The 72,089-nt window shown below is 41.8% G+C and overlaps 2 non-coding genes across 2 annotated transcripts; one reads left to right on the top strand and one right to left on the bottom strand.

Moving 5' to 3' along the window:
- Positions 1-61,115: 61,115 nt before the first annotated feature.
- On the bottom strand, positions 61,116-61,190 carry Trnat-ugu (transfer RNA threonine (anticodon UGU)). Its single transcript has one exon. It is a non-coding gene; the product is annotated as a tRNA-Thr (tRNA).
- Positions 61,191-61,372: 182 nt separating this feature from the next.
- Positions 61,373-61,447, top strand: Trnat-ugu (transfer RNA threonine (anticodon UGU)). The gene has a single exon. It is a non-coding gene; the product is annotated as a tRNA-Thr (tRNA).
- Positions 61,448-72,089: the final 10,642 nt, after the last annotated feature.

Below are 72,089 nucleotides of genomic sequence, written 5' to 3'. Positions count from 1 at the left end.
TCTGAGTTCCGCACGCCGGCAGAATACTTTGAAGACATGATTCGAAAGAATCAGTTCCTGTCCAACCCTTACAGCCCGACTGAATTAATCCGCATTTGTTTGATTAAGCTGCCACAATCCATAAGACAAATTGCTCTAGCTGGAAGATGTAAAGACGAAAGGTGTGCGAACATGGAGTTTAGGCCACAGTATGGTGTTAATTATAGATTGTTCGCTTGGCAGAGCCTCGTCGTAGAATTCGTGCTGCATCCACTTTTTGACATTCTGTTCTCTACTGGTATATTTACTCGCTATTGCATGTTTTGCTTACGCTCAGTGCCTTATATTTTTAAGATAAGAAAATGAACTGCTATAATTCGACGAACGACATTAGTACAAGAAACTTCATAGAAGTCACATGAGCTGAGGTTTTATGGAGGCTGTATAAATTTATGCTAATAGGAAGGAAGCTAACGACATGACATACCGAAACTAGGTTTAGACCATTAACAATTATTACACTGCATTCTTCGTGAGCAATTGAAATAGGAAGTGACACTTGACACAAGAAATACTCCACATGTTTGCTTCTGTTTGCCATAATTCTTGAAGTGGTGTACACACTGTGAAATATTATGATCATTCACACTCCGTAATCGTACTTAATTACTGAGAGTTATTCGAACTAAGTCTGTTAGAGGTCATGTATGCATTTCTTTGTTTATAATTCATAATGAGTAGAAGATTTGGGTCAGATGGATTACACAGAGGTTGTGTGTTGACAATGTGTCTTCGGATTGTATGGGATCATGAGCTGAAGTTTGCACTAGGATTTTATCTGTACTTGTTCGAGGAGACTGACTAGAGGAAAGAGTTGTTATGGAAGAGAAATGATATTGGCGATAAGATTTATATGTATCGATGTATTGAAGAGGTATTATTGAGGTATTATTGAGATTATGTGAAGTTGATGATTATTGGAGTTTTTGTGGACAAGAGGTAAGGTAAATGATATTGATAATAAGGTTTATATGTATCGACATAAGAGGTATTATTGAAGTATTGAGATTATGTGATGCTGATGATTATTGGAGTTTTGGTATATAAGAGGTAAAGTAAGTGAGGAGCATATTTTTTTTTTGTTGGTCTATATGGAACAAGGAGGATGAAGATAGCAGACTAGAACACTCAAGTAGAAGAAAGATAGTCTATACACACACTTTGTTAAATCACTAAGCAGTATATACTTTTTTTTGAAGAGAGGAAGTATTTGCATATCTTGGCTCACTGACAGTTGTTCAGCAACAGTACATTTGATCTGGCTTGGCAAACATTGATCTTGACATGATGACTATGACATTGACTTAACTATTATTGACTGTTATACATTGCTGCCACTACTACTTGATACACATGATGAACATCAAATTTTGACAGAATTGCATTTACACAGTTAACACTATTCAATTACACAGTAGTACTTGATGTGGATGAAAGATGAGTGAGTGTGTTTTGTGTGTTTTCCTTTCCTAATCCTACCCGCCTATCTCCTAAATATTATTTTATTTGTATGTAGTGGCTTGCACTGACACCCATAAATATTATAGGTTTACTGATATTTGAGTATTTGTAATAGTTAATATGACAATTATCTGATATCATTTGTGTGTTTATTAGAATTTATATGTCTAGTATGTAAAAGCATTTGTATGTGTATTCAAACTATTGTTCATGCCTGAACTGTCTGATTAGTGATGGTGAATATTATGAACTGTTACCTGCACCTCTTCAACATAATGGGTGCCACTTAGAAAGTTTAATTTCTGCTGATGAACTGTGTGATCAGTGATAGTGAATATTATGGACTGTTACTTGTACTTTTTCTACATGATTGGTGCCACTAGGACATGTTTAATTTCTGCTTATAAACTCTGATGAACAGTGTGATCAGTGATAGTGAATATTATGGACTGCTCTCTGGACCTATTCAACATTGCTGAGTGCCACTAATGGAACTGATTCTACTGAAATAATGTCACTTGTTGCTGTCTGCACCTGCTCAACATTGCCGGGTGCCACTAATGGAGCTGCTTCTACTGAAATGAAGTCACTTGTTGGTGTCTGCACCTGCTCAACATTGCTGGGTGCACAGATGAAGCTACTTCTATGGAAATGATGTCACTTGCCGGTGTCTGCACCTACTCAACATTGCTGGGTGCCACTGTTAGAACTGTTTCTACTGAAATGATGTTACTTCTTGCTGTCTGCACCTACTCAACATTGCTGGGTGCCACTGATGGATTGCTTCTACTGAACTAATGTGACTTGTTGCTGTGTGTACCTCTTCAACATTGCTGGGTGCCACAGATGGAACTGCTTCTACTGAAATAATGTCACTTGTTGCTGTCTGCACCTACTCAACATTGCTGGGTGCCACTAATGGAACTGCTTCTACTGAAATGAAGTCACTTGTTGGTGTCTGCACCTGCTCAACATTACTGGGTGCACAGATGAAGCTACTTCTATGGAAATGATGTCACTTGCCGGTGTCTGCACCTACTCAACATTGCTGGGTGCCACTGTTAGAACTGTTTCTACTGAAATGATGTTACTTCTTGCTGTCTGCACCTACTCAACATTGCTGGGTGCCACTGATGGATTGCTTCTACTGAACTAATGTGACTTGTTGCTGTGTGTACCTCTTCAACATTGCTGGGTGCCACAGATGGAACTGCTTCTACTGAAATAATGTCACTTGTTGCTGTCTGCACCTACTCAACATTGCTGGGTGCCACTAATGGAACTGCTTCTACTGAAATGAAGTCACTTGTTGGTGTCTGCACCTGCTCAACATTGCTGGGTGCCACTAATGGAACTGCTTCTGCTGAGAAATGTGACTTGTTGCTGGGTGTACCTGCTCAACTTTACTGGGTGCCACTGATGGACTGCTTCTACTGAAAAGATGTCACCTGTTGGTGTCTTTTTTTGTATAAATTAATCATTGAAAGCATTTTATGTGAACATTTGTATAAACTGATTTTTTGAGTATTGTGTGAACTCTTATGTAAAGTCACATGTATGAAAAGAAGTTGTATTGCTTACTGTATTTCATATATTAGGTTATTGAAAGGTCAGTGCAAAGCCAAAATTTTAACTAATTATGTGATATTTAGGTATTAATATTATCTTTTATTTTTGTCTGTATTTTTCTGGACGAATTTGGTGGTATTTTCACCACCAATGCTGGCAAAAATACCATCGAATTCTGACCTGCGGAGGAGGGGCATATGAAAGGTGGCTACACTGAACCACTGCGCCAGAGATTGCGCCAAAGAGTATTATTAAGCCGCCTCCACAGTGCTTGTTGAGAGCTCGTAGTAGTCAGTGCTTGTTGAGAGCTCGTAGTAGTCTGTGCCTGTCGAGGACTCAGGGTAGTCTGTGCTGAGATGTTGTAGCAGAGAGTGTTTGTTGAGATGTGCTAGTAGGCAGTGCTTGGGAGAGTTCTGGTTGAGATGTGATAGTAGAGAGTCGGTGTGAGATATATTGTAAGGATTAGAGTGATTTTCATCAATATAAATGAGGTAACAAACTCCGTTTCTTTTTTTCTCATTATTTCAGTGTTCTAAATAATGCGTCATTACAGGTTCAGTCAACAAAGCATCTGGCGTGTGTTCTTGTATTAGAGTTTAATTCTGCTTTCTTTACGCAATTATAGTATTTGTAATTTTCTTTTATCACGTCAGTAAAATTGGTATTTAAAAATTCTTGTCTTGTTGAAGAAGAACCGGGCCAGATGTGCGTTGAGTCATACTTCCACATACAGAACAGTTATACTTGTGCTTTGGTTTCGTAGGTTTCATAGTTGCTGGGGACTTAATTATTTAATTGTGTTAACGAAAATTTTCATTTCATTCTTTGTTGTTGTTCTTTGCAGTCAGATAGCGTAATAATACTAGTCAGGGCCAATCGATTACGAAACAGCGTAATCGGACTTACAGCTACTAAAAATATTTCAATCATTAATAATTAAGCCCCCATGCAGTGTGCGCTGATGAAACTTCCTGGCAGATTAAAACTGTGTGCCCGACCGAGACTCGAACTCGGGACCTTTGCTTAGGTTGCTCAGATGGTAGAGCACTTGCCCGCGAAAGTCAAAGGTCCCGAGTTCGAGTCTCGGTCGGGCACACAGTTTTAATCTGCCAGGAAGTTTCAATTCCTTGAATGGTAAAGGTTTTATACACCACGTCCTGGCACTTTAGGAAACGAAACCTAGCAAAAACAAAAAACGCGTTTTGGAAAGATCTTCAATATGCTGGGCATATTTTTGGCATTAGAGAAGTATAAATACGAATTTCACCCGTCGGAAGCACTGAAATTCAGATTACGATGTGCTTTTGTCAGCGAATCATAGCTCTCACGTCACGTTATCTCGCAAACAAATGAAAGCAGATATTCAGAACATAAAGACACGTGATGTCAGCCAATAGCTACATCACTGTTAAGTAGAGCGAATGCACAAATAGGAAAAGTTTATGTTTTAAATTAATATACGTGTAGTATAGCTACAAGAAAAGGTAAGCTTTCGCATATAAGATTGATATTTTTTGCAAATTTTATCCTTTAAGATACGTCAAACACAAACGCGCACCTAAAATTTTAAATGATGACGTAAATGCCTTGTGTTCTGGGCCCGAAATTTTCGAAATGACTGGTCCTCAAAGTGTTGTTTTGAATGAGAGTCAACCACTCTGTGATTTAACAAATTCATCGCACATTCTCACACCTTGTATAATTCATCTTGCGCAAAAGGAAATTGGCTTTGAAAGCAACGGTTCTGAAACCACCCTTTGCAATATTTTTCCTCGACCTGATAGGAAAACAGTTATGATGCCACGCTCTTCGAAAGCACTTGTTATGAAGTACTGCACAGACTTCGTCCTGAAGCCATTGACACGTTTTGCTGTCGGCGAAAGCTTATGTGGGCACTGTGTTTTGTTATTGTAAGCGGCCCATTTTCTTTGCAACTTAAGTTTTACGTTGATATTTTTCTCTCTTTTACGTCTTATTGCTGCAGAGAGAGCTAAAGTAAGATTCTTTATTAGAGTATCAGTTCTAACCACTCAAAAATACAAATATTTAACTCAACACTAAGACAAGGAGAAATTCCCGGAATTCTAAAAGATTCCCGAGTTTTTCCCGGATTTCCGAGGCATATATATACTGAGCAAACAGTCGCAGACTGCTGCTGACACTATCTGTCAGATAATTCATGTACACTACTAGCCATTAAAATTGCTACACCACGAAGATGACGTGCTACAGGCGCGAAATTTAACCTACAGGACGAAGATGCTGTGATATGCAAATGATTACCTTTTCAGAGCATTCACACAAGCCGGCCGCGGTGGTCTAGCGGTTCTAGGCGCTCAGTCCGGAACCGCGCGACTGCTACGGTCGCAGGTTCGAATCCTGCCTCGGGCATGGATGTGTGTGATGACCTTAGGTTAGTTAGGTTTAAGTAGTTCTAAGTTCTAGGGGACTGATGACCACAGATGTTAAGTCCCATAGTGCTCAGAGCCATTTGAACCATTCACACAAGGTTGGCGCCGGTGGCGACACCTACAACGTGCTGACATGAGCAAAGTTTCCAACCAATTTCTCATACACAAACAGCAGTTGACCGGCGTTGCCTGGTGAAACGTTGTTGTGATGCATGGTGTAAAGAGGAGAAATGCGTACCATCACGTTTCCGACTTTGATAAAGGTCGGATTGTAGCCTGTCGCGATTGCGGTTTATCGTATCGCGACATTGCTGCTCGCGTTGGTCGAGATCCAATGACTTAGCGGAGTATGGAATCGGTGGATTCAGGAGGGTAATATGGAAAGCCGTGCTGGATCTCAACGGCCTCGTATCACTAGTAGTCGAGATGACAGGCATCTTATCCGCATGGCTGAAACGGATCGTGCAGCCATGTCTCGATCCCTGAGTCAACAGATAGGGACGTTTGCAAGACAACAACCATCTGCACGAACAGTTCGACGACGTTTGCAGGAGCATGGATTATCAGCTCGGAAACCATGGCTGCGGTTAGCCTTGACGCTGCATCATAGACAGGAGCGCCTGCGATGGTGCACTCAACGACGAACCTGGGTGCACGAATGGCAAAACGTCAATTTTTCGGATGAATCCAGGTTCTGTTTACAGCATCATGATGGTCCCATCCGTGTTTGGCGCCATCGCGGTGAACGAACATTGGAAGCGTGTATTCGTCATCGCCATACTGGCGTATCACCCGGCGTGATGGTATGGGGTGCCATTGGTTTCACGTCTCGGTCACCTCTTGTTCGCATTGACGGCACTTTGAACAGTGGGGGTTACATATCAGATGCGTTACGACCTGTGGCTCTACCCTTCATTCGATCCCTGCGACACCCTACATCTCAGCAGGATAATGCACTTCCGTACGTTGCAGGTCCTGTACGGGCCTTTCTGGATACAGAAAATGTTCGACTGCTGCCCCGGCCAGCACATACTCCAGATCTCTCACCAATTGAAAACGTCTGGTCAATGGTGGCCGAGTAACTGGCTCGTCACAATACGCCAATCACTACTCTTGATGAACTGTGGTATCGTGTTGAAGCTGCAAGGGCAGCTGTACCTGTACACGCCATCCAAGCTCTGTTTGACTCAATGCCGAGGCGTATCAAGGCCGTTATTACGGCCAGAGGTGGTTGTTCTGGGTACTGATTTCTCAGGACCTATGCATCCAAATTGCGTGAAAATTTAATCACATGTCACTTCTAGTATAATATATTTGTCGAATGAATACCCGTTTATCATCTGCATTTCTTCTTGGTGTAGCAATTTCAATGGCCAGTAGTGTAACTATGCAAGTTGGTCGGAAAGAGTCTGGAAAGCTTGTAAGGGTGTTGCGTGGCGGGTTGCGCTGAGAAATAGTAGTTAAGAAAAAATTCAATACGTTACGTCTTCTCTTAGTTAAACAGCATTAAAATTAGCAAACCAGGCTGTTGTGCGTAAATTGAAGGGCCCGACAGATACAGTGTCAGTCGTCCTCACAGCATAGATGACAGACCGCCCAGTCTTTGGCTTGTGTTCGGTCCTCGCTACTGTCGCATGTCCCACTTTTGTACCGTTCTTTTGCTCGTTTTTAGAGAACCAAATGAAGCATACATTTGGCGACACCGTCTCTGGCGGGCCGCTTTAATTTGTGCTCGCTCGGCCTGATTAGTTAATTGCAATGCTAATTAATTCGGAAACGGCCCAGTGTATCGAATTTGTTCCTTAAAAATAATTCTCAGCAAAACCTACCTTACAAGCTTTTCTGACTGTTTCTGGCCACCTGGTGTAAAAAACAAGAGCGGTTCTATCACACTTGCCTGGGGCTCTCCTCACGATACGCTTGTCCTTCCTTGTATGCGATTAATATACCCTCTTAGTCCTACTTGGTATGCGTCCGACACACTTAAGCGATTTTCTGGGATGTTTATAAGCAATTTCCTTCATAGACCGACTGCATTTTCACAGAGACGGTGTCGCCAAATGTGTGCTTCGTTTGGTTTCCTAAAATCCAACAAGAGAGCGATACAAAAATGGGACATGGGACAGTAGCGAGGATCGAACACAAGCCAAAGACAGTGGTCAAAACTTCCTGCTATTACTGACATTTAACTCTCATTGCCTATAGACCAACAGTATCAACTACAACATTACCACAAACGTTTATGAATGTTCACCTCCGCTCCCTTTCTGATAACGAAGAATTAAATTACAGCACGTTGTTTGTAATGAGTGTTTTGCGAAGACGCTATTTTGATGGTTTACTATGGCTCAGCTGTTAAGTCCCATAGTGCTCAGAGCCATTGCTATGGCTCAGCTATCTGTATGAAACTTGGCACACGTCCAGAAGAAACATCAATATTGAATCACGTAAAAAGACGTTCTGCGTATCTACACTCTAAGACAGCAAAAAAAAAAAAAAAAAAAAAAAAAAAAAAAAAAAACTACGCTCCATGAAAGAATTTTCCGGATGGGGCGGAAACCAGTAGATCCGACCTACATGAACAGATAAGCAAATAATTACAGTTTCAGAAAAACTGTGTGATTTATTCAATGGGAAGAGCTGCACAAATTGAGCAAGTCAATAATGCGTTGTTCCAATCATGCCAAATTATATCCAATTCATCTCACAGGAGGACCCCTTTGGTTGTCATCCACGGAAGCCTTACAGCACAGGGGTATGTCGATGATATTCTACCCGCCATTTTCATGCCCTTCATGACAAGTCATCTTGGGCTTACATTCAGCTGGATATAGTAATGCCCTTCCGCACACAGCTGGTTGGAGGACCCTGTCCATAATGTTCCAAATGTTCTCAGATGGGGAGAGATCTGGCGATCTTCCTGGCCAAGGTAGGCCAGCCCCTTCGTTCATCTGGGCTGTCAGTTGCTCAACGGCTGCACATCTGTTCCCCCGTACACATCTCTGCAGCCGTCGTTGACCCATGGCCCGCGGTACACCACAATTTCCTCAGCGTCACTTTTGGGTATCTCCGTTTTACTATGCACGGTATTCTGTAACCATGGTGGCAGGTGAGCAGTTTACGATCTTAGTCGTGTCGAAAATGCATCCACGCTTGGTCCGAAAGCCAATGATCACGCCATTTTGAACGTCAGATAAATCGCTCGACTTTACTGTTTTCCGTGACTCCTCGACACGCTTTACATACCTTCCACTGCTGGTGCTGCTATCTGAAGTTTGTGAGTGGTAATTGCACAGTGACATCGAATATAGGCTGTGTTCACATTAATGTGACTGGACAGCGTACAAGCGAAACAAAGACAAATGGGGACTCATTCTACCAGCGACACCAATCGCATGTAGCGAAATTCACTGACATTCGCGACTTTTATCAAAACTAGACATAATCGTCTCAATGGGAATTCCGCGATCGTTCATTAATAAAATATGGCGTTTCAGTCTTCGATCGCTATACTTTATTTTCAGTTACCGGTTTCGGGCTAACTGCCCATCTTCAGATCTGTTAGACAAAGTTAAAAATGTAATTAATAAAAGAGATACAGTTAGTGATAGAAACATCTTAGTTTACAAAAAGAAATTTTGGAACGTATTAAATGCCAACATACCATATATTGTAGTTACAGAGTAACTTGTCCGTACAGAACACTCGGTTCGCTGTCATAAGTAAAGTAAATTTCAATCTGTTAAAACCTTATATCGCAGTTTTTAAGAGTAACCTGATTGGTAACAGTAAAAAGTGCCCTCTACCTATAACAATTGTGCATCTGTTATTATTTCACCGTATATATTAATGGCGAGTATTCTTTTTAATAAAACAATTTTTTAAGGCAATAACATATGAATAATCTTTTTTGAGTGGACCATGAAACGAAAAATTTACACTAATTTAAAATTTATTTTTAAAGAAACATAAAATATAATTAAAATGTAGATATTGTTTCGAAAATGTGCGTTTCCTCTTCTTTGTTTTGATTGGTGGTGGAGTGGATTTCCCTACGTCAGAACGTATACAACGCCACGCCGAGTACTCTTCCGCCGCGCCCAATTCACCTCGCCGCCAGTACGCTGAGGGCCGTTCCGCTGCAGCTGTTTCTTACTGGGGCGTGCTGTTGCTTTCAAGAGTAAATCTAAAACAGGTCTTTAAAAATCTCATAATAATTCCTGTGCATAAAATCAATTTGCTCATTAAGTAGTAGGCCTGGGGTTTTACTTTGATGAGCGTATATTTCAATCTCTTCGAGCACATTGAGAAAGCAAAAGAAACAGCTGCAGCGGAACGGCCCTCAGCGTACTGGCGGCGAGGTCTAGGGTCGGGGAAAATGGCAGGAGCCAATAGGATCCCTTAATCCTGTCACATCTTAGATTTCAACCAGTTGGATGGCAGTATCTGTGGATGTCATGGGAGGGGGTATAGTGGAGGCTCAGCAGTTCTGGGACCTCAGTCCGTCAGCAGCAGCAGCAGAAGAAGAAGAAGAACCATGAAGTGTCAACAGCAGTGGCACTCCAGCACAGTCATGCAGAACAGGATTAAACGGAAAATTAAGCATCCCATATCTCATCTTTTTCCCTGGTTAGCCTTATTATTATTATTATTATTATTATTCAATGTTTTCGCGTCTTGGTCAATGTCTAATGCTTCCTCGTCTTCGTTTAACAGGGTCGAGCGCCAACATGCCAAGCTGTGCTGCCACCTCTGGACCTGTAGCAACCTCGGCTGTCATCTTGTCTAGACCTGCAGCAACAGCCTCCATTGCGTCTGAACCAGTAGCGGCCACGTGGAATTTGGTAGCGCACATTGCCCACTTGCTAGAGCAGGACAAGGAGTTGCTGTTATCTGTCCCACTCATCGATTTGTGAGATGAGGAGACGCGATCTGCCCCCGACACATCGAATGCTGTCGCTGGCGGTGTTAAACAACAAGATGGTCAGTACTTGTCACCAACATACGATCCATCCCAGCAGAACATCCCTGTGATAGTGCAACCACGGAGTGCAGATACTACGGGTAAGAAGGCGTTGAGTGCACCTATGCTTTGCGCCTCCACATGCAATTTAACTCCCAGTGGATCGAAACGTGCGAACATTGCTATAGAAGCGCATCATGTCTGAGGCTTGCATGCGAGAATGGAGATTGAAAATGTATCCAAGCGTGTTAAAGTGCCAATTTCCGAGTTCGACTGGGACGAAATGCGACGTACAGAGCGCTACTTAAATCATCATATGACTACAGAGAATTATCCAACTCGTTTTCCCCCAGAACATTTGCCTTACTGGTGTGACACTTTCTATTACAAAAGTGTACGATGACTGTGCATTATGTGTGAAATCGCGTGACAACTGTATTTATCTAAGACATGTCTCAGTTATTAAGTTATACGATCTGGACACTGCCATACGTCTTGCATTGGACAGACTGAATCGTTGGTTGCCTAGCATAGACTCTGCATACAATGATGTTGTGAACTCCCTACGTGTGCATAGTGTACATGTTGATAATCTTAAGCAGTACCTTTGTTCGTGCATTAACGCTGAACCTAAAGAGAAACAGATTAAATGTGTGTGTGTGTGTGTGTGTGTGAAAAACCTCAGTACTATGAGGCATCTATTGGCTTGAGGGAGATACGTGCTGAATTTATGAAACGTCTCCTTTGAACAATTATACATGACTGTGCTTAAACTGACACACAATATTTTGTTTGCGCAACGCAATCTGACTTTCAAAATTCCCTACAAAAGAATGGCCCTGACTAACATTAAACTATACCTTTCACAAATCACTTACCTCACAAAAATCTTCGCTGCTCAAGCTACTGCAATACAGCGAGCGCCACTACTGCCAGCTAAATAAAAGATTCAAACTATGGAAGGCACTAACTACTGATAGGGATAGTTAGCAAATGAAAGATATTAATAGAGAACAAACAATGTATTTACCTTGATATCATCATATATAAATATAGCAGTTCATGACAAATTTCAAAACTCCGCCATCTCTCTCCCCACATCCACCACTGCTGGCGGCTCACCTCCAACTGCCCAACGCTACGCGCTGTTCACATCCAGCTGCCGCTGCCCAACACTACAATGGCAGACAACAATGCAAACTAGCCACAGACTGCACAAAGCACAGCCAGTGATTTTTCATATAGAGCGCTACGTGGCGTTACCAATAAGAAAACATAAACAGCCTACTTACATAGCCCCCATGCTCCCCATAAAAATTTTACAAATTGGTTTGGGCAGTGGCCAATACAGATTTGAAAAAATTTTTCATAATTACAATAACAAAGAAATCAAATGCACACACTTATTGATACAATGTTGGTCAAAAGCTCAAATTTTCTGACAGTCCATAAAGACAGTCCTGATCGTTCATTACGGTAAAATAGTAGTGTTTTTCTCAAAGTCTGAGCAGTAGAAGAAAATGCACACGGAAGTAGTGGATTTCCATGCAGTCTTGAAGAAGTAGTGTTGTCCTTCCAACGGAAAGACAGTGCTGACTCTCGACATGCAGACAAGTAATGGGTCACAACAGAGCAAACCCACAGCAGAGTCATTCGAAGTTTTGAAGAATATTGGTAGATAGGTCATCACAGAGCAGACCCACTGTAGTCCTGGTAGAGATTACGGTATTGGTGGGCCACCAGAGATGCAGACCCACTGTAGTCCTTGTAGAGATAATGGTAATGGTGGGCCATCAATGATGCAGACCCACTGCAGTCCTTGTAGAGATAATGGTAATGGTGGGCCATCAAAGATGCAGACCCACTGCGGTCCTTGTAGAGACGCCAGCAGCCATCTGTTGCGACTGTGCAGGTGCACAATCACCATCAAAGAGTCTTGCGGACAATATAGCAAGTCCATAAACCACCACTTGTGCACTCACAAAGTTTTTGGAATTGTCCTTAGAACCAGCAATGCTGTTATCCAGTCCCTTGCTGAATTAGTAACACACGTGCAAACACTAACAGTCCCAACTTCTCACATATTGTCCATATACTATGACCAACAGAAAAGTGTGCAGTGAAATGTAACTAACAAGTTGCTGAATTTGATGAACTGGTGTCAATTACAATTTTATAACATAAGAATACAATAACAAAGGTACAAAATACATCATTAAAAACATAACAATACAGATAACATTTGTAGTACAGGCTTTACAGAAGAATCGAACTAACATATACATCAGTGGAATTATGACATGAGTACATACATAACAGATCACAATAACTTTTGAAACATCAACTTCACACATGAGCATTAAACAGAACAGAATTAATAATGTCTAACATCTTTACAAAGTAAATAACATATTATTAATTCCAATTATATTTGAGGATAACAGTATTCCTCATCATAGTGAATGTAGCTTAATATTAAAAGAAGAAAAAATTCTATGAAACTACACAGAGACAGGAAGAAAACAAATGCACAAGGGTACACAAACACATAGTGGGATAACACCAATAGGAAAGGACAGGGTTCGTTTTCAGTGTAACATTTGGTACTGCAGTCCAACCCAAAACTTCATATATCTTTCCTCTTATTTCATCCTTTGTTTCCACCAAAAAAATTCTATCTAAGCATGCTTTCTGTATTTATATGTTCACACATTTCTTACTTCAACATTTATTTCCAAGAAAATCCTACCTAAACCTGTTTTCTGTACTTTTTTTCGTATAACTTCTCAATGCATTTCTTCCAATTCATCGCAACTCATTCTCTTAGAGGCTACCCCCTCTTAAGCTAACTTAAATCTACTGAGCTCAGATGCTAAACTAAGGGACGAGGCAATGCAGCAGCACAAAATAAGTAACACAAACAGCAATGACCAAAAAAAATGGAAAATTGCAAAGCAAGCTACAGTAAATCTAAATTACCAAGCAATGCAACATTACAACTAATATGAGCGAACGTGCAGCAACAAGAAAAATAAATGAGTAGTAAAACTGGCTTAGCAGAGTAACACAAAGTCAAATTCAGTAACACTATGCCTGGCAAACAGCAGTAACTTATACCTAAACATGACATAGCTCAAGCAGAAAAAATAGTACACTAAAGATAACAATGCAGATAAGGGAAATGTATAATCACATCTTAATGTCTAAGTAATTAAAGTGGTGCACTACAAATTATTCTACAAAAGAAATTACCAAGTACTTGAAAAGAAAATTATAGATGCAGTTACTGTTATTAGTCCCTTCTTATTGTTCTCTCCATTCCAAGAGCTCCTTTTTCGAAGAATGTGGATCAGAAAATAATTATTTAATAAATCTGTTGACAGAAAGTGTTCACATTAGCAGATGCATTTAAGTTTATTTTATAAAACCAATGTTGCAACACAGCTGGAAACCAGATATTAAACAAAATGAGCAATCTCTTAACTACAAAGACAATAGATGTAAAATGTTTCCAATCATTTCATTAGGCATTTTAGTAAATATCATAAATTACGAGCTCCACGGTATGCTTTCAACAAGGAAATGTCAATAGCGAGGACAATGGCCTCCCCTTTCTTTTTTTCTACCTGTGCTTCTGATGAGGCACTCACTAATGACTTGTTCTCCCGGCGTCTGACACAGCTGCGTGCCCACGACGCATTACGTGCAGGTGGTCACTTAACTTTCTTACGGAAATATTTATGACACCAGTTTCCGCTACAGTGACAGTCTCATATAAAAAAATTCACAGGTTAAAATTTGCGTTACAAATCTGTAGAAACAAAATCCTGTAAATATAACAGCGTCCAAAAAATTTTCGCCAGCATTGTGATACATTCACGCATATACACACATTTCATAACTCTTAAAGTACGATTCTTGGTTTCCAACAACCTTTTTCACAAATCAGAGTCCCTAATCACTACCCATTATTCCATATTTCATCATAAGAAATACGTAGCATAATCAAACTCCTCATATACAGTATCATCATCTTATTAATCATAAACATACCTCAACAGTATAATACACATTGTCATCGTAATAATATCATAATACCTCAGTCAAATCTCAAAATCGTCATAGCTTCCTCCAATAATTTCAAAACCTAAAAAATATTCTCTGCTCATTTCAATAATGTCATCTACCTCAAACATACTTTAAAATCATGCTCCCTTACCAAATACATCATTCAAAGCTCTCATAGTATCACAATGATTCCGAAAAAATATGAGCATTTCACAAAGTACAGACAAAATACAGTTTCATAAGTGTGAAGTTACCCAACTGTGTAATTGCGTAAACATCTGTCACTGATGTAATAAAAAAGTTTATCTCTCAGTTACATGATCAGATAGCTGTGTAATTTGTGTGTTAGAGAAATATGGTACCGATGTGTAAAGTTGTATAAGCAAATACCATATTAGCTAGGGTTCCTTGTGGTTGCCACACACATGGTACACAAAGTAAGCGTGTACCCCCCTGAGGATTAATGTAATTATACCCTCAGGTGTTACAGATTACAGCAATGGAATGAAATTATGAAACGTCCCCTTTGAACAATTATACATGTCTGTGCTTAAACTGACACACAATATTTTGTTAGCGCAACGCAATCTGACTTTCAAAATTCCCTACAAAAGAATGGCCCTGATTAACATTAAACTATACCTTTCACAAATCACTTACCTCACAAAAATCTTCGCTGCTCAAGCTACTGCAATACAGCGAGCGCCACTACTGCCAGCTAAATAAAAGATTCAACCTATGGAAGGCACTAACTACTGATAGGGATAGTTAGCAAATGAAAGATATTAATAGAGAACAAACAATGTATTTACCTTGATATCATCATATATAAATATAGCAGTTCATGACAAATTTCAAAACTCCGCCATCTCTCTCCCCACATCCACCACTGCTGGCGGCTCACCTCCAACTGCGCAACGCTACGTGCTGTTCACATCCAGCTGCCCAACACTACAATGGCGAGTATTACAACAATGAAAAGCAGCCACAGACTGCACACAGCACAGCCAGTGATTTTCATACAGAGGTGGCGTTACCAATAAAAAAACCTAAACAGCCTACTTACATTTATTGCATGTCAAAAAGCTTTATTTGGCAAATACTGTACAGGTGCGAAGAAGAAGATACATACAGGTTGTAATGATATTTCTGAAATGCTACACCCCTTGTATGATATTTAAATAAATAATTTACGTATATATAATTTCAAACTGCGTTTGAGTTTTATTTCATAATCAAAGTATTACAATTATTATTTTTTTTCAATGCTATACGAATTATTGAGATGATGATTGATCAAGTTACTCTTCATGGGTAAAATATATAGCTGTTTTCTCTGTGTAGCCAATATAGCTCAGTCGGTTAAGTGATGGAACTATAGTGGCTACACATACTATTATTATCTTTTCCAATGTATTTTTCTATATATATCAACTACCTGTCGGTAGCTGGCGTAGTTAATATTATGACAGGGTGGGTGAAACATCCTCATCACAAGGACTTTGTCGTCGGTGGCTGGTCCTGTGAAGATGCAAAAGAAGACCTGAAGAAGAACAACAATAGCGGAATTTTCCTTCCTGATAATATACGAGCTATTATTGTAGGTCCATCCAATTGTGGAAAGGCTAATGTCCTCATGACTCTGCTAACACATGTAGATGGTGTCCGATTTGAACATGTTTCTGTTTTCTCAAAAACACTGTTTCAACTCAAGTATCAGCTATTGCAGGAGATTACGTACACGAAATTCAGTGAAAGCGGTGATATCCCTCCACCTGAAAAGCAAAGCCAAACACAGTCTTCATATCTTACGAAAAAACCAAGACCAGATTCGAAAATATTTCTGTTTCGGCCGTCGTACGGGTGCTGACGTATTTCATCTAAGCCAGACATATTCCAGAATCCCCAAACGTAAACCTCATTATAGTCTTCAAACAATACAACCTGAATTTAAAACAAATTTACCAGGCCCGTGTCGGAACTGACATGTCGTTCAATGATTTTGTAAAGATATGTGCAGATTGCTGGAATCATTCACACTATGCGCTTCTCGTTATTGATAAAATAAGAAAACTAAGTGATGGTAGAACAGGCGAAACTTTCAAGAGTTTTTGCATATATAGCACGTTAAGAGAGGTTAGTACATCAGTATACGCCGCACCATGGACAAATTCGCGCGTATGTTTAGCTCTCAACCCGAGAGAATGGGTGTACACAGACAGAACATTCGCCTGTACATGGATGCGAAAATTCAGGCTATTGTGCATAAGGTTGGGGGTACGTGCAGGAAACTAGGGACATATAACCAGACTCTTTTGAGAATGGTGAATGCGTTAAATGAGTTAGTTAATGAAGTCGGTAACAAACTAGCCGACTTAACTGAAAAGGTCGAGGCTATTGAAGGGAAAATAGCTGTAGAGTTCCTTGTTGTTGAGAAGGGAAGCAGGTACATAGTAAGAGGAAGAAGAAAATGACCGGACATATAAAGCCTCACGTTGCAGAGATGTCTAATTAGTACACACCGAGATATCGACGAAGCAGAAAGTGATTCAAGCGCGGAAAGCAGTTCGTGAGAAATTACGGTTGCTGATGTTAGGGGATATGGATCGACAGCAAACGCTAAGAGAGACCTTTAAGCCGGTTACGGAATCTCTGCGACAGCTCTGAGTAAAAACAAAAGCACATGATAACGAGGGTGTTGCCATTGACGAATTCACTATTCGTTACACCCCCGGTCAGGTAGATACAACATTCGGCGTTAGCAGGGAAGACCGTACATGTTGGGTACACATCCCGTAACTGTAACTGATGACACAATACAGATTAATGATAGACGGTTTGAGAGAACACCTGGCTTAATGAATCTTATTTTCCTAAGATCTACCAAAAAACCTATAAATTATTTAGTTAATGATACGAGACATACCGTGAAATACTGCACATGACGTGTACACAAGATCACGAAAAGCCTGAGCAACAAGAAATATAAAACCAATACTTGAATACTTGAAGGCTGCATCAGCAGCAGCGGTGATGGTATTGATATTGAGTATAAAGCAGTGAACAATCGAATCCCTCAGTATATATATTATAACGACCCCAACGAGCTAATAGATCGACTACGGCTGCTCATGGCATCAGCTGCTGCAGGTGATACAGCTCATTCGAATGAGGTTGTTTCAATAATCTCGAAGCTTAGAGACAGGTGTACCATCGGATAAGTATGGAGACAGTAGTTGGAGAACAGCACAAACCAGCACGTAAAACATACCCTCGTAGGCATGTTATGATGAACGGTTTGGATGACTTGTGGCAAGCTGATCTTGTAGATATAAGGGAATATTCACATGAGAATAATGAATTCAAATATATTTTAATGGTTATTGATACATACTCCAAATTTACCTGGACATTACCAGTCAAAAAAAAAAAAAAAGGGTAGAAATGTCACGGATGTTTTTGAGCATTTGCTGCAGACAGGGACGAATCGATGCGCAGACAACCTCCAAACCGAACACGGTGGGGAGTTCTACAATAGGTATTTCAAGACAGTGATGCAGCGGTACAGAATACATCACTACTCAACATTCACTCACCTGAAGGCAAGTATCGTGGAGCGCCTGAACAGAACAATAAAAGGTCGAATGTGGATGCGTTTTAACCTTTGCGGCTCATACAAATGGACAGATATTCCGCCAGAAATAATTGCTCAGTATAATAGAACCAAACATAGTAGAATAAAAATGAGACCAATCAATATTCGTGATAATGGACTGATGGATACGTCGTACTATCGCATTAAGATGATGGATCCAAGTAAACAGAAATTTAATGTAGGTGATTTGGTGCGTATCTCAAAACACAAGACGGCATTTGAGAAATCGTACCTGCCGAACTGGTCAACTGAGATATTTACAGTCTCAAAGGTGCAACGAACGTCCTAGAACTTATATATTGAAGGATAGTAAAGGTGAAGTAATTGCGGGCTCCTTCTACACCGAGGAGTTGCAGAGAAGTTCAGAACCGGATGTTTTTCTCGTGGAGAGAGTCATAAACGTCGGGGAAATAAAGCACTAGTCAAATGGCTTGGTTTTCCTGCTACACAAAACAGCTGGATTGATGCCGACTACTTGCTATATAATGGGCGTGCGTACTCCACAACCACCACAGTAGCATAACTTGCGTGCTAGGAGACGCATTAGAGTAGGTGGTGATATTCTAGACAAACTGCCAGTGGTATAACTACTGTGGACCTGGGACAAAGCTTCAGAAACGCTTGGCGTGAGGTGATAAGGGGGTTAATCTGCTCTACGAAGCGTGTATAGAACACGACATTGCATACGTTGCAAATAAAGATCTATCAAGTCGTCACATAGCAGATAGGATTTTAGCTGATAAGGCTAAGGCGATACGGAGAAGAAAGGATATTGGTATAGGTTAATGCATCACAGCATTTGCAGTTGATCAGACCATGCGTGGAAAAATTAAGTTGGGTTTAGGAGTGATGAATTTCAACCGAGTTATGAATGCTGCACGTTATGCACTAAACAAGAAGAAGGACAAGGGTGGTAAGCAAAGCTGTTTGAAGAACTGTATCCTGACAGCTATGTATACAGCTAAAAAGGCACTGAAGCAGAAAGATGCGGGAAGAAGAAGAAGAGGATCGGTTAAAGCACCTCGAGTTCTACCAATATCCAAGACATCTGGCGGTTTTCTCCCATTTATTATCCCAGCCCTCACCGCGCTCTCGGCGGTAGGTTCCCTCGCTGGTGGTGCTACAGCTATTGCTCGAACGGTCAAGAACGAACAAAACTTTCAACCACAGTTAGAAGAGGCGAGAAGACATAACTGCACGATGGAAGCCGCAACCATCGGAAAAGGACTATACTTGAAACCATACAGGAAAGGGTTTGGTCTATTCATAAATACAAAAAAAGCCCATTAGCGATCCTACCAGATCGACTACTCGCAAATACAGATCTTCTTAGGTTTGTTAGAGCCAGATTCAAGTTACCAAGATTCCGTGGTGTGTTTATGCGGAATACATTACCGAAGACTACGTGGAAATCTGGTGAATGCGGTATTGTGAATTTAGATGTTGCTGGAGGCCCCGGCACTCACTGGGTGTCATATGTTATGAAAATACGGATACCGTCTTCTATTTCGACTCATTTGGTGACCTGCAACCACCAGAGGAATTACAACGATACTTCACTCAGAGAAGTGTCCTCTACAATTATCAACGCTATCAGGACTTCAGTACACACCTCTGTGGACATCTATGCATCATGTTTCTCTTGACGTTCACAAAAAGAAGAAGAAGAAGCATGCTATATAAGGAGGAGGTTTAAACATTCATTCATCAGTTGAGGTTCAGATGCAATGTCGTACACTTTGACGTTAAAAGGACGATCATCTGCATTACGTGCAAATTACTTCTCGCCAATTGATTTGAGCGCTGGTGAATGGAGTATTGCATTGACTGGGCTGGAGACGTACAACAGCATCCCAAATATCACTGAGACTAACAATAAACTGCATCTGGATATTAATGGTGGAAAAGATATTGTGGAAATAGATCCGGGTGCATACAATATCGACGATTTAAACAAAGTCTTAAAACAGTCTGGAAAAGGTATTCATCAATTCACTTAAATCTGACTTTAGCCGGAAAGGTTCAATAGGGCACCTGCTGGGTTTCACAAAAGGGTAGGTTTTGAAGAAGGATCCAAGTAAATTTTACAAGTCAGATCAGACTGTGGACATACTCTCCGTCAACACAATCCGTGTCGATTGTAACATTGCAACGAACTCCTATCTCAACGATAGTCTGATTCACACTATTTACAGATTCTTCCCCTCAGTTGCAACGGGGTATGAGATTGTTGAGACCCCTGCCAATGCAATATACCTTCCAGTGACAGCTCAGACATTGGACTATTTGGAGCTGCTTATTGTGAACCAGAATAGTCAACTTGTCGACTGTCGTGGTGAGGAAATCATTGTACGATTACATCTAAGGCAGGATGGGCATACGGTATAAAGCAAGTGCACGCAATCCACAGCATTCCACTTCGCTACCGAACAGCAAAGTGATAACACGTGTGAACTACGAGTTTCTTAAATCAATTGGCCTGAAGCTGCGCAGTGGCGTCGTCACTCATTATAACCAGTCCAGTAGAGTATGATGAGAGAATTATACGTCAGGAATACTTCTCTCATAAACCTTACGCTTCAACCACGTTTAACAAGAAATATGAAATCAGGATTGTCATCCAGCACCAAGACGCACTCACGCTTCCGTGCAAGAGTTTCATATGTCTAGAGTAGTCATTCAAGAAAACCGACGGCAGCGGTACAGTGGGATCCAAGCCGACACGTAACGCTTTAGCAATCCTGTTCCAAGAGATACGCTATGATCTCAGTGGGTCTGAGATCGATCGTACATGCAATGTCGGCATAACATCAACTCTTAAAACATACGTCTCGGTATCACCAGCAGATTTGCATAGTTTAGAAAATGCAGGATGTTTCATAGACGATCCAAAGGATAGAAAAGTTGCAGAGTACAAGCGATTTACTACCTCCATACCTGTAAAAATGCTTGTGGGGTACTTTGAGGACATGAGACAGATTATTATGAACGCTAAACAGGAACTCATTCTGTGGACAATAACTCATACATTCAAGGAGCCCAAGAGGAGAACGAGATCACCATCAATAAAATATGGATGCACCATTTTGTCTCTCTACAGACCACCTGGTGAAGAATTCACAGTTAATAAATCAACAAATTACCAAAATAAACATGCGCAGATTGTGATCGGCGATTTCAACAGCTGTAGTGACATTTGGGGCTATGAGAAGAAAATTGGACAACAGCATGAGTGTGGGCAGAAATGAATCACTTTACCCTAATCCACGATCCAAAACTACCTGCATCATTTAACAGTGGCATCGAAAGCAAGGGCACAATCCCGACCTCATATTCATCACCTACAGCGTTAGCCAACAGTGTATAAAGTCTTCTGTCAGTTCCCAGATACCAAATTCGCAACATAGACCGATAATCTGCCAAATCTTTGCTGCTGCTATACCTCAAAACGTCCCATTTCGGAGGAGGTTAAACTTTAGAACGGCTGACTGGTCGATATTTTGAGATTCTATAGTGTCTGCTATATAACTAACACCAGAACATTACGACACCTTCACCACGGCCGTAAAGAGATGTTCCAAAATATATACCCCTCATGGTTGGCGAACGTCTTACATCCCTGGGGCCGGCCGTGGTGGCCGAGCAGTTCTAGGCGCTTCAGTCCGGAACCGCTTGACTGCTACGGTCGCAGGTTCGAATCCTGCCTCGGGCATGGATGTGTGTGATGTCCTGAGGTTAGTTAGGTTTAAGTAGTTCTAAGTTCTAGGGGACTGATGACCTCCGATGTTAAGTCCCATAGTGCTCAGAGCCATTTTCAACATCCCTGGGCTCACATCAGATCAGGCAGCCTTATTTACAGAATGTAGCACCTTATTTAGAGAAAACCCTTTCAGTGAAACAATTATAGAAACAGGAAACAAACTAATTTCCTCTTCAAGAGAGTTAAAAAGGGAAAAATGGATGAAAACATTCGAAAACCTTGATCTGAAAAAAGACATAAGGACTGGAGACTTCTGCGAAGCCTGCATAGTGCTCCAACTAAGACCACCACACACCAAAATATCACCGCCAAACAAACAGCACACCAGCTACTGCTAAGTGGAAAGCCCAGCCATCAATCCGAAAAACCAAAACTACGAAGAACTGAACAAGAGAAGAATGACAAATTTTCATTCCCATTCACGGTGGATGAATTACAGAGGGCTATCGAACAGAGTAAAACTGAAGTCAGCTGCCTTTGACGATGTACGAATTGAGCAAATCAAGCACGATTTTAAACAGTCTCTCACATGTTATTGATCCCTTGCTCATACCTCTGTCAGCTGGATTCCGCCCTGGCAGAAGCTACACAGGACAATTACTCAGTCTTATACAGTTCATAGAAGATGGATTCAAAGGTAGCAGGAGTGGTATTCGTGGACTTGACAGCAGCGTACGACACGCTCAACTGTTAAACAAGGTCTACAACCTAACCAAGGCTTTCAGCCTCACCAGACTCATCGCCAATCTTCAGCAGAACCGAAGATTCGTCATTGGCCTCCAAGGGCAGTGCAGCCGATGGAGGCTACAGAAAAATGGCCTTCCCCAGGGAAGTGTGTTGGCTACAGTTCTGTTCAATATAAATACTAACATCCAACCCATAGTCCCCAACTGCAGGAGTTTGTGTACGCTGATGATCTCGCGCTGGGAACCCAAAGCACATACTTCAATTCAATAGAAATCACTCTAAAGAGTACTCTTGAAGATCTGTCGAAATACTACAGAATAAACCAGCTAAAACTAAAGCCATCAAACACACCAGTGTGTGCTTTGCATCTGAGATATTTGGAAACCACACGCAGGTTAAAGATGGAATGGTCAGAGGTTATATTGGAACACTGTGACGCTCATAGGAATAACACTAGACAGATCGCTGTCGTTCAAAAAACACGACATAAATTTCAGATCAAAAGTCGTCATCAGGAAAGCTGGCCGGATCACAGAGAAGCAGCCAAGCTGAAACCATTTAAAGTTCTACAATGGCATTATGCTACTCCGCTGCAGAGTACCCTTGTTCTGTTTGGCATAAGTCAGCATATGCCAAACAGGTGGATATTGCCCTAAAGGACACATGCAGAATTATAACGAGCTGCTTGAAGTCCACCCCAGTCGAATGTCTCTACCACCTTACACAAATTGCACCACCTCCTGTTCGAAGACAAATAGCAACAAACAGGAAAAGAACGAAAAAAAGGAAAAAACGCAGCCCATGTATGGGCAACAACCCTACCCACAGCACCTAAGGCCAAGGAAACGTTTCCTCAGAAAATCGGAGACACTAACAACCACTGATGAAGAAGTGAGGCTGCAACTATGGAGGGCTGGGACATCCAACCCTCCTGATTGGAATAGATTTTCAGAATCTTTACCCCCTGATCGTGATGAGCATTGGCCATTGTGGATGTCCTTGAGTAGCTTGAGGTCAGGAGTGAGCAGATCAGAGGCTAGCCTGGCAAAATAGGGATACATTCAAGAAAACAAAACCCTATGTCACTGTGGGGAAGAACAGACTGTTCAATATATGCTTCAGTGTCGACTGTGTCCAGCCACCTGCACAGAGGAAGACCTTCACCAGGCAACGGAAAATGCACTGTAAGTGGCCAAATTTTGCTAAAAAATTACATAAATTGTGATGATCTGTGAATAATTGTATAAACTGTGTTTTATGTATGTTTCTGGCATGAGAATAATAATAATCAATAAAATAATGTGGAAATTACCACACGTCACAGTATTGGATGAGCAACGACTGAAGACTTCAAAAGTTCTGAATGCTGGTGTATTTATACAATTATATTTCCGTTTTCGAGTATCCACTGCTACCGACAGCAAGAGAATAACATGGTCTATTGAAACCTCCACTCAGTTGGAAACGCCCAGGTTCCTCATACCTGCATTTGAAACCAACAGGAAAGGGAATGTAGCAAATGATTCCACCAAATTTGATAATTGCAAGGTAACTGATGCCAGAGTGTACCTGAACTCAGAATTCTACCCATATAATAAACTATACTTAAGTGGGGTAACAATGTATATAGCCTTGCGTATGACATGTAAACAAGGTTCCGAGCTTCATACTATGAAGAGGGCCCGCCTAGATGGCCGTGCGGTCTATCGCACGGCTTTCCAGGCGGGAAGGAGCGCCTGGTCCCCGGCACGAATCCGCCTGGCAGATTTGTGTCGAGGTCCGGTGAGCCGGCCTGTCTGTGGATGGTTTTTAGGCGGTTTTCCATCTGCCTCGGCGAATGCGAGCTGGTTCCCCTTATTCCGCCTCAGCTACACTATGTCGACGATTGCTGCACAAACAAGTTCTCCACATACGCTTACACCACCATTACTCTACCACTTGTCTGGTGTGAGACGTTCCCTGGGGGTCCACCGGGGGCTTACCACACAATAACTCTGGGTTCGGTGTGGGGCGGCGGAGAGGTGAAGTGGACTGTGGGAGTCGTCGTGGGGTTGTGGACCACTGTGGCTGTGGCGGGGACGGAGCCTCTCCGTAGTTTCTAGGTCCCCACTATAGATGTACGAATTGAATTTGAATCTTCAGCAAATTTCCCAGAACATACTGAAGCACTTGCTCTGGTTCTACATGACCATGTGATTAGGCTGTCCGTTCACTGGTGTTGTGCAACGAGCTTTGTAAATGAACAGGTGCTGCACCATACCAAGAGCACTCCACAATGGCATCTCAAGATGTGTACATCATTGCAGACGCTCAGGATTTCTATGATGATGAGCGTAGCAAGTTCATATTTAAAGATGTTACATTCATAGTGAGCACAGAAGATGCCAGAATAGTAGAGATGTTCTCAGTAAAGATGTCACCAATGTCTTTCAAGGATGTGAAGTGTGCTAAAACACAGAGGAGTGCAAATTGGTTAGCACATTACTACCATGGAATTCACTGGGATGATCCTGGTATACACTATAAAGATATGGTGACATCGCTTTGATTATTCGACCACATGGATACCATAATTTACATGAAGGGGAAGGAGAAAATCACATGGATGCATCAATTCTTGAAGCTTACTGCTATTCAATTCTGTGGGTGTCCTGGTCTCCATTGGCTCAAGGCAAAGAAGTGTGAAAACAGTGTTGTGCCTATGGGGTCTAGCCCACCCGTCGCTAACAGGGTGCCTATGGGATGCAGTGTTCTCGGAATGCTATACAACAATTTCAAGCAAGTAAAATTAGTAGTTTTATTTCCAGAAATCAAACTGACAATACTTAACTTGACTACAGCAAATATCGTTATTGAGAGGCGACACGAAAACAGAACAGTTCTTGCTATACACAAAGTCCAAGGAAACACGTGGTACGGAACACGACAAGTGTAGCACTCATCACGTTGCAGACTCGGGCCGATCTGAGCCGGCCGAGGCTAGTGGAAGCATCGTTTATATGCACTTGTTGAAATAATTTAATAATATAATGGAGTGGGGGGCTTAAAACGTCTATCCCAAACAGCTGAACTAAAATGAACTGGTTGGAACTCACACTTAGAGCTAGTATTAGAGCTCTGCATTATCTCCGATTTTTACCGGTTAGTCCCGCTCGCCCCTCTGGCTCTCGGGAGTATGCGGTCGAGCGTCCTCTTCCGCCGGCTGTGGGCAGCCGATCGCCAGCGCTCGGCCGAGTGCGCCAAACGCTCGGCCGGTCGCCAGTAACCGGTGGACTCAGTGCCAGCGAGCGGCGCTTCGTCACACTCCTTGAGATCAGAGGCCACCGCTTCACATTAACCACTCACTCATTTCTTTTACAAATGTCTTTCGTTGTTTACTACCAGTTCTATGACCTAAATAATACACTTGTATATGTTACATTTGATTGTTGTTGATATGTTGCACACTACTGGAGCTTCGCCTTTGAGGTTATTATGTATTCCAGTAATTGTAACGTGAAAAACTGTAATGTCTGTATTTAGTATTTTGTTCCGTTCGGCAGACAAACGGGAACACAGTAGTCTAATCATGGACTATGTGTAGCCTATCTTCAAACTCGGCCACGTATACGTTGTACTAATATTGAATGCAGGATCGGGAAGGAATGACGGAGTTGGAAGTAATACTCAAGAAATTTTGTTGCACAAACGTTAATTTCTGAACAAATTATGACCTGTAAATAACGTTACAAGTGAATCATGACTATACAATTCGTTTTTCGTCATTGGTGCTCCCTGATACACAGGCGTCATTTGTGTTCCTGGAGCTATTACTACAGCTGGCGGTTTGAACTTCTTCCTGTGAAGTCAATGAAAGTGGAATAATACATTTATAGAGTTTGAGGAATGTTTCCTTCCTTGTGATTACGTGGTATGTTGTGAATACTTACGTACTTGCGATGGATCAATAAGAGATCAACTACCTCGTCTGATTCCAGGCACGATCTTTTGCTGGACAGCAGGCGACCGGCCTGGCTACAATTTCTCTCGCTGGCAGCACTAGTGGCAGGAATACAGAGAACTCTTCTGGCTACTACCGACAGCCTTGGAAATAACCCCGCGTGCGTTTTCCACCACTGCAAAATTTGTCCTTCGGCACAGCTACAGTCGGATTTGGAGAGCGAAAGCTACCTGTCGAGTTCATTGGTAGTAACTGTGTGTCCATCTTCGTTGTCCTCATCCGAACTCCAGTCCATCCTGGACTTTTTCATGGGAAGAACTTGGTCACTGTTTGCTTGAATGGACTGTAAACATGAATGAAAACATCCGTAAGGTATTCCTGTCACCTTTAAATATGTATACACCGTAGTTAGAATTACTGGTTACAAAACGACTATATTTACTGTGATATTTTTTATATATCGCACAAATTACATCAAAACGCATTGTGGAATGTTTAAGCAGCGAAACCTTTCCCAAATATCACATTGTAGACGTAATAAATGTTGATCTAACGAAAGATGGCAGATTAGACAAACAAACATTCGTTTACTAATTGATTTCAGTGAATGAACCTAACCATTTACGGGTAGTTCCGAGTACAATCGTCGAACTTAAGCATACGCGGCCTGCTTTTCGCCTGCTGTGAGTTTCTTCAAATGACGTCTTGATGGCCATAGAACCGTGGTAACGTAATGGATAACCTCAATTTTGCACTTCTCTGTGATGAAGTATGCTGCTCTCCTTTTTATTTTCGCCATGAGCTGAAAAGGAAACCCAATACACACAACTGCACTCTGATAATTCAACATTTGTATAATGGATCGTAACCTATAGAAAGTGTTCTTACCACTATTGGTTCACAACGATGTAACAGACTCTTGTACCAGGCAGCACACGTTCCAGCGTTGTTATCTTTGCGGTTTACAAATCCAAACTTGCTTCTTTAAAGGGGGTTAGAAAAGCGACATCGTCTCGTACGCACCCTTCTTGGAAGGTTTCTAAGAGCGTCGATTGCCACTGGGATTCTAGTAGTTCTCGAATATTGTCGATTTGACTTATGACGGAATTGAGCATTAACAGTATACTGTTCCACTGAGTTACAGCTTCTTGCTTCACAGAGTGCCGCAGACGCTCCGAGTGACCCGATCTCTTCAAATAGCCTACTATAGCTCTTGCTGATAGTAGACACGACAGGATTTCAGGGGTTTCGTCTTCTAAAAACGTCTCGTGAAATGTGCGACGAATCGCAGTCACGAAGCAGTGATCAAAACAAGGCAAACGGTCGTAAGATTCAAGTGCCTTCTTCATGTTAGCTCCTTGGTCGGTGACAAAGTAACATTTCGTAAGATCATTCTTGTTAATTCCTAACCCAAGCATCCGCTCTTCGATTTCGTGCCGTATGTTCTCTCCTCTCTTGTGTACTGTAAGTAGGCTGTTTAGGTTTTCTTATTGGTAACGCCACGTAGCGCTCTGTATGAAAAATGACTGGCAATCCTGTGTGCAGTCTGTGGCTAGTTTGCATTGTTGTCTGCCATTGTAGCGTTGGGCAGTTGGCTGTTAACAGCGGATAGCGTAGCGCAGTTGGGGGTGAGCCGCCAGCAGTGGTGGATGTGGGGAGAGAAATGGCGGAGTTTTGAAATTTGTAATACTGGATGTTGTGAACTGCTATGTATATTATGATTTTTCAACACTATTAAGGTAAATACATTATTTGTTCTCTATTAAAATCTTTCATTTGCGAACTATGCCTATCAGTAGTTAGTGCCTTCCGTAGTTTGAATCTTTTATTTAGCTGGCAGTAGTGGCGCTCGCTGTATTGCAGTAGTTCGAGTAACGAATATTTTTGTGAGGTAAGTGATTTGTGAAAGGTATAGGTTAATGTTAGTAAGGGCCACTCTTTTGTAGGGATTTTTGAAAGTCAGATTGCGTTGCGCTAAAAATATTGTGTGTCAGTTGAAGGACAGTCATGTATAATTGCTCAAAGGGGACGTTTCATATGTCGACCCTTGGCCGAGGATACCTCACTGGAATCTTCTGATTTTTTTTTCTTGTAGTTTGTGTAATTAGTGTAGCTATTGTTTAATGCTAGCGCGTAGTTGTAGAGAGAATCTCCTTTGTAATTGCTTTTTGTTGAGGCATGCATGTAGATTAGCACCAAGTATTTCGCAGCTGCTCTTCAAATTGTGTTTTTCTGTGTTATCGTGTGAAATATTGTGACAATGATGGCGTGTGAAAAACGTAATACTAGGCTCCAAAGTAAACTGAGACATGACAGTGAAGACGAAAGCAGTGTGTTAGCGCCACCGTGTAATGAATTAACTAATGTTCAAAGTAGTAATTTGGTAATTGTGCATAGGGAAATGGAGCGAGCTGCAAATAATGGTGTAGGCAGTGAAACAATTAGTGAACGGGGAAGCATTATCAATCGATCGGTCGGCAACAGCTTGCCTCAGGAATCCGAAAGGACAGGACACAATCTCGCAAATACTGTAGATTCAGGTTTTGGGTCCTCACCGTTTTCTCAAATAAGTCGACACATTTTCTGCTTGTCAAAATGTGAATGTTGCCGGTGCAAATTCACTGCTGAAAAGCACTGAGGAACCTGTTTCAGACACCAGTGCATTGTTATTACAATTAGTACAACAATTGGGACAAACACAGCAAAAGCTTCAAAAGTTAGACACAATGGAACAAAATCTTCAAAAGTTATACACAATGAAACAAAATCTTCAAAAGTTCGACACAATGGAACAACACCAGAGACAAACACAGCAACAGTTAGTCGCAATGGAACAAAATCTTCACACCACGCTTGAACAAAAACGTGAAGATTTAATTACTGAGTTACATAAAATAGAATCGAAATGTCAAAAAGTCTGTAATGACGTAAAAACACAAATTTGTGAGCATTTCCAACCTATTTTTTCGCGTCATGAAAATGCATTACAGAATCACGAAGAAGCCTTAAAAGAACTGCAAACTATTGTTCATGAAAATCATGAGACCTTGCAAGCTAAAATTGACTCAGTTGCATCTACCGATTCGGTTACGCAACGTGCAAAAACTCAGGAAAACTTAAAGGACACAGTAGAAAGACACATGGGGGAAATTAGTTCATTATCAGAGAAAGTAGTTGAACTTCCGCATCAGCTAAATAATTTATCTATGAAGGTAGATGATAATCTGAATGACACAAAACCGGTAGTCTTTAATGACACAGAAGAGTGCGAACAAATTAGGAAATTCAAAGAAAATCAGAATCAAATTAATACGCAACACCAAAGAGAAATCCGGGAAGTGCAAGATCAGCTGACACAGGTAATACAAGAATTACGTATTTCAGAGGACACTCACGCTCCAATACGGGAAGAGGGACGTAGAAATACGGAACAGCCACAAAATAATAACTCGAGGGCACTTCGGAAATTATGAAAGAAATTGGCAAGGTACACCGAATTTTGAGATGGAACCGCCGAAACGACGTAACAATGACCGACATGCGACTCGCCGACATGATGATTTTGACTATAAGCTGTTCATTACTACACGTAAATTCAAAACGTTTAAGAATTCTGGCAACGACATTCATCCACAAGCATGGCTCCATCAATTCTCTCATTGTTTTCCTCCCAACTGGTCATTAGAGCACAGATTAGAATTTATGTGTGGCTATTTAGAGAATGAACCAGCTGTAAGAATGCGATCGGTCATTCACGATTGCCACAGTGAAGGAGAATTTTACCATGCCTTCCTCTCAGCGTATTGGTCTCAAGCTACACAAGACCGAGTAAAACATAGCATCATAATGATGAAACATTTCGAAAAATCTGAATTTTCCAGTCTTGTGAAATATTTTGAAGACATGTTGCACAAGAATCAGTACCTGTCAAACCCATACAGCCCCTCAGAACTCATCCGCATTTGCTTAATCAAATTACCTGAACATTTACGACATATTATTTTGGCAGGACGTTGCAAAGACGACATTGAAGCTTTTCAGGGACTCTTACAAGAATTAGAAATTGACACTGACAATCGCGGAACGCAAAAACAGGGACACAACAATTACAGGTCACATCTGTCGCAATTCCACGATGAAAGAAATAATAACTGGACACGACAAGGCTATTCTCACAACACAAATCGTGACCAAAACAGACACCACCCATATGAGAACCGTTGGCAGAGTAGTAATAATTACAGGGAAAGATCACCTCTCCACGGTAGTGACTATCACAGAGACAATCAGAGAAATAGACAATTTGGGAACCAAAATAATTATTATCAAGGGCGACACAATAACTTTAGACGCAACAGTCCAGCGCGCAGTTACGATTCAGGGAGAAATTCTCCACCACGTGACCGACAAGAAAGAAACTATGGAATCTACCGACATGACGACAGACGATATGATCGTAACGACAGAGCTGAATTGCATCAGAACTGGCAGGATTCAAACAGAGCAGGGCCCTCTCGACAAGGTGAATTTGTAGAAGTTAGGTCTCCAAATCCCAATAACGACACGCGCCAACAAAGACACAATAGGCAATGACTCATACCGCTGGCAGCCACAAAACGTACTAATGAAACTGACGACGCAGCTGCCGTAGCTAGTAATTACGTAAAAATGGAAGACATTAGGGACATCTTACTCCAGGAGCTCGACATAAAACATAATAACATTGCATATCCTGCGATTCACATTACAGTAAATGACGGCAGTACTTGACTCTGGCAGTCTCATGTCAGTAATTAGTGAAACAGCCTTTAGCAAATGCAACAAATCGAACGATTGTCCCACACTTCCGTTACGTAAGATTAAATTATAAGGTGCAATCTTTGGAAAAAGTGTAGATGTACACCAACAAACTAACTTAGAATTCTTTTGTCAAAGCCACAGCTTCTCTATGAACTTTCTTATTGTTCCATTATTCTCGACGGAAATTATGTTGGGAGTAGACTTTTTGAATGAATACAAAGCAATCTTAAACTTTCACGATGCTGAAATAAGTTTAGGGAAAGAAGGTAAGTCAATTGCTTTGAAATTTGAAGATTGGCTCTCAAACCATGACGAGGAAATTAACCGGCTTTACCTTCTGCTAGACAACAGTTCGGAATTTTCGAGGAAACTTGACACTAACAATCGCTCTGCAAGTACTGACAGGGATGATATCGACGGCGTATTTGATACTGATGAGTTAATTCAGAATAAAATTCAAACAATTGAGAACTGTAATGACATTGATAGGCAGGACCTTTTTGAGATTTTACAAGCACATTCCACAGTTTTTACTCACAAAACAGGAACAATCAAGGGATTCCAATACCAATTTCGTGTTAGACCATACGTAATTCCAGCACATTATAGGGACCGTGTTAGAACAGAAATACAATCTATGTTTGACGAAGGCATTATTGAGCCTGCAGTAAACTCATACAACAATCCATTACATGTTGTTGAGAAGAAAAATGGATCGATCAGACTTGTCTTAGATTCGAGACAAATCAATACTATCATCATTCCTGAAACAGACAGGCCGCAAACGATGGAAGAACTTCTTCAAAATTTTAATGGCGTAAAAGTGTTGTCTTGTATTGATCTCAGATCCAGCTTTTATCAGATCGAACTTCATCCAGAATGTAGAAAATACACAGCTTTCCTTTGTTTCGGCGTTTGTTATCAGTTTCGGAAACTTCCTTTTGGTTTGAACATTTCTTCGGCAGCATTCATTCGCGGGCTAAATTCCATATTACCTGAGTTCTTAAAACGTCACATCACCTCATATGTGGACGATATTCTGATAGCAGAAGCCTCATGGGAACAACACAATCGCATCCTCAACAGCGTGTTACATATTTTTGCAGAATCTGGCATTATAGTTAACTTGGAAAAGTCTGAATTCGGCAGGACAAAGGTGAAGTTTTTGGGACATATTATTTCTTCTGAAGGCATTCAGCCGGATCCTGAAAAGTTAGAAGCAATAAGAGCCATTCCAGTTCCATCCACAAAAAAACAAGTCCACAGTTTTCTAGGTCTTGTAAATTTTTACCGCCGTTTTCTGAATATGTAAATTCTAGTTACACCAAAACTTTGTTCTCTCACTGGAAAAAATACTATTTGGAACTGGGACGAACAAGCACAGTTGGAATTCAATTCTTTGAAAGAATCGCTACTTAACGCGCCAATACTAGCTCATCCAGATCTGTCACAAGATTTCTGCCTTAGCACGGATTCTTCTAAAGTCGGTCTTGGTGCCCATTTATTTCAAGAAGCCACAGAAAATGACACTACTGTTCAGAAAACCATTGGTTTTGCTAGCCGAGTGCTAACAAAATCTGAAAAAAATTATTCCGTTACTGAATTAGGAGCTTTAGCTATCGTTTGGGCATTTAACAAATTCCGTTTCTTTCTTTCTGGTAAGCACGTAAAAGTATACAGTGATCATCGTGCATTACAATTTCTTATGTCTTCAAAATTAAATCATGACAGGTTAAAACGTTGGGCATTGTTTCTGCAAGAATTCCACTTCACAATAGTCTACATTCCCGGCAAGGAGAACATTGTTGCGGACGCACTGTCACGCGCACCGGCTGGGCTTGAGAAAAGTAACACAGAAGCCAACCTTGAGAAAAATTTCAGTATTCTTTAAATTCAGAAAGTCGCCTTTGAAAACTTCATCACCACATCTTTAAAGGACATTGCTCATGAACAAGATAAAGATCCGATTTGGAAAGACATCAAAAGTAAATGGCATGAAAAGACACACACTCAGATTCGGCATTATTACCTGGTTAGAAACAACATACTCTTCAAACGCTGCACTGTTGATGACAAGCTATGGGTACTTTGCATTCCAGACGATTTTGTTAATAATCTCATTTGGTACATTAATTTCAGCTACGCACGTTTTGGTCCACGAAAATGTTATCATATTCTTCGAACGACTTGTTATTTTAACAATATGGAAAAGAGAATTCGAAGAGTCTTGTCTATTTGTAAACTGTGTCAAAAGGTGAAACCATCTACTGTCTCACATCGTACTCCATTTTTTCCTATTATTCCTTCTAAATTAAAAGAATTTGCTACTGTTGATCTCTTGGGACCCCTTGTCAGAACATCATATGGATTTTCGTACGTTCTAGTCGCTGTTGAACTTACTTCAAAATTTGTTTCTTTCACTCCGTTACGTAAAGCCGCTGGACGGTCTGTATCCGACGCCTTTGTTAAAAATTTCTTACGTGAAGTTGGCCACGTTGCTCAAGTCATTTCAGATAACGGACCGCAATTCAGATCTGCTGTTTGGTCACGCATGCTTCGGAATCATAAAATCAAACCTGTTTTTATTTCATTGTACTCACCACATTGTAACCTGTCTGAACAGATTATGAAAGAAATCAATAAGCTTTGCAGACTTTATTGTCACAGAAACCATCAGCATTGGGACAGATATTTACACTTATTTCAAAATGTGCTGAATGAAATGCCTCATGATTCCACTGGTTTACCACCTACTCTTGTACTGAAGAATGAAGAACCACCGAACAGAATGAGAGAGCTTGTACCTTTCCTGAATACACGTAAACTCCGACACAAAGACATAATTGATTTGGCTCTTAAAAATATAAAATCTGCAGCAGACAAAAGGAGAAAAATACACGGTAAAGCAAATGCAAAGAAATTATATATTGGTCAGAAAGTTCTCACTAAAGCTCATTCATTGTCACATAAGAAGAAACACTGGAGTCACAAATTCTTTCTAGTTTACAATGGACCTTACAGAATCCGACGTATACCACATGATAATTGCGTTGAAGTTGATGCTCTGCATACTAGGAAGAGTAAAGGTTTACACCACATTTCACATGTAAAACCGTTTATTGAACGATAATCTGCTTTTTAACTTTGTCTTTGCCATATAACTTTTCACTTTACATTACCAGTATGCTTTGTCAGACTTAGGAATCTGTTAACATGCAACAATTTTTGAAGTTAAATATCCAGTCAAGAACCAAGAGAACTTATTCAAACAGAAATTACGAATGCATTGTTATAGTGAACAGACGACAGAGTGTTGTTATTTGTACATTCTTGCTTATTAGTTGCACGATCATGTAACGACTATTAGGCTCACATACTTAGAACATATACTGGCACTGCTAATGAGATTTTCATGCAACATTTTGGTTTACTTGAAAAGACATTCTTTATTTGAAGTACTTTCTGTGGGATTAAAGATGACTTAGCACTTGGTTTCTTTGACAGCTACACAATTATATCACGACGCTACTAATGTGTGACACAATTTACATTGTTGCTTTTGTGCTGTATCTGCTTTCTATCTGCACAGTTTTTCTGAATTCTTCTGGAAAGTAAAACATGTTTAATAGTAACTTTGTGGTATAGCTACAATGAGACAGCCTTTTCCGTAACACAACAATACGTTACAGCACAGTACTTTCTTTATCATGGCAATAAGCGTAATAACTAAGATATCTATACACAAAGCATTTCACTTTTGTTTATCATGATCTGCAGAACTTAGCTTTCGGAGGACAATAGCTACGACACTTCCACAGAGATTACCTTACAGCAAGACGCACATCTAGGGATACAGGACACGTATTTGAGTGATTAATTTTGTACTTAAATCATTTGTTTTTAAAGATATTTGAAGTACAATGATACAAAGGTTTTACGTGATACATTTCATTCCATTGCTGTAATCTGTAACACCTGAGGGTATAATTACATTAATCCTCAGGGGGGTACACGCTTACTTTGTGTACGATGTGTGTGGCAAGCACAAGGAGCCCTAGCTAATATGGTATTTGCTTATACAACTTTACACATCGGTACCATATTTCTCCAACACAAAATACACAGCGACCTGATCATTTAACTGAGAGAGACAAACATTTATTTTACTACATCAGTGACAGATGTTTACGTAATTACACTATTGGATAACTTCACACTTACGAAATTGTATTTTGTCTGTACTTTGTGAACTGTTCATATTTTTTTGGAACCATTGTGATACTATGAGAGCTTTGAATGATGTATTTGGTATGGGGTCATGATTTTTCAAGTACGTTGGAGGTAGATGACACTATTGAAATGAGCAGAGAATTTTTTTATTTTTTGACGTTATTGCAGAAAGCTACGCCTTTTTTGAGATTTGGCTGAGGTTTTATGATGTTATGATGATGATGTGTATTACGCTGTTGCGGTATGTTTATGATCAATAAGCTGATGCTAAATGAGGAATTTGATTATGCTACGTATTCATTATGATGAAATATTGAAGAAGTGTCGACGAATATGTATATGTGTAATAAGGTAAGGAATAATGAGTAGTGGTTAGGGACTCTGACTTGTGAAAAAGTATGTTGGAAACCAAGAATCGTACTTTAAGAGTTATGAAATGTGTCTAAATGCGTGAATGTATCACAATGCCGACGAATATTTGTTGGACACTGTTATATTTATAGGATTTTGTATCTACAGATTTGCAACACAAATTCTCGAACTGTGAAATTTTTATATGAGACTGTCACAGTAGTGCAAACTGGTGTCGTAAATATTTCGGTAAGAAAGCCAAATGACCTTGACGTAATGCGTCTTGAGTGGCCAGCTGTGTCAGACGCCTGGAGAAAAAGCCACTAGTGTGTGCCTTTTCAGAGACACAGGTAAAAAAAAAAAGGGAGGCCATTATCCTCGCTATTAACATTTCTTTGTAGAAAGCATCGCAAATATGACACACTCAAACTTGAAAACATATGATTACACTGTGGAGCTCTTAATTTATGATATTTACTGAAATGTCTAATGAAATGACGAGAAATATTTTATGTCTATACACCTGATTATGACTACTGTCTTTCTAGTTGAGAGATTTTTTTTACTACCTTATGAAATGCCATATGGGTAATGAATGATGTTTCATGCCTTCCTTTTTACATATTTGCTCATTTTCTTTAATATCTAGTTTCTAGCTGCACTGCAGCATTGGTCAAAATAAAATTTAATAGATGTACTAATATAGTTATTTTATGCCTACAGATCCAGTCAATTATAAATTTATGATCTACTTCAAAGAAAATGAGGGCACATAAATAGACATTTCCCTTCACAGGAACTGCATAAATAATTTTTTAAACGATTTGGTAACTTGTCTGCTACAGTAACTTATCGTGATGCATCACTCTAGTATTAAGATGTGACACAGGTATTAGACATGGCCATCTTTAGTGTAATATTTTTTCTGATTGAGCTTTGTCATGTTTAGATATAAGTTATTGCATTTGCTGCTGCTGTTTGCCAGGCATAGTGCTACTAAATTTCACTTTTTATTATTCTGTTAAGCTAGTTTTACTACTGATTTATTTTTCTTGTTGCTGCACATTGGCTCATATTAGTTGTAATGTTGAATTGCTTGGTAATTTAGATTTATTGCAGCTTGCTTTGACAATTTCCATTTTTTTCATTGCTGTTTGTATTAATTGTTTTATGCTGCTGCATTGCCTCGTCCCTTAGTTTAGCATCTGAGCTCAGTAGATTTAAGTTAGCTTAAGAGGGGGTAGACTATATAAGAGAATGAGTTGCGATGAATTGGAAGAAATGCATTTAGAAGTTTTACGGAAAAAGTACAGAAAGCAGGTATAGATAGCACTTTTTGAAATAATGAAGAACGAACGGAGATCTCCAAGAAGTAAAGAAAGTTTTATTTGCAAGATACTGCAGTAAAACAAACCCTGTCCTTTCCCTTTCTGTTATTCCGCTATGTGTTTGTGTACTCTTGTATATTTGTGTTCTTCCTGTCTTTATGTGTTTATCTGATGGAGTTACAGTGTAGAATATTTCTGATAATATGTTATTTACTTTGAAAAGATGTTTAGACATTATTTATTCTGTTTTGTTGCTCATATGTGAAGGTGATGTTTCAAAAGTTATTCTGATTTTTATGTATGTACTTATGTCATAATTCCTGTAACACTGATGTATCTGTTTATTTCTATTCTTTTGTAAAGCCTGTACTACTACAGAGTTATCTGTATTGTTATGTTCTTTAATGATGTATTTTGTACCTTTGTAATTGTATTCTTATGTTATAAAATTGTAATTGACACCAGTTCATCATATTATGAACTTGTAAGTTCCATTTCACTGTACACGTATCTGTTGGTCATAGTATATGGACAATATGTGAGAAGTAGGGACTGTTACTGTTTGCATGTGTGTTAATAATTCAGCAAGGGACTGGATAAAAGCATTGCTGGTTCTAAGGACAGTTCCAAAAAACTTTGTGAGTGCACAAGTGGTGGTTATGGACTTGCTATATTATCCGCAAGACTCTTCAATGGTGATTGTGCCATCTCTAAAAGGACTACAGTGGGTCTGCATCTTTGATGACCCACCAATACCATTATTTCTACAAGGACTACAGTGGGTCTACACCTTTGCTGGCTCACCAGTACCATTATTTCTACAAGGACTGCAGTGGGTCTGCACCTCTGGTGGCCCACCAATACCGTAATCTCTACCAGGACTACAGTGGGTCTACTCTGTGATGACCTACCTATCAATATTCTTCAAAACTTCGAATGACTCTGCTGTGGCTTTGCTCTGTTGTGACCCATTACCTGTCTGCATGTCAAGAGTCAGCATTGTCTTTCTGTTGGAAGGACAATACTAGTTCTTCAAGACTGCATGGAAATCCACTACTTTCTTGTGCATTGTCTTTTACTGCTCAGACTTAGAGAAAAGAAATGGCAGTTTTACTGTGATGAATGATCAGGACTGTCTTATGGACTGTGAGAATATTTTAGCTTTTGACCAACATTGTATTAATAAGTGTGTGCATTTGATATCTTTCTTACTGTAATTATGAAAAATTTTTTCAAATCTGTATTGGCCAGTGCCCAAAACAATTTGTAAAATTTTTTGTGGGGAGCATGGGGGCTATGTAAGTAGGCTGTTTAGGTTTTCTTATTGGTAACACCACGTAGCGCTCTGTATGAAAAATGACTGGCTGTGCTGTGTGCAGTCCGTGGCTAGTTTGCATTGTTGTCAGCCATTGTAGCGTTGGGCAGTTGGCTGTTAACAGCGCGTAGCGTTGCGCAGTTGGAGGTGAGCCGCCAGCAGTGGTGGATGTGGGGAGAGAAATGGCGGAGTTTTGAAATTTGTAATACTGGATGTCATGAACTGCTATGTATATTATGATTTTTCAACACTATTAAGGTAAATACATTGTTTGTTCTCTATTAAAATCTTTCATTTGCGAACTATGTCTATCAGTAGTTAGTGCCTTCCGTAGTTTGAATCTTTTATTTAGCTGGCAGTAGTGGCGCTCGCTGTATTGCAGTAGTTCGAGTAACAAAGATTTTTGTGAGGTAAGTGATTTGTGAAAGGTATAGGTTAATGTTAGTCAGGGCCACTCTTTTGTAGGGATTTTTGAAAGTCAGATTGCGTTGCGCTAAAAATATTGTGTGTCAGTTTAAGGACAGTCATGTATAGTTGTTCAAAGGGGACGTTTCAGTACGTCCGGAAACTCGGTTGTTATCAAAACAAGCGTTTCTAGCTGCCACTCATCATTCACATAATTCGACGTCACAGTGAAAAAATTTCTCTTCTTGTAGTTATCAGACCACAGATCAGCATGTAAAGCGCACATTTTATTCTTGAAGGCACATATTAGCTTGGACACCATTGTCACCCGTATTTTGTCTGCCTTTTCTTTAATATGCCGCGATACAGTGGTAGAGTGTGGAAGAACATTTTCTATACTGACTTTGCCGTAAGTGGCGTCAACATTGATGAGCTCCTGCGAATAATTCTTGAAGCCAGTCTTACTACAAGTATTTAACGGTAGCAAATCTATTCCACTCTTATCGACCAACCTATCAACAACAACTTTCTTTATGCTACTTGGTACTGCAAGAGGCCGGTGGACTTTGCTCTGCAGTTACTTTTGAAGTGCCGAATCATACCTGTTGTGCTTGACTGGTACGAAAGTATGGTATCACATGTGGTACATTGCACGAAACCAGCAGAAGCCTGCGTGAAAGGATCCACTACAAGTTCCAACGATTTCCAAGCTTCACTTTTCGCCTCCTTTTTCGACATGTCTTCCTTCTTCAGGACTAATGAGCCGCTCCTAATTCTCTCCATAATACTTCTCTTCGTTTCATGAATGGAACGTTTACGACCTATACTTGATTTATTCATAACACTGTCTGCGCTGCTCAAAGCCAGATCGTCAACTGCGTTTACACACGGTTTCTAATGCGATTCGGCACTATAGAGCGTGCCGAGATTGTGAGTACGCTCGAGCGCCCGGCAGTGCTCGACAGTCCAACCGATAACCAAGAACTGGAGGACAACCGGCCACATGGTGCATTAGACGGCCACAGCCGTATCGCAGCGGGGGCCTTTCCCAGCCGTCGAGCAGTGACACGAAATAGGAAATGCTCGAGCGGTTGTTTTCATCGAAATGCAGAGCTCCAGCTAGTATGACTTTGATAGCTAGCAGTAGTTGAAACTTAGAAACTATTCTATTTACACATGCACTCACACAGTCTCTCTCTCTCTCTCTCACACACACACACACACGAAGTGCAAAAGAAAGAAATACTGTAAAACTATATTTTTTCTCCATTTACAATTTTTTAAACTTTTTGATGATTTTTACAATTTTTTAACTTTTTGTTTGTACTTTGCCTATTTTTTTAACTTTTTTATAATTTTTTTTAAAACTTTTTACAGCACATGTTGCTTATATATCCTTACATGCATTGTACACTACTTATTAAGAAAAAAATAATCAGAATGTATTTACATGCAGACATACATATTTACACAGGCATCCACACTCAAACGCACTCACATGCATACATACACATACATGTAAGCAGTCACACAAGCAGGCACACCATACATCACACACATGCAGTATTTACACTATGATAAAACAGCTATACTATTTGGCACAAGCTCTCACTCAGCCATTCATTTACTCTCTCTCTCATTCACACCATCAGAGCCCCCACCCCTCTAATGCTTCAAGTAAATAGTGTGAGTACAGGAGAATATCTTCATGAGGCGTCAATCTGAATTTAGACTGCAGCACATTGTACACCTCGTGACCTAGTGATCAAATACTAGTTTGCGTACCATATGCAGATGTGGTGGAGCACCGCAGTCACCAACATACAGTTACTGCAAGCAGCCTTCGACCATGAGGACACGTGATGCTGCACTTCCCACATCTTTAGCCCGCCTCTGGGTGGCTCCATATATTGTACACCATGCATACATTTTGAATCTTAGACCCACAAACTCCACAATCGGCAATCCATTCACCTCATCTTTCATTATGCTGATAACCATCTTGCTGTGAGGAATAATACCATAAGGATTATTGGCTGTGTATGGAGATGTGTAGAACTCATTGCAGTGACACATCATTACTTCATATGGTTTGCAGTTCTTCGCCCAATTGATGAAGCTATCTGTATTCATAAAAAGTAACTTTTGTTCCACAGAATTAGTTTTAACAAATTCATGGTGAACCAGTACATTTTAAGCTGGTCACTATGTTCAATGAGAACTTTGTTGCTGTGGGGATGTCGAAGGTCTCAGTAGAGTTTACGAAACCTATCTATTTGAAGATATGTAGTATACACATCTTCAAATAGGTAGGTTTCGTAAACTCTACTGAAACCTTAGACATCTCCAGAGCAAACAAATTTCTCATTGAAAATAGTGAATTTTTTTACAAACGAATTTTTTTCACGATTTCAACGCCATAATCACATATTTACAAAAACAAATTATTATGTACTAATATGGTAGTTCGCATTCTTCAATTCTATGTCGTTCGCTTCTGATGCAACTATGGGTCCGCTTCTTTTTCCCCCCAAAAAAACTGACGCACACAGACACAAGCAAACACACAGGCAAACTGACGACGTTATAATGAAAGCGACTGCGCCATGACAGTGCATCTCTACTCCCTCGACCCACGTTGGCTAGGCTGGCTGGAGCACTTCTCTAGGGCTAGACAGTGAAAATATCCACCCCACATGCAGTACTTATTCACGAAACTGGAGAATCTGTTGTCTAGTGCTCGATAAATGGCAACTCAAATTGTTTAAATAAACAATATACTGCACTTTGTACAAAATAAAGACTTATGTCCACCCTATCCAACAGCCCAGCACAGACTACATTTCCTGCCAATTTACAGGTAGAAGAGGGGAGTGGGCCATGGGCCTAGAGTGCCCTCTGGCGGTGGTGTTGTGAATTAGATCAGTTGGTCTCTGGACCTCAGGGTCAACACACAAAATTTCATAGTCCCGCCAATAAATTTGAACGTTTCGCAAAAATTTCAATATCCCATCATTTACTGGCAGGAGGGGGGGCGGGGGGGGGGGGGGGAAGGAACCCACTTTCCAGTTGGGGAAAACTCATGACATCATGATGGAACAGAGGGCAATTAATTGATCGATTTCATTAATTTGCATAATGAATCTGATATCCCTTTGATATCAAAATTGGGGTGGTACTCTCATCACCCCGCTAGTCACATGATGATCATGCTTCCCGATGGCAGTGGTATTTTTTGACGAGATAGTGCGTCATGTCACAAGGCCAGGAGTCTGATGGATGGCTAGAGGAACTGTGTGGCGAGCTCCAGTCAATATTCAGGCACCTCCCAGCTAGCCACATCTGAACCTGATCGAACACATCCGAGATGTGATAGAACGTGACGTCAGACTTCATCGCCCCCCTCCCCAGAATTTCCGGGAATTAGGCGACGTGTTTGAGGAGATGTGGTGCAAACTTCCTGCAGCGGCCTACCAAGGCCTCATTGCTTCCATGCCATGACGCTTCGCCGCTGCTATCCGTGCCAAAGGTGGACATACCGGCTACTAGGCAGGTGGTCATAATATTCTCGCTTATCAGTGTACATCATCTCAGTAAACATATATACTGAAGAATTATTGTGTTCATGGTGCGCCAGCCTCCAGTCGTACACATTAAGGCTTATCGCGGAAGTGTACGTGTGTGTGTGTGTGTGTGTGTGTGTGTGTGTGTGTGTGTTGCTCGGCTCTCAAACGTTCTGTTTGTTGATCTGTGATTTGGAAAGGAGGCTTCAGATGATTTCCAGGGAGCGAGATTAAATACTCGCGCTTGGGGAACCAGCGTTACTTAATGGGCATGTCGCCTCATTAGCTACTTTCGGTTTATGGAGAGCGGTGTCTTACCATATAAAGCGCGTTTGCTGTGTCTGCGACTTGTTCTATACCAGCAGAGTACCGATATAGGGGAAGCGGTCTAACGGTCTTAGACAATAATTTATTGCTGATCCATAGATCATGCAGTCGTAGTACAACCGATATCGAAAGCAGGTTCTCCAAGAGAGGAGGAGGAAAGACGTATGTGCACATCAAATCTTACCACTGACATACTTAAAAAAATTTGGGAGACTTCAAGGTTCTTGATTTAAAATTTCTCCGATGTAGTAACGAGCTAAGTTTTTCGTCAAACACGTGACCGAGGGATCTAACTGGTTTCTTAAAGCTGAGAATGATATCATGTAGTCTTATTAGCGGTTCATTGAAAACATGATACGTACGATTGGAACTGACATATAATTTTTTTTCAGCAGAGAACGTAAAACATTTGGCTTCCCCACAAATCTCAGATCTCCTCAGCGTCATTTGATCGCGACGAAGAGTTGCTGAAAGATTGGAGGCTTTAAAGGATATTGTAAAAACGTCCACAAATAAACAACTCTTGACAGAACTCATTACAGCTGAACCTATCCTCTTGATTGGTTTTGCAGAATGTGTGACACACTAGGGAGTATCGGTCCGAAAAGGAAAAATCATTAATAACTCGAGATATGAAGCACTGTTCAGCAAGTCAGTTTGTAATATAATTGGGAGGCGACCACTAAACCTCCAAACGTTTACCTGTTGTAAGATGTTATGTCTCCAGATTGTATCCTAAACAATTAAAAAAAAAACACGCCTAATAACTGCTACTTGGGTACAAAGGCCTCCCGTATTGCCGCCTCCGGGTCAGGTTGTCCAGTGTTGAGCGATGCCTCCTGAACCCACACAGGAGTTGACTTAGCGGCTTCCTAGGTTCAAGGGTGCAAATTAAGTGGCAGTTGATCAGGAGTTCGCAAGTCCTTCCAATTCAGCTTGTGAGAGGCGCATTTTGATAGCTACCTAGGTTTGTGCAATCCTTCTTCACTTTTAAGACAGGGCTGATGATTTCCTCTCTCACACGTGTTCGGGTATTCACTCTTTCCTCGCTCCATAGGTGAATGAAACAGGATAGAAAGTTTACAGCAATATACTCTACAGTGAGTTGTCAAGCATATATACGAGTACGTAGACCGCAACGGAGCCGCAAATTCGCCGAGGAACACTTTTTTCTTGGCGTCAAAGAGTCAAACTTCACCGACGTGCATTTGTCACGTAGCACGGTACCCAGGGACTTTGTCTCCGTCATTTCTCCGTTTCCTTTCATATCGCCAGTACTTCATGAACGATAAGCCACACGTGCTAAAGAGCACTCGTTTCAAAAGCGCATAGGGTCATCTATATGAGTACTTCTGAAGCAATTTACTCTAAGATAAGTGTGGAGCTTTCACATTTATTTCAGCCTGCATCCACGCTGAAACGTAATAATACGAGAAATTGTAGGCCTCTTTTTCTCCTCTGTAGGTGAGGAACATTAATGAAGATAAAATTATGTGTAGTAATTTGCTTACCCTGTTTACCTTTACCAATACATATCTTCAAACTGTTGCATAGTCAGTAGCGTTTCTTTTTAACTACTGTTAAAATGAGTACAAAAAGTACATAAAAGTCTGGAGATGGTCACAATAAGCAAAAAAATTTACTGAGGAGTTTAGAAGTTGACTGATTATGTGACCCTATGCCTTGGTTCACATAGCCGTGCTTTTACTGCAGTTTACCGTCTGCAACTATTAATGCATTGGTTGACGACATTTAAGACGAATATTAAAGTTATAGACTGACTATTTGCATGATATTGTTTGTTACTCACTTTTCACAGACAGTCTGCAATTAAAATTTGTCTGCTCCTTACCTTAAGCTTTCTTCACTATGGACGAGGAAGCGTTTGTGGATGAGGAGATAGTAGAGTTTTGTGACGTCACAGCGGGCAGTTTCACGTTCCACAGCATACCTTAGCGTGAAAGAGAATGATTAAGAAGAGCCAGATTTTCGCTTTGTTGCCAGTGAATGCAAGAACAGTACATAAAATGTAACAGCAATATATAATATCCTCTCTCTCTCTCTCTCTCTCTCTACATATATATATATATATATATATATATATATATATATATATATATATATATTGCTGTTTATTTACGTGTACGTTATTTATTTCCATAAATTATCTGGGAGTAGGCATTAGGAGTGATTTAAAATGGAATGACCATATAAAATGAATCGTCGGTAAAGCAGATGCCAAACTGAGAATCACTGGAAGAATCCTAAGTAAATGCAGTCCAAAAACAAAGGTTGTAGGTTACAGTACACTTGCTCGCCCACTGCTTGAATACTGCTCACCGGTGTGGGATCCGTACTCACTTTTCACAGACAGTCTGCAATTAAAATTTGTCTGCTCCTTACCTTAAGCTTTCTTCACTCTGGACGAGGAAGCGTTTGTGGATGAGGAGATAGTAGAGTTTTGTGACGTCACAGCGGGCAGTTTCACGTTCCACAACATACCTTAGCGTGAAAGAGAATGATTAAGAAGAGCCAGATTTTCGCTTTGTTGCCAGTGAATGCAAGAACAGTACATAAAATGTAACAGCAATATATAATATCCTCTCTCTCTCTCTCTCTCTCTCTCTCTCTCTATATATATATATATATATATATATATATATATATATATATATAGATATATATATATATTGCTGTTTATTTACGTGTACGTTATTTATTTCCCGCACGGAAACAAACAAGGATAAGCCCCATTGCCAGGAAGACATGATGCAGCTTTTGTTTACTTTACTTGTCTATAAGGTGGTCTGTTGTATCTTATTTACATTGTCCCATGGCAGAATGTGCTATGAATCAATGACAGACACCTTCATTCCTCAGTGTAACAATGGAAGATTGCACTGAAATGCAGGAGGATATGCAGCGAATTGACGCATGTAACAGGGAATAGCAATTGAATCTCAATGCAGACAAGTGTAATGTGCTGCGAATACACAGAAAGAATCTTTATCATTTAGCTACAATGTAAATTATCTGGGAGTAGGCATTAGGAGTGATTTAAAATGGAATGACCATATAAAATGAATCGTCGGTAAAGCAGATGCCAAACTGAGAATCACTGGAAGAATCCTAAGTAAATGCAGTCCAAAAACAAAGGTTGTAGGTTACAGTACACTTGCTCGCCCACTGCTTGAATACTGCTCACCGGTGTGGGATCCGTACTCACTTTTCACAGACAGTCTGCAATTAAAATTTGTCTGCTCCTTACCTTAAGCTTTCTTCACTCTGGACGAGGAAGCGTTTGTGGATGAGGAGATAGTAGAGTTTTGTGACGTCACAGCGGGCAGTTTCACGTTCCACAACATACCTTAGCGTGAAAGAGAATGATTAAGAAGAGCCAGATTTTCGCTTTGTTGCCAGTGAATGCAAGAACAGTACATAAAATGTAACAGCAATATATAATATCCTCTCTCTCTCTCTCTCTCTCTCTCTCTCTCTCTCTCTCTCTATATATATATATATATATATATATATATATATATATATATATATATATATATATATATATTGCTGTTTATTTACGTGTACGTTATTTATTTCCCGCACGGAAACAAACAAGGATAAGCCCCATTGCCAGGAAGACATGATGCAGCTTTTGTTTACTTTACTTGTCTATAAGGTGGTCTGTTGTATCTTATTTACATTGTCCCATGGCAGAATGTGCTATGAATCAATGACAGACACCTTCATTCCTCAGTGTAACAATGGAAGATTGCACTGAAATGCAGGAGGATATGCAGCGAATTGACGCATGTAACAGGGAATAGCAATTGAATCTCAATGCAGACAAGTGTAATGTGCTGCGAATACACAGAAAGAATCTTTATCATTTAGCTACAATGTAGCAGGTCACCAACTGGGAGCAGTAAATTCCATAAATTATCTGGGAGTAGGCATTAGGAGTGATTTAAAATGGAATGACCATATAAAATGAATCGTCGGTAAAGCAGATGCCAAACTGAGACTCATTGGAAGAATCCTAAGTAAATGCAGTCCAAAAACAAAGGTTGTAGGTTACAGTACACTTGCTCGCCCACTGCTTGAATACTGCTCACCGGTGTGGGATCCGTACCGGATAGGGTTGATAGAAGAGAGAGAGAAGATCCAACGGAGCAGCGCGCTTCGTTACAGGATCATTTAGTAATCGCGAAAGCATTACTGAGATGACAGATAAACTCCAGTGGAAGACTCTGCAGGAGAGACGCTCAGTAGCTCGGTACGGCCTTTTGTTCAAGTTTCGAGAACATACCTTCACCGAAGAGTCAAGCAGTATATTGTCCCTCCTATGTATATCTCGCGAAGAGACCATGAGAATAAAATCGGAGAGATTAGAGCCCACACAGAGGCATACCGACAATCTTTCTTTCCACGAACAATACGAGACTGGAATAGAAGGGAGAACCGATAGAGGTACTCAAGGTACCCTCCGCCACACACCGTCAGGTGGCTTGCGGAGTATGGACGTAGATGTAGATGCTATTCGGACACGTACAGTACAGTGCGGTGGAGCAATACCGATACAGTATTTCCTGGTTCAAATGGCTCTGAGCGCTATGGGACTTAACTTCTGAGGTCATCAGTCCCCTAGAACTTAGAACTATTTAAACCCAACTAACGTAAGGACATCACACACATTCTTGCCCGAGGCAGGATTCGAACCTGCGACCGTAGCGGTCGCGCGGCTCCACACTGTAGCGTCTAGAACTGCTCGGCCACTCCGGCCGGCATTTCTTGGTCACTGGATTGGAAGGGGAGATCCTATTCCATGGCCTGGAGATTACCTGACCTGAATACTCTTGATTATTTCCTATGGAGATATCTAAAGTCACTTATGAGACTCCGGTGTACACGGAGATGGAATTAGTTGCCAGAATTGCAGCTGCCGGCGATGTGATTCGAAACACACCAGGAATATTTGTCAGGTCGCGTCAGAAACTTGTTCGCCGATATCATACTTGCATTGAGGTTGATGGCCGTCAATTTCAGCACATTTTGTAAGATACAGCACAAATGATAAGTTAATTGTGTCAGTGATGGTGTTTGCAGTTAACTAATGTAAATAAAAAAAGTGCACATTAATGTGATTTTATTCCTATTATCTCCTTAAGCTGGCTTCCCCGACCCCAAGTTCCCTACCTCAACTTGTTCCTTGGAGCAACCTCTATGTCTGGTTAATTTTTTGCGCGCTCTTACAGCAACACCTTGTACGTATATTTGATATCTCTAAGAGATCGTGCACTACTTGCAGTACGATATTTTGCACTTCCTTGTTTCAAGTCTTGTATTTCACACGTTCTAAAAATTCCGATGCTGGATAGAAGCAGAGATCTAGTAGGAATGACCTAAGGATTTTTCTAAAAAATGAGAATGATGAAATAATTTCTGTCTTATGTGGAAGAGTATTGTGAATGTGAATCGTACTATTTGTTTCGGAACTTTTATAAGCTGATGTCTAAGCTGATGTCCTTAGTGATTAGACATGGAACTTTTCGTTTTGCCTTATAACATGTTCAGAATTGTGAAATTTTTACTTGTGCATAGTTCAGATTGTACAATATGATTAGCTTATTGACAGTTGGAGAAATGTTCTTTTTAGTAAACCTAACACAGAAATTTTACGGTGGTCAGTTTTCGTATACAAATTATGTGATTTCAGAGCCAAATACAGCAGATAACTACCGCAGATAAGCGCTGCAGTCGGAAATCATGATGAGGAGCACGTTCTGTATGATGTACCAGGTCATTTCTAAGCTTACATTAGTCACGATACAGGCACGTCTGTCGTGTTAACCGACGAGAAACACGTCCCCTGTGAGGACGACGGATTTAGTCTTGCAATCTAAATCCGTCGAGTGAGTGCGTTTCAGCATACATCCTGACACTACAGAAAGTAATTACTATTAAAAACAGTCTTGATCACGATTTATTTAACACGGTGACCGGTTTCGACCACTACTGTGGTCATCTTCAGACCATTGAGTAGGAACCCCTTTCTGTTGGAGAATCACAGTGATTCTCCATTGTGATTCTCCAAGAGAAAGGGGTTCCTACTCAATGGTCTGAAGATGACCACAGTAGTGGTCGAAACCGGTCACCGTGTTAAATAAATCGTGATGAAGACTGTTTTTAATAGTAATTATTTACAAGACATTGATCACTGCTGTTCCCGTAATGCATTCAAAAGTACTACAGAAAGTGGTCAAAAAATTATACAGCAAGAAATCATGCCTGGACATAAATGCAGTTGCTAGGAAAACCTGCAAGTTGCGCTGTTGTATTTGACCACGAACGGAACCGGAGTGATGCCCTCAATACGTTGCAAGCATCAATTGTGATCAGATTACCGTTTTGTGAAGTTGAGAGTGCATTACACCGGAGCTAAGGGAATTCGAGCGTGGGCACATTGTTGGTGCTCTTGTGGTGGGTGCTTCCGTAAAGAAGGTACCTGAACTGTTCAGTGTCTCAAGAGACACTGTATCGGTGTTTTTTTCCCCATGTACTAGCTCTAGGGATTGCGAGAGGATGTTGTTGTTGTTGTTGTTGTGGTCTTCTGTCCTGAGACTGGTTTGATGCAGCTTTCCATGCTACTCTATCCTGTGCAAGCTTCTTCATCTCCCAGTACTTGCTGCAACCTACAGCCTTCTGAATCTCCTTAATGTATTCATCTCTTGATCTCTCTCTACGATTTTTACCCTCCACGCTGCCCTCCAATACTAAATTTATGATCCCTTGATGCCTCAGAACATGTCCTACCAACCGGTCCCTTCTTCTTGTCAAGTTGTGTCACGAACTCCTCTTCTCCCCAATTCTATTCAATACCTCCTCATTAGTTATGTGATCTACCCATCTAATCTTCAGCTTTCTTCTGTAGCACCACATTTCGAAAGCTTCTATTATCTTCTTGTGCAAACTATTTATCGTCCATGTTTTACTTCCATACATGGCTACACTCCATACAAATACTTTCAGAAACGACTTCCTGACACTTAAATCTATACTCGATGTTAACAAATTTCTCTTCTTCAGAAACGATTGCCTTGCCATTGCCAGTCTACATTTTATATCCTCTAGAGGATACAGAACAAAAAAGGTCTAACGAACTTATGTCCGGAAATGCGTTGTTTCCATGCTAGAGACCATTTATTCAGTCATACATTGTTAGACTGCGGTCTAATTCGCGCTGTACCATGCAGTCACAGTTACAGTATGTGTTGAAAATGGTTTCCAAGTGCCTAAACACATGCGTGTACGCGCCGTAGCATGTTCTGTCTCACACGTTCATATCGGCCAGACTGCATCCGAACAGTGTCAAAGGCAGCATGAATACGCTGCTCCACATCTGGGCCTATGCAAACGCGATACTTTTGAGATGGCCCCACAACCAGAAATCGTACGGGTTGAGATCGGGTGAACGAGCATGCCATGCAACTGGATCCACTCGTCCGATCCATCGACCACGGAAGTTAACGGAGAAGTGGGCTGGAGCACCACCATGCAGCAGCCACATAACCCTTCGAGTCATCAATGGCACCTCTTCCAGCAGATGAGGCAAAATCACCCTCAAAAAACGCCGATAGTTCCGCCTGTTAGGCGACATGGAAGGAAAACTGGAACCCAAAAAACAGTTGCCAATTATCCCGGCCCACACATTCTGGCTGCACCGATGCTGATGATTCGATGTCACCGTACCATGAGGGCTCTGTATACTGCCCCAGACATGACTGTTACGAAAGTTGTGGATACCGTACCGTGTAAAGGTGGCCTGATACGTGAATAGCATGGATGACGCAAATCCCGGAACCGTTGTTGCCTGGCGAAGAAACCAGTGACAAAACCGCCCCCGTTGTGGGAAATCTGTCGCTAGTAAACCCTGCACACGCTGTAAGTGTAAGTGATGAGGGTACTAACAACTGTCGCGGAGAATGTTCCATACGGTTTTCTTAAGTCCCGTATAAGAACATTTCGGGTACTTCCTCAATGATTTCCCGCTACCTGAAATGACCCATCTCAGACAAACGGCGAAACACTGTTGTGGGGATAGGTATGATACAACCTTGCTTCCTGCCGCCCGTTGCCATTTGCCTTTCCGTAAGTAAACACCATGTCGTCAAGCTCTCGATTCGAATACAGAACCACTTTGTACAGTACTGTATCACATCCACTACAAGGTGAGTCAGCAAGAGAAGTGAATCGGACACGACATTACCTGTTACTGTGACAGGAGAGGGCGCTAGGGTCTAGGAGGAAACCATGCATAATGTAGCTATGGCTACATAGTAGAGCGCGTATTAGACCGCAGTCTCTGTGACAAAGTACACTACTGGCCATTAAAATTGTTACACCATGAAGATGACGTGCTACTGACGCGAAATTTAACCGACAGGAAGAAGATGCTGTGATATGCAAATGATTAGCTTTTCAGAGCATTCACACAAGGTTGGCGCCGGTGGCGACACCTACAACGTGCTGACATGAGGAAAGTTTCCAACCGATTTCTCATACACAAACAGTAGTTGACCGGCGTTGCCTGGTGAAACGTAGTTGTGATGCGTTGTGTAAGGAGGAGAAATGCGTACCATCACGTTTCCGCCTATCGCGATTGCGGTTAATCGTATCGCGACATTACTGCTCGCGTTGGTCAGGATCTAATTACTGTTAGCAGGATATGGAATCGTTGGGTTCAGGAGGGTAATATGGAACGCCGTGCTGGATCCCAACGGCCTCGTATCACTAGCAGTCGAGATGACAGGCATCTTATCTGCATGGTTGTAATGGATCGTGCAGCCACGTCTCGATCCCTGAGTGAACAGATGGGGATGATTGCAAGACAACAACCATCTGCACGAACAGTTCGACGACGTTTGCAGCAGTATGGACTATCAGCTCGGAGACCATGGCTGTTTACACCATCATGATGGCCGCATCCGTGTTAGGCGACATCGCGGTGAACGCACATTGGAAGCGTGTATTCATCGTCGCCATACTGGCGTATCACCCGGCGTGATGGTATGGGGTGCCATTGGTTATTGGTTACACGTCTCGGTCACCTCTTGTTCGCATTGACAGCACTTTGAACAGTGGACGTTACATTTTAGATGTGTTACGACCCGTGGCTCTACCCTTCATTCGATCCCTGCGAAACCCTGCATTTCAGCACGATAGTGCACGACCGCATGTTGCAAGTCCTGTACGGTCCTTTCTGGATACAGAAAATGTTCTCCAGATATCTCACCAATTGAAAACGTCTGGTCAATGGTGGCCGAGCAACTGGCTCGTCACAATACGCCAGTCAACACTCTTGATGAACTGTGGTGTCGTGTTGAAGCTGCATGGGCAGTTGCACCTATAAACGCCATCCAAGCTCTGTTTGACTTAATGCCCAGGCGTATAAAGGCCGTTATTACGGCCAGAGGTGGTAGTTCTGGGTACTGATTACTCAGGATCTATGCACCCAAATTGCGTGAAAATGTAATCATGTGTCAGTTTTAGTATAATATATTTGTCCAATGAGTACCCGTTTATTATCTGCATTTCTTCTTGGTGTAGCAATTTTAATGGCCAGTAGTGTATTATTGAATAAATGGTCTCTAGCAAGGAAACCGTGCATTTGCGGACGTAAGTATAGGCCTTCTTTGTTCCGTATCGTCTGATCGATCAGTCCTTAGAGTTCGTACACGGTGGAAAATATCACTCTGTATACCGCATACAGAGAGACAGACAAACGTAGTCCGCTAAGTCACAAGGCACACGAAAGTGTGTGTTGAGTGATCATGACAGACTTTTATTGAAGAGGACTGTGACGAAAAATAAGAGGACGACAGATGCAAAAGTCACTGCAGAACTGAATGTCGCACTCGCGAACCCTGTCAGCACCAAAACAACATAAAGGGAGCTTCGTAAGCAGGAAACTGAGGGCGAGCTGGAATTCTAAAACCACTCAACAGCGATGCAATTGTCTAACAGGAAAACGTGGTGTCGACGCCCTAAAACCTGGACTGTGGAGTAATGAAAGAAAACCATTGGGTCAGATGAGTCTTATTTCACACCATTTCCAACTTCTGGCCGACTTTGCATCCCAAAAGCGAAACATCGTGAGCGTTCGGTAATGATTTGGGCAGGCTTATCGTGGTATTCCATGGGCCCACGATTAGTCTGCAAGGTCACATTACTGTCAAGATTTTTTAACGTATTACTATGTTTACGACGTTGCTCATCGAGCCATATACGTTATCTCGCATTTCTAGCTGCTTCTCTCACACAATTAATGATAAATATTCAGAAATACAGGGTCGCCACCAGCCCAAGCCCTACCTAACCATTTAGAAAAAAACCGAGCTGGAAAATTATTAGTTTAATTACTTTAATAATTTAATTACAAGTACGCAAATTTCTTTAAGCAGCCAGACAAATAGCACTCCATGTCGTGCATGAAGCAACTTGACTAATTCAGGATTGGAAATCGGAGTAAGAGGGTAAGATCGACACCAAAGAATTTATCTTTCGCGTAGATTATTTATGGTGACTAAATATTTGGTTGCACATTCTAACTACACATAACTGGTGCCTGAATCGAAATATTTAATTAAGAATTACGTGAGAATGAAATAGAGCACAATTTAACTACAGCAAGAAGAAACAGAAGACGGGGGTGGGCAATAATTATGCTATCATCTCCTTTGCGTTAATACCATAAAAATATCTAAACGAGATTTGCATTACGATTCTTCAAAAAATGGATCAAATGGCTCTGAGCACTATGGGACTTAACATCTGTGGTCATCAGTCCCTGCCGGCCGGAGTGGCCGAGCGGTTAAAGGCGCTACAGTCTGGAACCGCACGACCGCTACGGTCGCAGGTTCTAATCCTGCCTCGGGAATGGATGTGTGTGATGTCCTTAGGTTAGTTAGGTTTAAGTAGTTCTAAGTTCTAGGAGACTTATGACCACAGCAGTTGAGTAGTGAGTAGTTGGTAGTGCTCAGAGCCATTTGAACCATTTTCATCAGTCCCCTAGAACTTAGAACTACTTAAACCTAACCTAAGGTCATCACACACATCCATGCCAGAGACAGGATTCGAACCTGCGACCGTAGCGGTCATTCGGTTCCAGACTGAAGCGCCTAGAACCGCACGGCCACACCGGCCGGCATTACGATTCTACGCATGCACTATTCTCGACAGAGGTTGAACCAGTACACAAGTCTGTGCGATAATTATTTAACATACAAATTGCGTCTGCTGCTTGCAAACGGCCGAACTAGAGCACGTGGTGCGTTCTGACTCAAACTGTTGTGCTGCTTTGTAGAAAGCGCACGAAAGAACAGATATTCTTGCAGAAATTGTAGCTCATTAAACAAGCAAACTGTTAAAATAAAGCATATTGCGGTGCCGTGGTGGACCAGAAGCGTCACTGATTACCAAACACGTGGCACAAAATCGATACACAAAGACAAAAGCAATTTCCACAAAATATAAGATTAAAAACCATTAAAAATAACTCGCTTCACACGCTTCAGTTAAGCTGAAGTTCTTAAGTTAAACTTAACGAGGTCCTAACTCAACCTGCTTCCTATCACCTGAAACCCCCCTTAACAGCTACTATACGCACTCACCAAGCGTTCAACGAAGAGTGCCGCTTTCTCTCACGAGATTACCTAGCTCCCCGTGCAGCGGAAGCTACCAGAGGGGTAGCCCTACGTCACCAACCTCACACACAAAAACAGCCTTCGACACAGCCTTCGACTAAGATGGGTAAACCTCTCTGTTCAGGTATTGGAAATCTAACTTGGTCATCTTGTGCTCTCCTTCAAACGAGAAGCAACATCGCCTGCTCCCAGCAGACGATGACCACTTCAGCATTTCCCACAAAACAAAACCGAAACCCCACATTAAAACACACATATAATATTCAATAGGCCTTGTTTGAGTGCTCATTCTTTCTGGAAGAGTTCATGCATTGAGCTAAAATTAGGTAGTAAAGTGAATAAGTTGTACCGAATTTGACAAGCGTCTTATGAAACAACTTCACAGAGACGTTTCAACTTATAAGACTATTTTGGCTTATCAGGTCCATCGAACGGTATAGTGTTTGTTCCCCAATGGTGATACAGTGTTACGAGACAACAGGGCCCCTGTTCACATAGCTCGCATAATCAAAGGCTGGTTAGACCTTTGCAGTCTTCTTTGGAGAGAAGGGTGTGTAATCGCTGTCCATCTCCATTATCGTTACCTGAACCCGCCACTATTTTGCAGAAAGAATGGCATGATCTACCATTGGAAACCGTACACGACCTGTATTCATCCATTCTGATATGACAGGAAGCTGTTTTAAATGCCAGCTGTTTTACTGCACTGCAATTGGACATGGTAATGTGTTGCGGTTTTGGTATTTCTATATTTTTCCACCGCTTGTATGTGGGATGATGTACCCTAGGATCTCGGCTTCAGTGTAACACACTCAGACTTGACAGGTCGCCGCACCAGTAGGTATTCAAATGGTTCAAATGGCTCTGAGCGCTATGGGACTTAACTGCTGTGGTCATCAGTCCCCTAGAACTTAGAACTACTTAAACCTAACTAACCTAAGGACATCACACACACCCATGCCCAAGGCAGGATTCGAACCTGCGACCGTAGCGATCACGCGGCTCCAGACTGTAGCGCCTAGAACCGCACGGCCACTTCGGCCGGCCCAGTAGGTATTAAACACAGGTAAAGAAAACATGTTTCCCTCCGAAGGTCCCACGGCACCATCACCATCACCACCACCACCACCGGACTGTTCCTCTACGCCTGACAAGGGGGCCGTCTTGGAATGGAAATAGTAACCTTCCGCACAGTGGGTACTTAACGGGCCACCCAGCACCTAGCCAGCCATTTCAAACTGTGGAGCCAGTCCCAGAAACTACTCCAGCAAGCCAGTGAACAGCCAAGCTGTCGCCTGTGTGAAGCCCTCGTTCTCATCAGCGACCAATGCCTCGTTAGACTTAATTACCAAAATCACCAAGTGAACAGTTATCTTCTACTTGTATTTAGCCTCCAGGTGAACGGTTAACCTTGTATTACACTTAGCCTCCGTATGATTAATTAACGTTCATGAACTGGATTGGGTAGGCATGTGAACTTTACTTCCACATCTGGGCTTACCGTCAGAATGATCATAGATTCCCAATTAAAATGATAATTTGATTCTGTTACTTGTAAAATTGCACCTCAACATGATTACAGAACTTGTAACTGTATGCACTAAGAGCTATTAGTATGTGCACAGAGCCGGCCGGGGTGGCCGAGCGGTTCCAGGCGCTACAGTCTGGAACCGCGACGGTCGCAGGTTCGAATCCTGCCTCGGGCATTGATGCGTGTGATGTCTTTAGGTTAGTTAGGTTTAAGTAGTTCTAAGTTATAGGGGACTGATGACCTCAGAAGTTAAGTCCCATAGTGCTCAGAGCCATTTGAACCATTTTTATGTGCACAGAGCAATAAATAAATGTGCTTATTTGTCGGTAGCCACAGGGAAATAACTGTCAACTGTGTGTATGATACCACATTCGGTGCCTGCCATCGCAACATAAATGGCGACGAGGTTGTTTGCACTTAAGTGATACCACACATTCCAATTTTCGTGATAAGTTGTTTTTTCCTCATTATTACAAAACTGTTCGAAATGGACGCTCTCGCATTTCAGTATGCTCACACATAACTAGGACACGTACTGTTTTGGTTACAGAGAATACAACGGGAACAGGAGCTTCTTTTGGGAAAGTTGTCCCACCCGGGTTCTTACCCAACCCAGGCAAGAATGTCGCCGGCTCCACCATTTCCTAGTTTTTATGAGGAGTTGGTGCAGTGACGTGACTACATTATACCGTTGGAACAGTATTTAGTAGCCATATTACAGGTAACACCCGTCACACAGCTGTTTTACTGGTGCTGAGGTATATAAAAGTCTTCAGCTACTTAACCCAGCTGTAAAACCTAGTGAACTTACAATAAGGACCAGCTGGCAGCCTACGTTCATTCGTACGAAGTTCTCAGTGGTACTGCAAACAGTAAACAATCCTTGATGTCATCGACGCCGTTGCAGTATTCCCTGCCCTTCTTTCAGACTTTCAAATGAGCCCGAAATGCTATCACCGTCCCGATACCAGCATCTGCCCTCAGGGAGCAACACAACCGGTTCCCACAACGTATGCTCTTGCCTACACTGCAAAACCTAGTGAACTTACAATAAGGACCAGCTGGCAGCCTACGTTCATTCGTACGAAGTTCTCAGTGGTACTGCAAACAGTAAACAATCCTTGATGTCATCGACGCCGTTGCAGTATTCCCTGCCCTTCTTTCAGACTTTCAAATTAGCCCGAAATGCTTTCACCGTCCCAATACCAGCATCTGCCCTCAGGGAGCAACACAACCGGTTCCCACAACGTATGCTCTTGCCTACACTGCCTAGTAAGTTACATTTCCACTCCGCCCCTTCAAGGCAGGATTCCAGACGACCCTGAGGATTTACGTCTCAACTTCTCGTTGGTATCACTCAAGGTGGTAAGTGGTTTAATATCAGTTCTGACGGAAGAAACAGCAACAACAAATGAGGCACACACGGACGTCATAGCCTCTGTGGAGACCTCCACTCCTTTAGAAATCAGTACTACTTCAATATCAAATGCAGCGTTTGAACATTTGTCATTATCAGTGAGTTTTTGACGCAAGGATTTTCGAATACGTAAGTGGCATCCAGAGTAGTACCACTAATTCAGTCTACAGGCGAAGTTGTAATAGAATCCTTGGATGCTATTGCCGAATCACTGGCTTTATTGGTTATACCATTCTGGATGAGGACTAGTGTAGTAGTACCACTAATTCAGTCTACAGGCGAAGTTGTAATAGAATCCTTGGATGCTATTGCCAAATCACTGGTTTTTATTGGTTATACCATTCTGGATGAGGACTAGTGTACAAGAGTTCCACATCGGAGTCTGTTAGACCCATTGAACGGCACAGTATCGCAGTCTTGGACACACACCAGCGCAATTCTGATGGACCAAGAACAACTTCGGCGCAGAGTGATGATGATGGATCATTGACAGAAGGGAACAGCGGTAAAGAACCAAGCTGCGACGCAACTGCGTGCTATGATTTCAGACACAACGGCAAGTGATTTACAATGGTACAGATGCAGTTCATAACTCTTCGAAAAATGTGGGCGTAAAAGTATGGTGCTGCATCATAGGAATTTACACTGTGGGACCTTATTTCATCTCAGGCGTTCCAAATGGACATTCGCACCCACACTTTCTGGCGAACATTCTGGCGGTTTTTCTAGAACAGGTACCGCCTGATATTCGACAGTGTGTGTGGCTGCAACGCGACCATTGTCCAGCTCACTCGTCCCGTGTAGCAATGCAAATACTGAATGAGAACTTTTGTGGACGTTGGATATGACAGAATTCTGTTGCAAAATGGACTGCGAGGTCCCCCGATTTGACTCCTCCTGATTTATTTCTGTCGGGAGCACTCAGTGATGCAGTGCATGACGAACCCCCAACTACATCAGACGATATGTGTCGTCGAATTGCCAGTACAAGTTCTCCCGTATCATCCACTGTAATTACATCTGTTCATCGTTTTGCAGCGTATAAGACCAATTTATTTTTGAAGCATGAACAGTTGATTTCTCTGTTTCAGCTTAAGTCTGAGAGGGTACAGTTTTCCTAAGACCTTTGTGATACGCAAGATTCTAGCTTACGTCGTATTTCCACATACAATATTCGTAGGTGAACCAGCATCTAGGTCATAGGTTGGTTCAAGGGGAAATAAAGCTTTATTCTCGTAGCGCAGGACTGCCTTACGGTATATAACAGCCTAGTCCGAGACGCAAATACCATTTTCGGCCACAATGCTTCACGTTCTAGAACATCTCTAGAATTTTTTTACGACAGGTTTCAACGTCATCATTAACAAACGCTATATCACTGTAATTGTCGTCACGAGAGCTACCGAATACAGTTACTAAAAGTATACGGTACCATTAAAAAATACTTACTTCAATACCTCAATTGATACCGGCGTTAAAAAATTACGTGACCTTCGACGCTCTAGCATTTCGATATGTGTAACCGTTCACGAAATTAAAAGGGTGTTACGACTTACGTGACTCACCACGTATGTAATGTCTCCATACTCTTCCTTTAATTCTAACGAAAACCGTTGCGGCCGACAGTGGATAATGCATGCGACTTCAGAAATGTTACTATTCGTACCACCAAATCCATCACGTTCTCCATGTTTGCAAACTTAGTGCGAAGTACTCCTTGATGTACTGAACAATAAACCCCGTGTGTCGTTCATCGTAATATTTTGCTCTTTCTTTAAAAACTATGTCTTTAAATTCTTTATGGAAGGTACTGCAATATTATTTGATAGCTAATTTGAAGTAGCCCTCACTCATGCGGCTGTATAATATACAGGTTATCTCATTTATCTTGCTCACCGAAAATAACTTTCTTTCTGATACATTAAATGAAAATTTGTTTCAATCAATATTTTTTAACATCATTGGGTAGTTCTTGCTGAGGGTATACGTTTTATGTATTCCCTCAATAGTAGGAGATACGGGGTAGACTGGCAATGGCAAGGAAAGCTTTTCTGAAGTAGAGAAATTTGTTAGAATCGAGTATAGATTTAAGTGTCAGGAAGTTGTTTCTGAATGTATTTGTATGGAGTGTAGCCATGTGTGGAAGTGAAACGTGGACAATAAATAGTTTAGACAAGAAGAGAACAGGAGCTTTCGAAACGTGGTGCTACAGAAGAATGCTGAAGATTAGATGGGTAGATCACATAACTAATGAGGAGGTATTGAATAGAATTTGGGAGAAGAGAAATTTGTGGCACAACTTGACTAGAAGATGGGATCGGTTGGTAGGGCATATTCTGAGGCATCAAGAGATCACCAATTTGGTATTGGAGGGCAGCGTGGAGGGTAAAAATCGTAGAGGGAGACCAAGAAATGAATACACTAAACAGATTCAGAAGAATGTAGGTTGCAGTAGGTACTGGGAGATGAAGAAGCCCGCACAGGATAGAGTAGCATGGAGAACTGCATCAAACCAGTCTCTGGACTGAAGACCACAACAAAAAACAACGGGGTAGAGGTTAAATTTTTTAAATGGAACCATGTACATTGTATTCAAGAGTAAACTCACCCTCTCCAAGAGGTATTCAACAATGTATCACACTGTACCATTTTATCCACGAATCTAGTAGCTATGGCTAATTTAAATATCACCTCAGTGCATTTCATTAAGTAAATTATTTAACCTCTTCAAAGCGCGTTTGAACATTTTAGAAATTACCGATAAACATTGAATGCAACAGTATTACACTGCACAGTAATTGGATCTTGTTACTGTACAGTAAAGCATCACAGTATTTACAACATAGAAGTACCATGGCCCTTTGTAGCAACTTTTACTGTGATACTACCACTACATGAAAAACAGAACATTTACGTCACACGGTCAAAATGGTGACCATTTGCATTCATACATAGGGTTACTCTGTGCATGAAGGACGCCCTACATAGTGGTACGACTTCCTCTATGATGGCTGAACATGCATCAATAATGCGTTGCTTCCGGTGTTGTTGGAACGTTTAGCTAGACAGCATCCCTGAATGCTTCACACAGGAAAAAATCCAGCGGTGTAAGGTCCCGAGGTCAGGCAAGCCAACTATCTGACCCGCCATCTCCAGTACATCTACCAGGGTATCTGCAGTTCAGAATTCCTTGTTCTCGAAAGGTGTTATATGCAGGGGATTCATCATGCTGACACTATATGACCATCCTCTGATTCAGAGGTACGGCGTACAAGAGAACAGGAAGAGTGTGTCTTAAAATTAGGGCATATTGTCTGCCATTTTAGTTGCCAGTTACAATGAAATTGGTATCTCCAATAATCCCGCACCAAACATTAGCGTTCCATGGACGTTGATGCTCCACCTGTCTGAGCCATCGATGATTGTTGATGGACCAATAATGCATATTTTTCAATATATGACGGTAGTATCTGTTCTCGAAAGAGCACATACCGTGGATGACCATGCAGCTTTGCTAGAAATGAAATGATAAATAGACACCCTAGCTGCAAACAGGCGTTGATATACTTCACTGGGGACATGTTGAAAATGTGTGCCCCGACCGGGACTCGAACCCGGGATCTCCTGCTTACATGGCAGACGCTCTATCCATCTGAGCCATCGAGGGCACAGTGCGTCTGCAGGGACTTATCCCTTGCACGCTCCCCGTGAGATCCACATTCCCAACATGTCCACACCACTACATTCGTAGTGCGCCTAATAGATGTTTGCCCATCATGTGGTGTGGATATGTTGGGAATGTGGATCTCACGGGGAGCATGCAAGGGATAAGTCCCTGCAGGCGCACTGTGCCCTCGGTGGCTCAGATGGATAGAGCGTCTGCCATGTAAGCAGGAGATCCCGGGTTCGAGTCCCGATCGGGGCACACATTTCCAACATGTCCCCAGTGAAGTATATCAACATCTGTTTGCAGCTAGGGTGTCTATTTAATTATCATTGTATATTTTTCACATTGAAAGTTCTCCTTTGTTGGAGAATGACGCCTAATTGGAACAAGGAAGATCTGAGAAGAAATTACGATTAGTCAGAAGTTGTTTCTGAGCCCACTGACGAAATTGAACCCTGTTGTTGAAGTCATTTCCATGAAGTTCAAAAATGGTTCAAATGGCTCTGAGCACTATGGGACTCAACTGCTGAGGTCATTAGTCCCCTAGAACTTAGAACTAGTTAAACCTAACTAACCTAAAGACATCACAAACATCCATGCCCGAGGCAGGATTCGAACCTGCGACCGTAGCGGTCTTGCGGTTCCAGACTGCAGCGCCTTTAACCGCACGGCCACTTCGGCCGACCATGAAGTTCTTGGTTTAAATGTACATGGTAAGGATGGAATTTACGACGTTGCAGAAAGCGATGTGCGCTTATTTTCGAGGCACCAAATTCATGCTGAATTCACTAGAGGATTCACGGCTACGGCAGCGAGCACAGCGATCTCAGCAGCTTCGCCTGTTCGTGTTCTACGATGATTACGGGGTCTTGCATTTAAACCTTCCCTTTCACGTAGACGAGAAATGAGAGGACCACACATCCAGCGAGAAGGCGATGGCTTGTCAGGAAATAGTCTGCACAATAGTTGTCGTGCCTAAACAGAATTTCGCCCTTGTACAGAAAATCACAGTACAAGAATGTACAGTAGAGTACAAGATAGACATAATAATCTAATAGTCATAACGTTCTGTAACAGTATTGATCATAAAAATGCAAGTTGCTGTATCATTTCGTGTCAACTTTCTCCGTAGAACAGCGGCATTTCTACCTTACCGTTATGCGTGTACATCATACAGCTTTACTCAACAAAAACTGTATTCACAATGTGACTATCGCCATACAGTCACTAAGTTAATCTGATGCACGACGACACTGGTAAGCAGTGAACCTTCCCCTAAGCAATTACAAATGAGGTAGGCGGGGGGTGGGGGGTGAGGTTGGTGGCGGAAGGAGTACCTATGTTTACACTAGTCGGACATCATAAACAAAGCCCACACCTCTTCTGCAGCAGTACACTGTGAACGTAATGTGTACAAACAAGGCAGTAAACAGCTCGGTTTCTTCACAACCTTTGTACTCTTTAGCGAATGCACATCTACGTTTTATTGAGAAAAATGATACAGCGTGATACATTTTTGAGTAGCTATTGGAGACGGTAAGTGTATTCTTGAATAAAATGTGAGTGGTTCCATTTAAAAAATTAGCCTCTTCCCCGCATGTCTTTCATCTGCGGGGACACATAAAACTTATACCCTCATCAAGAGCTACCCAATCACATTAAAAAACATTGGTTGAAACAATTTTTCATTTAACGTATCAGAAAAAAGTTATTTTCAGTGAGCAAGGTAAATAGGACATCCTGTATATTGAGAATATTTTCGTCCAACCATAACTGTGGGTTCCTGGACTGCTCTGGCAGAAGGTTCATCAAACTAGAGGACATGAAATATTAGTTCACTTTATTACTTAACTTTGACACAATTTTTTGCCACAAAATCGCTTGATAATTTACAACTGTCATTGAGTACAAGACCATTACTTGGTCCACAGACGAACAAGCTGTTTTCTTGCTGTACGAAATGAAACATTTACGAAAGTAAATTTCATCAGAAACTTTAACTGTGATGTTGACAGCTGTAGGTTGTTTACGAACTGGAGCAGAACTCTTACGTCCTCGACACTATATTGACCTGAGCGCCAGGGTGGTGCCATGCTGAGAGGTAGGCCACGTCTTCTGAAGTGCCTCCCATTGGTTGTTGCAGATTGCAGCGAGCCCTCACTCATGTCAGCGGTATCCATCCACGTTGCTGACTTCGGGGTGGCGTGTGATCCCTGCACGATACCGCGCCTCTCATCTATCATTCCCATTCATTTATAAAGACTTATGACTACACATCGCTGGACAGCTTCTTTTTGTGTGAACAGCCGCTGAACCAGTGAATGTCCAGCATACCACAAACAAATAGCGCTGACACTACGATTCTGCCAAGGTAGAGAGAGTTGTGCCGTCAGAAAAATATCACAACGCGCGCTGTGCTGGGTTGTACCGCGTACTTATGAGAAGGACCGAACAAAGCTGAGACAGGTTGAGTCTTGACTCGCCTGCGACATGCACACCAGGCACGCCTGAAGTTTGATACGCCTGTTGCATAGTGTAATTGTTCTTGTGCGTGTACAATGTCTTCTTAAACCAAGTAGGTCTCAAGGTTTCGAATAGAGATTTATTTTAACAAATGTCTCATTTTATTAGTATCATATAACTTCCTGTTAGCCTTCATATACATATATATGGATACTCTCCAAATTACATCCAAGTGCCTGGTAGAGGGTTCATCAAACCACCTTCACAATTCCCTATTATTCCAATCTCGTATAGAGCGCGGAAAGAATGAACACCTATATCTTTCCGTACGTGCTCTGATTTCCCTTATTTTATCGTGGTGATCGTTCCTCCCTATGTAGGTCGGTGTCAACAAAATATTTTCGGATTCGGAGGAAAAGGTTGGTGATTGGTATTTCGTGACAGGATTCCGTCGCAACGAAAAACTCCTTTCTTTTAATGATTTCCAGCCCAAATCCTGTATCGTTTCTGTGACACTCTCTCCCATATTTGCGATAATACAAAACGTGCTGCCCTTCTTTGAAGTTTTTCGATGTTCCGTCAGTCCTATCTGGTAAGGATCCCACAGCGTGCAGCAGTATCTAAAAGAGGACCGACAAGGGTAGTGTAGGCAGTCTCTTTAGTAGGGCTGTTACATTTTCTAAGTGTCCTGCCAATAAAACGGAGTCTTTGGTTAGCCTTCCTCACAACTTTTTCTATGTGTTCCTTCCAATTTAAGTTGTTCGTAATTGTAATACCTAGGTATTTAGTAGAATTTACGGCTTTTACATTAGACTGATTTATCGTGTAACCGAAGTTTAACGAGTTCCTTTTAGCACTCATGTTGATGAACTCACACTTTTCCTTATTTAGGGTCAACTGCCACTTTTCGCAGCATTCAAATATATTTTCTAAATCCTTTTGCAGTTTGTTTTGATCTTCTGACGACTTTATTAGTCGATAAACGACAGCGTCATCTGCAAACAAACGAAGACGGCTGCTCAGATTGTCTCCCAAATCGTTTATATAGCAAAGAGCCTATAACACTGCCTTGGGGAACGCCAGAAATCACTTCTGTTTTACTCGATAATTTTCCGTCAATTACTACGAACTGTGACCTCTCTTATAGGAAATCACAAACCCAGTCACATAACTTAGACGATATTCCATAAGCACGCAATTTCACTACGAGCCGCTTGTGTGGTATAGTGTCAAAAGCGTTCCGAAAATCCAGAAATACGGAATCGATCTGAAATCCCTTGTCAATTACTGACAACAATTTGTTTCCTCGTGAGCACTGAGTAGAGTAACCAATGGTAGCATAGAATCTGATGCTGAACCACCCAGAACCATGTGCCTTTGATGTTACAGTCCATGTTTATTAACATTGTCCATTCCAGTTTTACTTGGTTGGCGAGTGTACGGAACATCCAACTGAAACTGGCATTGCAAGGATCCCACTGAAATACGAGGGCTATTCGGAAAGTAAGGTCTGATCGGTCGCGAAATGGAAACCACAGTGAAAACCCGATGGAGCTTTGTATAGATTTGTTGGACAGCGTTTCTAGTATACCCACCGACCGCTTCACGTACCTCTTTTCAGTTTGACTGCACTGTGAGCGCATAAAGATGCCTAGAAAATAGTATCTACCGCCGAGTATGAGTGCCTGTGAGAGATTTCGCCTGATTTCATGCAGGCCACACAACTGTTATTCACTTCATATTTCAAGACGGTTCTCAGTCACACACTGCAAGGGCAATGAGGACGCTCCTGCAGCGTTTTCGATGGGAAGTGCTTGATCAATCACCATACAGCCCAAATTTGGCTCCCTCTGATATTCATCTCTGACCCTCTGGCTATATTTCAAAATGGTTCAAATGGCTCTAAGCACTATGGGACTTAACATCTGAGGTCATCAGTCCCCTAGACTTAGAACTGCTTAGACCTAGCTACAACTTTTGTAGTCCTGTCTTTCTCAGTTGCGTGTAATATTACGGTATATTGACTATTTTTACTTATGAACCGTCTGATAGCAACTGAATAAAGCACAATTTTAGTGCCATATGCGTTTCGCCTTATTTTCTGCAAGGCTTCATCAGTGGTCTGGAATATGTTCATATGTTTTCTACTTAATTTACATTTTTGTCACCGTGAATAAAGGTTATAAACAGTTCTGGTGTTTGGTATTTCCTATTAAGTAGTAATGTTTTGAACTGTACTTACAGGTTGCGTGGACAATTTCTTACATATTACGCTCTTGTTGCATTTTTGGTGTTGCTCTTCTTCTTATGAACGCCAATTTGCGGTTTTCCCCACATTCCACAGCACTATGAACTGAACGCTCTTTCAATGCAATGTTTTGGTTTCTGTTGCCGACTGTCAAATGTTTTGTCAAAGATCGAAATGTTATTGCCAAACATTCGAGTGTAATTATTGAAGTATCTGTGATCTGTACGTGTATGCATTTGTTTGTGTATGTGTGTGTGTGTGTGTGTGTATGTGTCCAGATGGTGAAGGGGGAAGAGTCTTTTTGTTTTATGTTAAATAAAGGAAATGATAACAAAACAAAAAAACTCTTCCCCCTTCACCATCTGGAGAGACACTCACACACACACACACACACACACACACACACACAGACACACACACACACACACACACACACACACACACACACACACAGCCCACAAAAAAATTATATATATACCACACCATAGCACACACAGGCACACACAAAAAATTATATCACATCAAAACGCAAGGACGCATGCATGCAGACATACACATACACACACACACACACACACACACACACACACACACACACACATACAGCCCCCAAAAAAATTACATATATATATACCACACCATAGCACACACACACATACACATACACAAACACAAACACAGACACACACACACACACACACAGACACACACAAAGCACAAAAAAGTTATATCACATCAAAACGCACGCACGCATACACACACACTCACACACACAAACGCACACACAAATGCATACACGAACAGATCACAGATACTTCAATAATTACACTCGAAAGTTTGGCAATAACATTTCAATCTTTGACAAAAACATTTGACAGTCGGCAACAGAAACCGAAACATTGCATTGAAAGAGCGTTCAGTTCATAGTGCTGTGGAATGTGGGAAAAAACCGCAAATTGGCATTCATAAGAAGAAGAACAACACCAAAAATGCAACAGGAGCGTAATATGTAAGAAATTGTCCACGCAACCTGTAAGTACAGTTCAAAACATTACTACTTAACAGGAAATACCAAACACCAGAACTGTTTGTAACCTATATTCACGGTGACAAAAATGTAAATTAAATAGTAAACATATGTACATATTCCAGGCCACTAATGAAGCCTAGCAGAAAATAAAGGCGAAACGCGTATGGCACTAAAATTGTGTTTTATTCAGTTGCTGTCAGACGATCCATAAGTAAAAATTATCAATATACCGTAATAGACCTAACTAACCTAAGGTCATCACACACATCCATGCACGAGGCAGGATTCGCACCTGCGAGCGTAGCAGTGCCTAGAACCGCTCGGCCACAGCCTCTGGCTATGAAGAATTCAGCACAGACAACAAGCTGTAGATCAGCATATAGAATTGGCGGAAGGCAAAGGAGGCTTCCTTCAATGAAGAGGGTAGTGGAAAGTTGATACAGTACTACGACTAATGTCTCAGTCGGAGAGACAACTTTGTAGAGAATTATCTGGAAGGTGGAGGTAACTATTAGAAATAAAACCTTTTGATTTTCGCTGAGGTCTGCTTTTCGCAATCGATCGGTCCTTACTTTCCGAATAGCCCTCGTATTGCTGGCGGGAGCAGTCCAGCACGCCCGCTGTCAAATGCCGACTAATTTAGCTGATGGACAGCGGCGACAGACGAAACGACAGCGTGCATCTGCAGCTGCACATTCGAGGAGTGTAGGACTCCGCTTGGCTGGGACAGGAGACAGACGAGAAGTGGGTCAGGGCGCCGGCATTGGAGCGCTCCTTGTCTCGCGACAAGAAGGCGTCTGCCCAACTCAAGGTGAAGACCTCTGGCGGTGAAACGCAGCAGGGATCCAGTTCCGAGTTACTAGTGGTAGCGTCTTCTCCGATAACCACACAACGATGCCTGCTTCACCACCATAACATCTCAAAGGTATACTTTTCTTATTTCCCACTCTACTCTTAATTTTTATCACTCCAACTTCATCTCTTAATTTCTACACTTCCTATTCTTCAGCTTTTTCTTTCTTGTAGATAGTCAAAATTTCTGATCCATAGATGACAGTAGAGGAAGTGAGACAAGAACGAGTACCTTAACTTTCACCTCATATAAATTATTTTCAGTGCTCAATTAGTTTGGAAGTAAAGTTTATTCAAATCTCTTATGTATTCAACAACATGATACTAGCTCGGTTTTAGCTAAAAATAAAGCCATCTCACCCTAAAAAATAAAAATAATGTGAGAGACAAACTACCTGGTTCTGCCTCACCCCTGGGTAAAATGGGATGCCAGTTTCCTTTCATGGCCGGCCGCTGGTGGCCGAGCGGTTCTAGGCGCTTCAGTCTGGAACCGCGCGACCGCTACGGTCGCAGGTTCGAATCCTGCCTCGGGCATGGATGTGTGTGATGTCCTTACGTTAGCTAGGTTTAAGTAGTTCTAAGTTCTAGGGGACTGATGACCTGAGATGTTAAGTCCCATAGTGCTCAGAGCCATTTGAACCGTTTTTTTCCTTTCATCCTTACTCTGGGAATGATCACAACCATAGGTGGAAGCATAAGCGGCCAAAGATACTACTACACTCATGCTCATAAATTAAGTATAATGCTCATATATGGTGAAACAACGCTCTGGTTGGCGGTTTGCGGGTTTAAATCACCTCGGAGTATGACCATGCGGTGCATTTGACCTGCGGTCGTCGCGCGGTGGTGTTGGCAGCAGTCCACATATGTAGAAGTGTGTCGGTGCATGTCAGAGTGCGGTGCAGCGAGTAAGTGTGCAGACGTCTTCAGATGTAATAATGGCGACTGTGTGTTGAAAATGGCTCAAAGAACACATACTCATGATGTTATGAGGGGTAAAATACCAGGGCGACTGGAGGCTGGTGAATCACAGCAGCACTTGGCCCTCCGTGTGCCACAAAGTGTGATCTCTAGATTATGGCAACGATTCCAGCAGACAGGTAACGTGTCGAGCGATATCTCACCATCAGTGCCCACAGACGGATACGGAGTACTGCAAGTAGCCTTGATCGGGACCTTACCGCAGCCACTGGAACAGTTGTTCCAGACACACAGTCTACAGACGACTGAACAGACATGGTTTATTCGCCCGGAGACCTACAAGGTGCATTCCACTGACCCCTGGTCGCAGGATAACCCATAAAGCCTGGTGTCAAAACACAGTACATGGTCATTGGAACAGTGGTTCCAGATTATGTTCACAGACGAGTCCAAGTATAGTCTGATCAGTGATTCTCGCTGGGTTTTCATCTGGCATAAACCAGCAACCAGATACCAACCCCTTAATGTCCTTTAAAGCGACCTGTATGGAGGTTGTGGTTTGATGGTGTGGGGTGGGATGATGATTGGTGCACGTACATCCCTGCATGTCTTTGACAGAGGAACTGTAACAGGTCAGGTGTGTCGGCACGTCATTTTGCACCAGTATGTCCGCCTTTCAAGGGTGCAGTGGGTCCCACCTTCCTCCTGATGCATGATAACGCACGGCCCCACCGAGCTGCCATCGTGGAGGAGTACCTTGAAACAGGAGATATCAGGTGAATGGAGTGGCCTGCCTGTTCTCCAGACCTAAACCCCATCGAGCACGTCTGGGATGCTCTCGGTCGACAATCAGCTGCTGCACGTCTTCAAACCTCTAGGACACTTCAGGAGCTCCGACAGGCACTGGTGCAAGAATGGGAGGCTATACCCCAGCAGCTGCTCGACCGCCTGATCTAGAGTATGCCAACCCGTTGTGCGGCCTGTGTACGTGTGCATGAACATATCTCATATTGATGTCGGGGTACATGCGCGGGAAACAATGGCGTTTTGTAACACATGTGTTTCGGGATGGTTTTCTCAACTTATCACTGGACTTTCAGATCTGTATCGTGTGCGTTCCCTATGTGCCTATGCTATTAGCGCCAGTTTTGTGTAGTGCCACGTTGTGTGGCACCACATTCTGCAATTATCCTTAATTTATGAGCATGAGTGTAGCTAGGGCATAACCACCTATGGCAAGCTAACACACGCCAACAAGCGACAAACGTCGGCAAGCCTCTGCATATGAGCAACGTTGACTGGATGTACCAGCTGCTATTAAAGCCGACCAACAGGCTACAACAGGGAAACCGACGAGCTCGTCCTCTGAAGCACAAACAATTTACCAACATTACCCTACACTGTGCATCTGATATATGACCTATCGGACACAAAAAGATGATGAACTTAATGTATCAGCTATGCTGACGCTGACCGAGAGATCAACACCGGCACTCAGCGACAGCCGCCGAGTAACAACATCGTACAACGTCAAAGGTATATCGACATGCATGATACCCGCTACTAACAAAGCCTACCCTTGCATGACCTGCCGCGGGCAGCAAGACATCCGCTACTGCTCTTACTATCCGACCTAACTATCGCAGAGGTTTTTTTTCCCTTGGCTCTTGCCTTGGCACTTTCTTTTCCTCTGCCCCTTAAACCGCTACCCTTCGTTCGGCTTTCGACCCAATCTATCTACAGATGAGCGCTTATTAATGGTTAACCTTAACCAAACGTACGCAAACATCGCAGTACCCACATCCTGCGACACCTCACTTTAGTGAAAACTAACCCTTATGCAGAGATTGCAGTAGACCTATTGAGTCGGCCATCATGCCGGTGTGGACGTGGAGAGGCTTCACCTCTTTTTTGTTTGCAGTTTCTATCAGGTAAACCTTTGGAGGGGGTCTCAGAAGCTTCGGTGACACAGAGGACGACGGTGGCGTACCGGATTTTCCAGCAACCAATCCCAAGTTCAGGGTACAAATTTCAATTCATACAGTTTGTGGAAATTTTTCGGTTGTAGTGGACTGAGAAACTTTGTCTTGGATACTATTGGCTTGAAGGACGACATTTTGAAATGTCTCAGCTACTGAAACTTCCCGTTATGCTGCCTTGCCTTGTGGTTCTCCCACTTGGTGTATCCGGTTTGCCCCATAGTGCAAAACTGAACAAAACATGGCGTTGGAAAGTCAGCATTCATATTAGTGCACCATATAAACACTGAGAAACACGCTTAATCGAAATTATTACTTACCTCTTTCGTATCAGGTTATGTTTGTCTTGAAAACAGTGCTCCAAGAAGCTCCAATATTGGAGAAAATTTCAACAAAAATATTTTAAAAAGTCTAGCAGCAAAAAGAAATCGCGACTGCTAATGATGATTATCCACAAATCCCCGAAATACCTGTCAGGCCAATGGCAGCACTAGTCACATAGATCTGGAGGTACCCAGTCTGACCCGCGGTCCCGATTTTAACCTAATCTACACAAATAACCTGAGGGAATGGATCTCTCTCTTTGTCCTGATATTAGTGCTCGACAAGGAAGAGTTTACCTGTCTTGTTGTGGCTTTTTGCTGGCCACTTTACGGAGCACTTATTTTTTATTTGTACCCACGGCAGTAATGATGCCCTTCAGATTTGCGAGCTCCTGTGTCCATTGTGAAGTCTTCTCCCTAATACCAGTATTTTGTTCAACGATATATTCAGAACCCACCTTGTAAACGCTTCTGTAAGTTCGTATTTTCGAGTTTCAGCTAGGACAAAATTCGGTCAGTAGAGAGTTCAACTTTTTACGGTACATCTCTGAGCTGTGAAGGTGGGTTATGAGTCATAGTTGGATAACTCAGTCGGTAGAACACTTTCCCTTGAAAGGCAAGGACTGCGGGTGTAAATCATGGTCCCGCACGCAGCAGGAAAGTTTAGATCAGCGCAGTCTCCACTGCAGAGAAAAAATTCATTATAGAATAAATGATTTGTACATGTTTCTATAAGTTGTACACCCATCTCACCACTCTTTCTAGACCATTGTTTCAATAATGTATACCAAATGGTTCAAATGGCTCTGAGCACTATGGGACTTAACTGCTGAGGACATCAGTCCCCTAGAACTTAGAACTACATAAACCTAACTAACCTAAGGACATCACACACATCCATGCCCGAGGCAGGATTCGAACCTGCGACCGTAGCGTAATGTATACTATTTCATCTTCTGGATCTGCAGCTCTTGTCTTTCTTTCCCTGTTTGCAGTTAAATTTCTGGCTATAGGTTCCCTCTTTTAAGCGAAAACACTGGTTTTTCTTGTTACCCAAACATGTTTCGGCGCCTCCGTGCCATCA

Source organism: Schistocerca serialis, chromosome 1, assembly GCF_023864345.2.
Source record: "Schistocerca serialis cubense isolate TAMUIC-IGC-003099 chromosome 1, iqSchSeri2.2, whole genome shotgun sequence".
In the NCBI taxonomy this organism is placed as follows: domain Eukaryota; kingdom Metazoa; phylum Arthropoda; class Insecta; order Orthoptera; family Acrididae; genus Schistocerca; species Schistocerca serialis.
Note: the sequence above shows the minus strand (reverse complement) of the source record. Positions and strands in the feature narration are given on the sequence as shown.